Source organism: Anolis sagrei, chromosome X, assembly GCF_037176765.1.
Source record: "Anolis sagrei isolate rAnoSag1 chromosome X, rAnoSag1.mat, whole genome shotgun sequence".
Lineage (NCBI taxonomy): Eukaryota > Metazoa > Chordata > Lepidosauria > Squamata > Dactyloidae > Anolis > Anolis sagrei.
This window is the reverse complement of record NC_090034.1, coordinates 80,668,284-80,729,832: the sequence shown is the minus strand read 5'-3', so window position 1 is coordinate 80,729,832 and position 61,549 is coordinate 80,668,284. Positions and strand designations below refer to the sequence as shown.

At 44.1% G+C, this 61,549-nt stretch overlaps 2 protein-coding genes across 2 annotated transcripts; one reads left to right on the top strand and one right to left on the bottom strand.

The window, feature by feature from the left end:
- Positions 1–2,074: 2,074 nt before the first annotated feature.
- PSMB2 (proteasome 20S subunit beta 2) lies at positions 2,075–37,331 on the bottom strand. Its single transcript, XM_060784187.2, has 6 exons — positions 37,133–37,331; positions 28,697–28,819; positions 27,978–28,048; positions 7,854–8,016; positions 4,845–4,894; positions 2,075–2,293 (listed from the first exon to the last, which is right to left on the bottom strand). Exons 1-6 carry the CDS (start codon positions 37,221–37,223, stop codon positions 2,186–2,188), a joined length of 606 nt encoding a protein of 201 aa, XP_060640170.1. The 5' UTR covers positions 37,224–37,331; the 3' UTR covers positions 2,075–2,185.
- On the top strand, positions 20,149–20,606 carry LOC132780061 (small ribosomal subunit protein eS17-like). The gene has a single exon (XM_060783591.2). It carries the CDS (start codon positions 20,160–20,162, stop codon positions 20,559–20,561), a length of 402 nt encoding a protein of 133 aa, XP_060639574.2. The 5' UTR covers positions 20,149–20,159; the 3' UTR covers positions 20,562–20,606.
- Positions 37,332–61,549: the final 24,218 nt, after the last annotated feature.

The following is a 61,549-nucleotide window of genomic DNA, read 5'->3' as shown; positions in this document are numbered from 1 at the left end:
GGTGCTGAGTCAGAATCTGACTCAGCACATAGAAGATGGTTTTGAAAGGCAGCAGATTACAGGAGCTATCTTCATAGACTTGTCAGCAACTTATGACACTGTAAATCATCGCCTTCTTCTGAGAAAAACTTATATCACAAAGGACTATCACCTTACCCTCTTCATAGGAAATCTTCTACAAAACAGGAGCTTTTTTGTTGAATTCTAGGGCCGGAGAAGCAGATGTCGAAAACAGAAAAACAGCCTGCTTCGGGGGAGCGTGCTCACTCCACCAATGTTGAACATTTACACAAATGGCCAACCACTGCCAGAAGGGACAGAGAGTTTCATCTATGCTGATGATCATGCCATCACCACCCAAGCAGGGAGCTTTGAAATGGTTGAACAGAAGCTCTCCAAAGCTTTAGGAGCTTTTACTGCCTATTAAGGGGAAAACCAGCTGATTCCTAGTCTGTTTAAAACACAGACATGTGCTTTTCACCTTAAGAACAGACAAGCATCTTGAGATCTGAAGATTACCTGGAGCATTGCAGAACACCTAAATACCTGGGAGTAACCCTGGACAGTGCTCTGACCTACAAGAAGCACTGCCTGTCGGGGGTGATTTGATGGTACTTTCTTGCTTGGCAGAAGGAGGTTGGACTATATGACTCATGCAGTTTCTTCCAACTCTAGGATTTTAATACGAGGGGTATTTTTAAGTAAGGTCCGTTTTGTTGTAGACACTAGTCGTTCGCGCACATACCGCAACGAATGTGCGCGTCGTGTACCGGCATGCCTCGGGAACAACTGTGCTCAGTTTCCGCTCTGTAGCTAACCTGTACGGTTCTGTTCTGTGCTTTAAAAACGTTTAAGACAGGCACCCTCAAACTGCGGCCCTCCAACTGTTTGGGCCTTCAACTCCCAGAATTCCTGACAATTGAACAAGCTTATTAGGGCTTCTGGGAGTTGGAGTCCCAAACAGCTGGAGGGCCACAGTTTGAGGATGCCTGGTTTAAGACTATCAACTCACCCGCCGCATGTGAGGTTCGCTCAGTGATACATTTTTTGTCAGCAAGGAACCTGCCTGCTGCAGAAATTCATCGACAGATTTGTGAAGTGTACGGTGATATTGTTATGAGTGAAAGCAAAGTGCGTAAGTGGGTACGACAATTCAAAGATGGCCGTGACAACTGTGCTCAGTTTCCGCTCTGTAGCTAACCTGTACGGTTCTGTTCTGTGCTTTAAAAACGTTTAAGACAGGCACCCTCAAACTGCGGCCCTCCAACTGTTTGGGCCTTCAACTCCCAGAATTCCTGACAATTGAACAAGCTTATTAGGGCTTCTGGGAGTTGGAGTCCCAAACAGCTGGAGGGCCACAGTTTGAGGATGCCTGGTTTAAGACTATCAACTCACCCGCCGCATGTGAGGTTCGCTCAGTGATACATTTTTTGTCAGCAAGGAACCTGCCTGCTGCAGAAATTCATCGACAGATTTGTGAAGTGTACGGTGATATTGTTATGAGTGAAAGCAAAGTGCGTAAGTGGGTACGACAATTCAAAGATGGCCGTGACAACGTCCATGATGAGGACCTCTCTGGTCGCCCTTCTTTGATTACAGACGATTTGGTGGCTTCAGTTGAAGCGAGGATTTATGAAGAGGGTATTTTAAAATTGGTTCAGAGGTATGATAAGTGTTTGAACAAACTTGGCAACTATGTCGAAAAATAGAGTGATGTATGTACTTTCTGAAAATAAATTTACTTTTTTGAAATAAACCTTCGTTGTGTACTTATGTTCCAACGGACCTTACTTAAAAAATACCCCTCGTATTATATTTAAGCACTTTATCTTAACTCTAAAGGGCTGGTGAAAGGCTTCTTACGGGAGCCTTAGGGTAACTTGAAAGAAGTATCTCTCTCCAAGCTTTGCAAAATAAATGACAACGTCTTGGTATGAAACTGATTTTCTGTTGGATAAATACATAACGCAATCATTTGACCACAAAGGCTGACCAAATATGTGAAGGGAATTACTGGATTCATTCAGGGGCTTTCTTGTATCACAACTAGGCAATCTGGAATAAAAACAAAGAGTACTGTAAGAGTCAACTTTTATTTGTATTTGCAGAGCGCAATACACTGAGCTCTGAATTTCCAACAAGTACAAAAAGCCAAAAAGAAAGTGGGAAGAGGGAAATGCTGCTTTCAGGCCTCTGCTTTGAGGAGGGGGATGTTGGTCACATCGTGGATGCCGTCTTTGTCGATGAACCGGGCATTGAAGGAAGGCAAGTTCAGGATGAAGCGCTTCTGGAGCTATTGAGAGAGAGAGTTACTCTTTTTAATCTCACTGCTTGTTTACTGTTTTTATCTCATTGTTTTAAATGTTAACAGTGGTTGGATTTTTTTTAAATGTGGCTCTTTTTCACATGCTGTATTTTAGTTTATAGAATGCTGTAACTTCCAATTAGGGGAGAGATGTTGGTTGTAAATGAAGTCAGAAAAACCAAGGTAAACTGGAGTTGTCTAAGGATATTAGAATGATACATAACAATAAGCATTTTAATTAACGTATTACAGGTTGATTACCCCAAAAATCCAAAATGCTTCAAAATCCAAAGTTGTTCACATGGATGGTGGAGACAGTGAAACTATTGTATCAAATTATCTTTAGGCTACATATATAAGGTGTATAAGGTAAAGATTTCCCCTTGATATTAAGTCTAGTTGTGTCCGACTCTGGGAGTTGGTGCTCATCTCCATTTCTTTCTTTTTTTAAAGGATTTTTTATTATATTTTCCATAGTACAACGAAAGAGTGAGAACAATAAAAGTGAGAGAAAAGAATAAAAGAAAAAAGAGAGTAGAAGTATATATATAGAAAAAAAGTGCCCAAAAAAGTGTGTGTGGGGGGGGGGGGAAGTGCCCAAAAAGTGGGGGAAAATTGATTTCCATTCCATCTTGTTGGAAATAATCTTTCTTTCATAAAAAGGTTTTTTACTTCTCAAAGAGAAATATTGTCTCTCGTGTTTATTTTCATTTTTACAAGTTTTCCAGATAGTTATCGAGAGGGTCCCAATTTGTCCTCTTTAAAATGTTACCTGTATTTTTCTTCAACAAAAAAGCCAATTTGTCCATATCTTTAATTGTGGAAACTTCCTGACTGTGAGAGCTGTTCAGCAGTGGAACTCTCTGCCCCGGAGTGTGGTGGAGGCTCCTTCTTTGGAAGCTTTTAAACAGAGGCTGGATGGCCATCTGTCAGGGGTGATTTGAATGCAATATTCCTGCTTCTTGGCAGAATGGGGTTGGACTGGATGGCCCACGAGGTCTCTTCCAACTCTTTGATTCTATGATTCTATGATTTACTGTTCTAATGTAGCACAAATCCTATGTAAAATCATACTATGTATTTTTGACATTAATATTGAAATCTGAAATATATACAGAAAGTCTTTACACAAACTGCTAGTTAAGAAGGTTACAACTTCAAACTATTTATTTATTTAAAACATTTTTTTTTGGTTGTGTATGGAGCGACTTGAGAAACTGCAAGTCGCTTCTGTTATGAGAGAATTGGCCGTCTACAAGGATGTTGCCCAGGGGACGCCTGGATGAATTGATGTTTTTACCATCCTTGTGTGAGGCTTCTCTCATGTCCCCGCATGAGGAGCTGGAGCTGATTGAGAGAGCTCATCCGCCTCTCCCTGGATTCGAACCTGCGACCTGTCGGTCTTCAGTCCTGCTGGCACAGGGGTTTAACCCACTGTGCCACCGGGGGCTCCTTATTTAAAACACTTATATTCCGCCCTTCTCATCCCGAAGGGGATTCAGGGCGGAGCACAGCATACATTCAATGCCGGGACACAAATTCACATACACATACATAAACATTAAAAAACATTTATCAAAATATTAAAATACACCATTTAAAACCATCCTAGTCATCCACGTCAAATCTAATTGGCCTGATCATCTTTCCTATTTCTGCTTTATTGCCTTGTCCCGAAAGCTTAGTCCCATAGCCAAGTTTTTACCATCCTTCTAAAGGACAGGAGGGAGGGGGCCGAACTGATCTCACCAGGAAGAGAGTTCCATAGCTGGGAGCCATCACCGAGAAGGCCCTGTCTCTTGTCCCCACCAATAGCGCCTGTGATAATGGCGGATGGAAAGCAGGGCCTCGCCGGAGGATCTCAATCTTCCTGATGGTTCATAGGGGGAGATGCATTCGGACAGGTTATTTGTCCCGGGGCCATTTAGGGCTTTATAGGCCAAAACCAGCACCTTGAATTGTTCCCGGTAGCAAACTGGTAGCCAGTGGAGCTGGCGTAACATGGGAGTTGTATGCTCCCTGTATGCCGCCCCAGTTATTAACCTGGTTGCCTCTCGTTGGACTATTTGAAGCTTCCGAGCAGTCTATGGGCACAAATATTTCGGAATAAATCATTCAGGCCTCCCCGGCTTTCGTGAATAGTCAAGTGCAAAGTACCAAAGTCCTATGTATCCACAGAAAAGCACTCTGAACTCAAATTGGAAACATATAGGCCTCACGTGTTGGATACCTTCCCTCATCTAAGTATTAAACAGATGGGCCAGTCAGAAAACAAGGCAGAAGAACAGGTTCTAAGTATTAAATATGGAAGAACCTGCTTTTTGTTTTTTAAACAGGAGGAGGGCGGAATCGCAATGTCACAGTCTGGAAAACATGAAGGCAACCAAATGGGGTGGGACAGGAAGGCTTATTCCCCAGTAGCATATTTCACATCTGGTTGCTCTGTGTTTATTTCCTCTTCCTGGCAAAACAGGGCAGAAGACGAAGCCAAGGTCCAAGATGCCAGCCCAGACAAAGGAACCAAACATGGGTCACTCACCTCCTCCAGACATTTCTTGAGAACCTCTATGGCTTCCTCGCGCGTGATACCTGGGAGATGGAGAGAGAGACAGACAGCTTTGATTAGCAGCTCCACGTCTCCAAAAAAAAGCCCTCAATGATGTCTGGAGAGTTTTTCAGCCCAGCACTAAGGAACGAGAGCCCCCTTTCCCAGCTCTGAGGAAACTGGTTCCACATGTCAGCGGATCACCTGTGCCCTGGCTCGCTTGCCCAACGAGGCATCCCAAATTGATTCGTTCCAGCGCAAGGGGAAACCTTCAGGATCCTGCCTCCCACGGCTCGGGAAGGGCCCGGACATGGTCGCCTTCTTGAGCTGATTAGGGTCCTAAATCAGCTCCATCTGTCCCAGGTCGGTTGCAAAGCACTCAGAGGGGTGCGTATGTGCACGCGGGGAATTGGCCTAAGCTTTCAGAGCTACATTCCCTCTTGGGTGTTCACTTTTCACAATGGAAATGACAGATGTGTCCCAGCTATACTCAAGTATCTGAGGAAGGACCATGTTGGGGCCTACAAACTGGGCTGAAGCATTAGGAGTTGGAGGAAGTCCTCAATAAGAATAACTTGGAAGCTGGGAGAGAGTGCTGCAGGAAAGAGAAGACAGGCAATGGTATGTTCCTTAGGCCATTTTAACCTCTAGGGAGGACTTTTCATAAAAAGGAAGCATACCAAAGTGATTCCAGGTCACTTCCTTTTTAGGAATGTTCTAAGGCAGTGTTTCTCAATGTACCCAATGCCAAAACCCCTTAATACAGTTCCTCATGTTGTGGTGACCCCAACAATAAAATTATTTTCATTGCTCCTTCATAATTGTAATTTTGCTACTGTTATGAATTGTAACTTAAATATCTGATATGCAGGATGTATTTTTTATTCACTGGACCAAATTTGGCACAAATACCCAATACACTCAAATTTGAAAACTAGTGGGATCTTTTTTTTGGGGGGGGGGGGGGGGGAGGGGATTGATTTTGTCATTTGGGAGTTGTAATTGCTGGATTTATAGTTAAACTACAATCAAAGAGCATTCTGAACTCCACCAATGAAGGAATTGAACCAAACTTTATTTATGCCCTGCCACCATCTCCCCAGAGGGGACTCGGGGCAGCTAACATGAGGCCAGGCCCAAAATCATACAACATAATAAACACACAATAACCAAATACATCAAACAATATATGAAATAACAAATAAAATCAACAACATAAAATAACATAATAAAATCAGACACAGAGGGCGGGCTAAATGTATGAGGTAAAATGTCTTAAAAAAAATTAAAACCCTGGACGAGATAGAGATAAAAGTGTGTTTGTAGGAGAGGAGCCCGACAGGGAGGAGCAGTGGGATAGACCTCCAGCTCGAGGTGTGTCTGAGCAACTTTGCCTGCAAAATGGTGCGCGAAATCGCTGCACCGAGTTGCCGAGTCATCAGGGATTCCCTGCACCTCGGGTGGGTGGAGGAGCTCCCCAACAACCCGGAACAACTCTGATGGCCTATTAGCTGCAAGTGTGTGACCCGCCTGGTGCGTGGGAACAGATATTACTTGGCTCACAGAATTTCCATGACCAACAGAAAATACTGGAAGGGTTTGGTAGGCATTGACCTTGAGTTCTGGAGATGTGGTTCCCATACAATGATGAACTCAAACAAGGATGGATCTGGATCAAACTTGGCATGAATACTCAATATGGGAAAATTTGGGGAAAATAGACCTTGACATTTGGGAGTTGTTTTTGCTGGGATTTATAGTTTGCCTACAATTAAAGAGCATTCTGAACCACACCAATGATAGAATTTGGCCAAACTTCCCACACAGAACCCCCCATGCCTTGAAGGGACTCGCTGGTGCGAATCTCCCTTCACCCTTGCATGGCATATGCGCACCACACTGCCATGCACTAAGCATGCCTGCTCTCCCTTCCCCACTTGGAGTTTCAGAAACAGTCCTCCCCTCGGCTGAGAGGCTGGCCAATCACAGTGGAGGAGGGCTTTTGGTGGGAGGCTTTGCCACCTGTTTTCAAAAAAGAAGAGAAGGACAGGTAGAGAGAGCTTCAGCTTTCTCTGCCTAAGGGGTTCCTAAGACCATCAGAAATATGTTTTCTGATGGTCTTTGGTGACCCCTCTGACACCCTGTCATGACCCCCCCACCAGGGGTCCTGACCCACAGGATGAGAAACATTGTTTTAAAGGGACAAGGTGACCACCTAACAGAAACTGATGTAAAGAGGATATTTGCTTCTTTGTGTGTTTGGTTACAGGAATATAGCTGGACACCTCCTGGACAGCTTCATTCTCACTTGGTAAACTAGAATCTTGGGCAGCACAGATCAATGGCATGCACAGGGAATAATTCTGAATAAGAAGTTCTGGTTATATCTTGCTATGTCACCAACAGGATGCCAACACAACGTAGTCATACTTATCCTGATGGGAGAGCCAAGTCTGAATAACACAGGCTGGATTAAATAAAGTCTTTGATGACCAAACAGCTCAGACACAGGGAAACTGCAGCCACAAAGCTTTTGTTGTGAGTAACTTCCTCCTGAACTCTGCCCTCTGAAGAAGTTCACTCTTGGAGGCCTTTGGGAGCAGCTGGTGATTGAAAACAATCCCCCAGCCCTGCGTCCCCCAAAAAAGCACAGCGAAAAAGTCAAAACCAAAGGGCTGGAACCAGGATGAGTTCTGGTTTTGATTTCCAGAACTGAGGTCCACGGAGCGGTGCATGTAATTGATCCCTGATGTGGTTGTGTGCCCCTTGTTTGTGGAATTTGTTAGAAATTGTACAAAATGGAGAGTCAAAGAGGCATTTAGATCCCAAAACATTGCCTCCAGACACCCATAAAACAGATCTTACTGTCCTGCCCAGATTTTCAGAATTTGGGTACTACTACTTCCACATCATTACACTTGCCTTTTACCACTTTAAGGAGCCGGGCTCCAAAGCTAAGGGGCAATTAAGCAAGGCCCCTTGAGGCAAAGGGGTCCCACCTACCTGGTTTGTAGTAGCGGTCAAGGATGCTGAGGGTGAGGAACGCTCCATAACCATGGGCTGCGAAGGGGGCCTTTGCTAAGGAGGCAAGGTAGTCCATGTAGTAAAGGGTGGGCCCATCATGCTCATCATAACCCGCCAAGAGGAGATTGACGTGATACGGAGTCTGCAGCGAGGAGGAAAAGAAGAAGTCACAACCTTCAGATATCTTAGGCAACAATATTTTGTCTTCACAGAGTTTGGCTTAAAACAGAGCTGGGGAGGAGGGGTTGTGGCAAATCCTACTGTATTCTACCACCATCTTCTGCATCATATCCATTGATGGGGATGACTTACACTACAGCGTTATGATTCAACTGCCAAAGCTACATCCCATGGGATCTTGAGATGGTGGTTGGTTGAACAATCTAAATGTCTTGCTTTGAAAATCAGATGGGACTTAGTGCCTCTATCACAGGTATGGGCAAATCAAGGCCAGGAAGCCGGATACAGCTCCTTGGGCTCCTTTCTCATGCCCGCCTCTCTCTCACCATCCTTCCTTCCTTCTCTCTTTCCTTCCTCCTTCCCTTCCTCACCTCCCTCTTTCTCCCTCGCTCCCTCCTTCCTTTTCACCCTTCCTTCCTTTCCTCTTTCCTCCCTCCTTCCCCCTCTCTCTTTCTCCTTCCTTCCTTCCCTTTTGTCTTTCCTTCCTTCTTCCCTCCCTCTCTCCTTTTCCCTCCTTCCATTCTCTTCCACCCTTCCTTCCTTCCTTCTCTCCCTCCATTCCTTCCATTTTTCCTTCCTCCTTGTTAATGTTTAGCTGGAAGAAGAGAAGGTAGAGAGGGAACATGGGAACCATGTTTCAAGATTTAAAAGGGTGTCCCATTGAGGAGGAGGAGGAAGGGAGAAAACTGACTTTCTGCTGCTCTAGAGAACAGGGCGCAAGAAAGCAATGGTTTCAAATGACTGAAAAGATTAGGAAGAACTTCCTGGAGTGTGGCATAGATTGCCTGGGAGTGTGATGGAGTCACCTTCTCGGGAGACTTTTCTGCAGAGGTTGTATATCAGGAGTGTTTCTTGCATGGCAGGGGGTTGGATTGGATGGCCCTTGGGGGTCTCTTCCAGTGCTAGGATTCTATACCACGAGTAGGTAATACGAGGTCTAATGGATACACTTTTTTTCTCGCCCATCCACCATTTCATCCTAACCAAGGCTAACCCTTTTGGGATCAAAACATTTACCGTCTTTCCTTCACTTTCTGCCTCCGAAAGAGAAAAGGGAGGAAAGGGCAAGGAGGGGACTTGGGGAGAACCCCCTCCCTCCCTGTCCGCCCACCTTGCTCTGGCCCGCCATGCAGTTTCCAAGTTAGAAAGTTTGTCCAGGCCTGCTCTATTAGCTTGCAATGTCTTTTTGCTCCGCTCTTCCTCATTTCCACTCTCTCAAACGTTCGCCTCTTTTCCAATGACTCAGGTTGTGGCATGATGTGTCCTAAGACTCATGGTGGGCTCAGGAAACACAAAGTGAGCAAACCCTTCTGCCAACCCTAAGCCCCAACTCATTGGAATTCCCAAAAGACCAGAGACAATGTCCCAAAATGCCATCCCACTTTTTCTTTTTTTTAAAATTTATTTTACAAAGGTAAGCATGAACGAAGCAGGTATTTTTCAATCTTGCAAGATTTCTTTCTATTATTGCAAACCACAGCTTGGGCTGTGTTTCATTCCTGTTGCCCCGTAACCCACAATAATAAGATGCTTTAAAATTAAAATTAAGCAGTAAACCACAGCAAGAAAAGATCTGCTTTTGAAGAACATGGAGGAACGTCAGGGGTGGGGGGAGCTACTCCCGCCTGACTGATTTAATGAGACTGTATTAACACCCCCTGATTTATGCCTAAGCATTTTGCACATCCAGGAGCTGGCAAACCAGAGCGGTGGCAGTACAGTAATTGGAGAGTCAGGTTGTGGGCCACAAACATGGCTTTGAAACACCCAAGTTTTCACCTGAGTCAGTGCCAGCTGTCAAAGTATACATATATACATGATGGGTAAACTCATTAGAGGCAGGCAACTGTGTGACAACTTGATCAGAAATAATGTTTGATGCAGGCAACTATAGGAGATGGTGCAATCCACTCCAAAATCTCATACCCCCTATTCCCTGTTGTTTGGGGGGCAGCAAGTGCATCCAAAGGGAGCCGACCCTTGCATTATTAGAGAAGTCTTCTAGGAATCCAGCAATGGAGCAAACCCTATAAGGAACGGCTTAAAGAGCTGGGCATAAATATTCAAGATCCCTAAAGGTAAACAAAAACTGGTATAAAATGTTTTTCAGATGGCACTTAACCTCAGAAAAATTAGCGAGATTTTATAAAAATCAAAATAACAAATGCTGGAAATGTGGAGAAGACACAGGATCCATGCCTGGTGGTCCTGTAAGGAAATTCAAAAATTTTGGAAAAAAATAGACGGCCATTTCAAAAAAAATTTAAACATTAAATTCAACCTTAAACCGGAATATTACTTATTGAATCCAACAAAAAAACAAAAACAAAAAACGAGTTTGTTAAAAATAACGATAAAATATACTTTTATTTAACGACCACAGCAAGATCTCTCCTAGCTCAGAAGTGGCGTTTAAAGGAAATCCCATCAATTGAAAACTGGTTTAGCAAATTAAGAGACTACATGGATCTGGATTATCTAACATTTCTACTCCAAGATCAGTCGGAGAGACATAAAACGGATTGGTCATTCCTAAGAGAATACTTGAAGGAGCAGAAATGTAATTAGTATGAGCTAAATAAAACAGGCCAAAGAGAAAAAGAATTTGGATTAGATATAAGATGCGAGAGCACAAAAGAGAAGACGATGAAGAAGATGAAGAGAAGACGATGAAGAAGATGAAGAGTACAAAAATATCACTATTAGAGACTATTCCCCATGGGCTCTCTCCCAACAAAACAAATCCCTCCCACCCTTCACCCTTCTCCCCTCCCCCCTGCTTTTCTTTTCTTTCTTACCTTTTCTCACCATTTCCCACTTTCTTATACACTCGATTGTTCCCCCTCTTTTATTGTATGTTGAAAAAAACCCCAATAAAAAAGAGCTGGGCATGTTTAGTCTAAAAAAGAGATGGCTGAGAGAAGACATGATGAGGGCCATGGATCAAGATGTGAGGGGAAGTCATAGGAATGAGGGAGCAAGCTTGTCTTCTGCTGCCCTGGAGACTAGAACGCAATGGAACAATGGATTCAAACGACAGGAAAGGAGATTCCACCTGAATATTAGGAAGAACTTCCTAACTGTGAGAGCTGTTCAGAAGTGGAATTCTCTGCCCCAGAGTGTGGTGGGGGCTCCGTCTTTGAAGGCTTTTAAACAGAGGGTGGTTGGCCATCTGTCAGGGATGCTTTGACTGCAATTTTCCTGCTTCTTGGTGGGGGTTGGACTGGGTGGCCCATGAGGTCTCTTCCAACTCTATGATTCTATGTTTCTATGATTCAATGTCATGTTCTCCTTCTAAAGAAATGAGACTGAGCTCTGCCAGTGTCCTACTTACCTATGCTGCTCTGCATGAGCATTCATTATGCAAAGATACCATTCAGCATAAGGCTTGCAAAGCATAACCAACGACAGAGATTTGTGCTGTATGATCTCAGCCTAGTCTTGCATCCTTCCCATAAAGTTTGGCTGGTTGAGATGGATGCGATTCTTATCCTGGAGAGGATTTGGTCACTGAATGCACACCAACAACCTTGTGACGGAGGTTCAAAAGGGCAGTTACTCCACCAAATGTCACAGATGAATGAGATCCGAACTCCAAAATTCCCTGTATAGTTTTGTAACATTATTACTATATTTATTGATATCCTGCTTTCCTCTCTTAAAGTGGTCAAACCAACCTGAGGGTTTACTAAGGAATTTAGACGCATGCAATTAAAGCTAAACATTACGACTGTTGATTTTTCAAACAAGTAGGGTTTCATGGGTTGTTGTAGGTTTTTCCGGGCTATATGGCCATGTTCTGGAGGCAATTTTTCTCCTGACGTTTCGCCTGCATCTATGGCAAGCATCCTCAGAGGTAATGAGGTTACCTCTGAGGATGCTTGCCATAGATGCAGGCGAAACGTCAGGAGAAAAATTGCCTCCAGAACATGGCCATATAGCCCGGAAAAACCTACAACAACTCTTGGATTCCGGCCATGAAAGCCTTCGACAATACAAGTAGGGTTTCACTTAAAGTACACCTGGATGAAGAAGGATAGTTAAACAAATTGATGTTAAAACAATGTCACCACAATGCTGCTCTTAGCAAGAAAATAATAATAATAATAATAATAATAATAATAATAATAATAATAGATTGTTGTGAGTTTTCTGGGTTGTCTTGGTCATGTTCCAGAAGCATTCTCTACTGACATTTTACCTGCATCTATGACAGGAATCCCCAGAGGTTGTGAGGTCTGTTGAAAACTAGGAAAATTGGGTTTTATATATCTGTGGAATGTCCAGGGTGGGAGAAAGAACTCTTGTCTGAGGCGGGTGTGAATGTAGCAATTGGCCACCCTGATTAGAATTTAATGGCCTAGCAGATGTTTCCAATAGACCTCACAACCTCTGAGGATGCCTGCCATAGATGCAGGTGAAACGTCAGGAGAGAATGCTACTGGAACATGGCCATACAGCCCGGAAAACTCACAACAACCCAGTCATTCCAGTCATGAAAGCCTTTGACAATATACAATAATAATAATAAAAATATCCTACCCCCCTCTCCTGAAGGGGACTCAATATTATGTGTAGAAAAAGGTAGGTGGGTGGGCGTCTATTGTCTTTCTGCTTTTTGATTTAAAATAACGGCTGTGATAAGATAAGGAAGGAGCGTGAAATTCTTCTAGCTTTACAGCCGGAGGGAACGGTGTGTGACAACTCTACACACAACCCGATCAGCAACGGGGAGGCTTGAGCAGTGGTGTGACATCTGGCGGAAGCCATGTCACAGAAGAGGGGAGACACAGCGACAAAGAGGAAGGCATCCCACTGAGCGTGGACAACAACGAAAGAAGAACTGACAACCCCCGCTCCCCATTTGGACCTAGGCCAGGGCTGTGCCACCTATAATTAAATGTACTGTTGTCAGGAGTCGTATGTTGGTAGGGAAGTGTTAATGTGGGTGAGTCCAGGGGAAGAGATACTGCAAGGCTGTGCATAAAACACACACACATATTTACATTCCTGGTTGTTGTTGTTGTTGGGATGGGTGTATTGAGACAATCCAGAACAGGCCTGCACAACCTGGCAATAATAAAAAACTGAAATTAAATAGGCTAAACCTCTTGGGGTCGCATCTCACTTTCCAAGTAAAGCTATAATTAAAGATTATTTAGGATTTCTGTTGTTGTAGTTGTTGTGTGCATTCAAATTGTTTCCAACTTAGGATTGTTTTAAGGTTGTCCTATCCTGGACTCCAGATCTAGGTTCTGACTTCTCTTTCTCTCTCTCTTTCTCTCTGTGGTAGAATCCAGTGTCCAGGTCCTCCAGCTGGCTTTCCTCTCTTTCTGGAGTCATAGTGGCAAGGGACAGGAGATGGGAGGAAGACGCCCTGTGTGCCAAGAGCAATGGGCGGCTGCTGTCACCTCTTGCTCCTGGCAAACACAGCTTCCTCCCATCTCCCCATCTTTTCTCTCTCCAGATAGAGTGAGAGACAAACTAGATATGGATCCTTGGGCCACATATTGTGCAGGCCTGATCTAGAAGCTGCGATGACTACTGTGCAAGATCTAAGCACCTCCGCCCACCTACGGCTAGCTGAAGTCTTGGAAATGGCTTTTTGTAGAATTATATAGCCTTAAGAGTTAGAAGGGATCCTAAGGAATAATCTACTCAAACCCTCCCAGAGAGATGGCCACCTCAAACCCTAAGCGTAACCCAAAAACCTCCAAGGTTGGACAGTCCACCACCACCTATAGCCATCCATTCTGCTGCCAAACAGAATGAAGCAGAGAGGGATACCAAGATGCTTGTTTATAAAGCTATTGTCCTTTCAACCCTGCTATATGCCTGCGAAATGTGGACTATCAACAGACATCGCATGCAACTCCTGGAATGATTCCATTAGCGTTGCCTCCAAAAAATCCTGCAAATCTCTTGAGAAGACAGGCGGACAAATGTCAGAGTGCTGGAAGAAGCAAAGACCACCAGCACTGAAGCGATGGTCCTCTGCCATCAACTCCGCTGGACCGGCCACGCTGTCTGAATGCCTGATCACCGTCTCCCAAAGCAGTTACTCTATTCCAAACTCAAGAATGGAAAGCGGAATCTTGGCGGGCAGGAAAATAAATTTAAAGATGGGCTCAAAGCCAACCTTAAAAACTGTGGCATAGACACCAAGAACTGGGAAGCCCTGGCCCTTGAGCGCTCTAGCTGGAGGTCAGCTGTGACCAGCAGTGCTGTAGAATTTGAAGAAGCACGGAGGGCGAAAGAGAGAAACGTGCCAAGAGAAAGGTGCATCATGCCAACCCCAAGCGGGACCACCTTCCACCTGGAAACTGATGCCCTCACTGCGGGAGAAGATGCAGGTCAAGAATAGGGCTCCACAGTCACCTACATACCCACTGCCAGGACACCACACTTGGAGGACAATCTTACTTGGACCACGAGGGATTGCCTAAGGATACCTAATGTTTAGGTAGAACCACTTCTCTTGCAATATGAATCTGTTGGTTCTTGTCCAAGTCTCTGGAGGACTAATCCGTGCCCTGCCTACTGTGGTAAGCAAAAGGATTTCTAGTTAAAATGGACTTTTGGAATCAGGCTGGTTACTGAGAACGGACTGGTTGCTAAGCCTTTCTTTTACTGATATATGTCTTCTGCTGCTTTTAATTCTACAGTATTTCATTTTATATCTGTGTTTCAATGTTATAATGGTTTTTATTCTCTTTTTAATATCTGCATCTGCTTCTGTTTTTGTTGTGTTGCTGAATAAACTTTTAAACACAGAACACGAGTCTTTTGCAATCTGGTGCCTTTCAGCTGTTCTGGGTGGCAACTCACATGGGATGGTGAGAGCTATAGCTGTAGTCCAACATAACTGGAGGGCACCACATTGAGAAAGTGATCGAGTTCATTTAAAGAGGGAGGGAAAAATCCAGAATCACAAACTGCTGAATATCACATTTGACTGTGAACGATGTACTTGCACAGTACTATCGCAAATATACCCCCAAAACTGGAATCACAAGGAAAGCAGAGAATGAGGAAAGCAAGTCATATCTGGTCTCTAGTACAATGTTTCTCAACCTGGGGGTTGGGACCCCTGGGGAAGGTCGCGAGGGGGTGTCTCAGGGGTCACCAAAGACAATCAGAAAACACAGTATTTTCTGTTGGTCATGGGGGTTCTGTGTGGGAAGTTTGGCCCAATTCTATCATTGTTAGGGTTCAGAATGCTCTTTGATTGTAAGTGAATCCCAGCAACTACAACTCCCAAATATCAAGGTCTATTGCCCCCAAACTCCACCAGTGTTCACATTTGGGCATATTGAGTATTCGTGCCAAGTTTGGTCCAGATCCTGATGGATTTGTTTGAGTCCACAGTGCTATCTGGATGTAGGTGAACTACAACTCCAAAACCTAAGGTCAATGCCCACCAAACCCTTACAGTATTTTCTGTTGGTCATCTAGGTTCTGTGTGCCAAGTTTGGTTTAATTCCATCACTGGTGGAGTTCAGAATGCTCTTTGATTATAGGCAAACTATAAATCTCAGCAACTACAACTCCCAAATGACAAAATCAATCCCAACCCCATCAGTATCGAAATGTGGGCATATTGGGTATTTGCACCCAATTTGGTCCAGTGAATGAAAATACATCTTGTATATCAGAGATTTACATTATAATTAATAAAAGTATCAAAATTACAGTTATGGAGTAGCAACGAAAATAATGTTATGGTTGAGGGTCACCATATCATGAGGAACTGTATTAAGGGGTCACAGTATTAGGAAGGTTGAGAACCATTGCTCTAGAAGGTTCAAAAGGCTTCTGAATTTTTTTTCTGGTGTAGGACATTACCCCAATTGTTTCCATGTTGTTTCTGGCTCTGGTTGCATTTTTTCCTGGTAAATAAGGGATGTCCCTGAACACGTCGACTTCATTAACTGACACAGATCTGCAATCTACAAAACCAAATCTGTGAAAAGCTGCAGCCAAGACTGTGCCCAAACTAGAACCGCCACTGTTCAAGCATGGTTAATATCAAGAAGATTCCATTCCCATGAGTGAAATTTCAATGCTACAGCCCCTTTCCAAACTCTCCACACATCGCCTCTAGCTGAATAAAACATCAAAAGTCAAGGAAGGGGGAAAAAATCATGCTGGAAATTTCCCTCTTAATTTCACTCTCAGGGAAAATGTGCAGCTTTCCACACTTCACATCTTTAAAAAAAGCAAGGGGATCTCTCACCAAGAACAGAAAGCCTACAGGCCAGATTCTCCCCACTTTGAAAAAGAAAACAGTTCCTATATTTCCTCACCACCTTCAGATGTTAATGGAACACTAATGAACAAATTCTCACTATTTAACCCCAAGTAAGAAGACTTTCCTCCTCTTAAAACATCATACTTTCATGACACTGTTTTGCTTAGTTTTTTAAAAACGAAAATGGGATCTACAGCATCTTCACATCCCCCTAAAATGGGTTTAGGATACTGAGAGGGAGAAATTGTGGAGCGGGGAGTAGAGGAGAGGTGGTATAAATATCCACCCTGGCATTCCATGCTGTGTCATGTATGGTAAAAGGTAAAGGTTTTCCGCTGACATTAAGTCTAGTTGTGTCCGACTCTGGGAGTTGGTGATAATCTCAATTTCTAAGCCAAAGAGCCGGCGTTGTCTACGTAGACACCTCTATGGTCATGTGGCTGGCATGATTGCATGGAGCGCTGTTACCTTCCCGCTGGAGCAGTACCTATTGATCTACTCACATCTGCATGTTTTCTAACTGCGAGGCTGGCATAAGTTGGGTCTAACAGTGGGAGCTCACCCCGGATTCAAATCGGCGACCTTCCGGTCAGCAAGTTCTGCAGTTCAGCAATTTAACCCACTGCGCTACCAGGGGCTCCCTACCAGCTGATAACTTTATTTAGACTCTGCATTTTTTTTCCAAGACTGAGAAAGGATGCAGGACTCTTCTCCAAAATGGAGAATGTATTGCTATTTCTTGTCGTGCAGATGTATAGTAATATCAGCTGCAACTCTAAGCTTTCTGGGGCATTATAGGAATTCCAGCCCAACACCGTTGGAGGGCACTAGGTATGTGTACGAGAGATAAAGAGGGTATTTTCCTTTTTTAAAAAAACATTCTCATACACTGCAATCATATATTACTCCAGGAATTTAAGGCACTCCAACTGCTGGATGATGTAAACAACACCATCTTTTTATTAGTGCTTATTAGTTTTCAAACTGACACAAGTTCAATCACATGGGGTTCATTAAAGGTAAAGGTTTCCCCTGACATAAATCTAGTTGTGTCTGACTCTGGGGGGTGGTGCTCATCTCCATTTCTAAGCCAAAGAGCTGGCGTTGTCCATAGTCACCTCCAAGATCATGAGGCTGGCATGACTGCATGGAGAGCTGTTACCTTCCCGCAGGAGTGGTACTTATTGATCTACTCACATTTGTATGTTTTTAAACTGCTAAGTTGGCAGAAGCTGGGCCTAACAGCGGGAGCTCACTCCGCTCCCTGTATTTGAACCACCAACTTTCAACAAGTTCAGCAGCTCAGCGGTTTAACCCACTGCACCACCAGGTGTTCATTATTACGTGGAATAATATTCCTGAGAGATCACTGTTCCATGAGAGCCCAAACCAACCCAATGCTTGAGTCAGAGAGCCTTCTAGGACCTTGTGCTTTCCCCCCCGCTTCTATTTCTGGAGATAATTTGAGTTTAAAGCATAACATCTGTATCAAAACCTCCATTAGGGATACTTGGCATTAAATTACTTGGCATTAAATTACTCCTCAAAGTAGAACTGAAAGCAAATTTGCAGGCTGACTTGGCTCTTGCTATGGTCCAAGCTTCTAAGACCACAAGGGTATTCGATGTTGGCTTTAAGGCGTGCAAAAAAGAAAAAAGGGAAGACTGTCCCTGGAACAACCCAGAGAAATCAATGTACACACTTTGAGCGATTCAGAGTGCTTGGTACTGTAGAAAGGGAACAATTAACAATGCATATTTTCACCTTGCAGGGGAGTGCAGCCAAAAACAGCTGCCACGTTTCTCAACAGACTTGACTGACTGAGGCACAAACTAAGGGGACAAAAGTGATTTTAAAAGCCCCACACAACTACGCATGTTGGCCGGCTCAAGAAAGCCACCAAAACTGATCCAACCTATAAAGCTCCATACAGTTCAGTCCTAGGCTATTGGATGGATCATGTCATTCTGAGTTTGAAGCTCCATAAGGGAGACACTTTATCTCATTACCTTCACAGGCAAAGTTGGAGGAAACTCTCTCCCTCTCTAGTGATGAAAACATGGTTGTGATTTCCTTTCAGTGGCAGATTAAGACATTTCTTTCCCAGCAAGCCCTTTGAAACTTTGCTCTTTTTAATCTGTTTAAATGTAAGGTTTTCTAAAAGAAGAATTAATGGGGTCGTCATAAGCCAACTGACAATTTGAAGGCATAGGCCCATTTTGAAACTATCATATTTGGCTTTAGCCAAAAATTCACAAAGCATGACATAACTATAGTACCTAGTTGTCTCATGGAGAGAATTGCAACTGAGTCATCATGGTGCAAGGCTCTGTCATGTCTTTTTCACCATTTCTACTCTCCTGTTCCAAAATCTCAGGAGCCTCTCAAGTTCCTCACGTCCTGGATCGAGGAGCATCTCAACCCCGCAGGGCCAAAACAGGGTCCCAAGATCCCAAGAACAAGAGCAGCTCTGTACTGATGCTTTGAAAGTATTTTTAACATGTTAATATCTAAGCTGTCAACTCTGTCCACCCGACTTTCAAAAGAAGTTATGGGTCACATGCCTCGCCTAACACGTGCCTCTCCCGAGAGGCCAACTCTGCCGGAGATTCATAGTCCACTTCATCATCAACCCTTGGATGATGCGCCACTTTCATGTGTACAAAGGCAGACAGCATGACTCTGCCATCCTGAGCCCTGAGGGATATAAGCCCCGTTTTAAGACGTCTTGTGATTCCAATCACGTGGCTGGAGGGGGCCTGGTGGGGGCACCCACTCTCTACGGCAATTACCACCAAGGCACTACCAATGCACCCCCCCCCCCCACAATGCAAGGAACAATAGGAGCTGCAATTCAACAGATTGAAAGCTTCATTCTGCTCACTGCCGCCATAGTTGACATCTAGGTAATTAGTATTTATCGTGTCATCAGCAACTAGACCACTGTATTACATTTCTAACAGACCAAAACAAACAAGCAGATTGAAAAAACCACAAATTTTGCAAACTTGGTAGTTGATTAAATGTCCTTTGACCAGTAGCTGGCCACTTGGAGTGCCTCTGGTGTTGCCGCAAGGAGGTCCTCCATTGTGCATGTAGCAGGGCTTAGGTTGCATTGCAGCAGGTGGTCTGTGGTTTGCTCTTCTCCGCACTCGCATGTTGTGGATTCAACTTTGTAGCCCCATTTCTTAAGATTGGCTCTGCATCTCATGGTGCCAGAGCGCAGTCTGTTCAGCGCCTTCCAAGTCGCCCAGTCTTTTGTGTGCCCAGGAGGGAGTCTCTCATCTGGTATCACCCACGGATTGAGGTGCTGGGTTTGAGCCTGCCACTTTTGGACTCTCGCTTGCTGAGGTGTTCCAGCGAGTGTCTCTGTAGATCTAAGAAAACTATTTCTTGATTTAAGTCGTTGACGTGCTGGCTGATACCCAAACAAGGGATGAGCTGGGGATGTCACTGCCTTGGTCCTTTCACTATTGGCTGCTACTTCCCGGCGGATGTCAGGTGGTGCAATACCGCCTAAGCAGTGTAATTTCTCCAGTGGTGTAGGGCGCAGACACCCTGTGATAATGCGGCATGTCTCATTAAGAGCCACATCCACTGTTTTAGTGTGGTGAGATGTGTTCCACACTGAGCATGCATCTAGATAATGATTCTGACTCTTCTAGCCAATGATTCCAACTCTTCAGATATTTCTGCGCAATTGTGATTTTGTATCATTGCTTTGGTGGCCTTGTTTCGCAGAAGCAGTGTTTGATTCATTGGATGCCACCCTCAAGTAGTCAGAGACATAGAAGAAGCGATTCCTTTTTTTAAAAAAAACAATCTGCTCTTTTCCACCGGCTGCCTTCGCCACCATGGGACATGTGCGCACAAAAACAGTGAAAAAGGCTGCCCGGGTAATAATTGAAAAATATTATACTTGCCTTGGGAATGACTTCCACACAAACAAGCGAGTATGTGAGGAGATTGCCATTATCCCTAGCAAAAAACTGTGCAACAAGATTGCAGGGTATGTTACCCATCTAATGAAACGTATTCAACTAGAGCCGGTCATCTCCATCAAACTGCAGGAAGAGGAAAGAGAAAGAAGGGACAACTATGTCCCTGAGGTCTCTGCCTTAGATCAGGAGATCGTTGAAGTGGACCCTGATACGAAGGAGATGTTGAAGCTGCTGGATTTTGGCAGCTTGTCCAACCTGCAGGTTACACAGCCCACTGTAGGGATGAACTTCAAAACCCCAAGAGGAGCCATCTGAAGCCATTTCTGTACTGGCACTTTTCCAATAAATGTAGAAAAATAGGGGGGAAAACCAAGCTGTATTTTTACTTTTTTTCCAATTGCATTATACTATGTAACAACATTTTTAAAGAATTCTGTTCCTGGTTTGTAAGTGTTATTTCCTGTTTATTATGCGGCACTCAATTTGAAAGTAGTTGTTATAGTCCGGAAACTTTGTTTTTGTTGCTGCCACAAACTATGTTGGATTGATTGAGACTCAATTAAAAACTAGAGCAAAATGTGTTGCAGTTTAATAAACCTTCCCCATGTTTTTCTGATAGAACCAATTTGGAAAAGCCAGGAACAAAAATTATGTCATGTAGTGTTATCATTTTTCCTTAAACTTCTTTCTTTATTTTTGTGTGTGTGATGTCATCCCACCATTATAGGTTAACCATGCAAGATAATTTTACAGTGCTTCAAAGGAAGTCTTAAGTCAGAAAACCATATTTAAAGAGTGCCTTTGCAATCATCCTATTAAAGAATGTAGCAACAAGAACAACCATTTAGAAAAAAGAACCCCACTCTTCAAACCAACCACAGCCAGGGTGGTAAGAGATTTCCTCTGATATTAGATGTTCCAAAGCAAAAGGGTTTCTGCTATTTCATGCCAATATGGGGCAAAGAAAAACATTTGAAGAGAAGATGGAAATTGCTTCTGCTCCCCCATCAAGTGGCACAAATCATGGTGTCAAAGTGCACCATTTGCCGGAGGGGCCCTGCCATCTGTAAGAGCACAAGGTCTCACCTCCGGTAAAGACACACATCTGCTTCTGCCAGTGTTCTCCCTGCTGGGCGGCCCATCTGGAGCAGGTGAGCTAGAAGGTAAAGCCCAGCAAGGAGGGGAAGGAAGAGGGAATGGCAGGCAGGACCAGGCCTCTAGGGACCTGGCACAAGGAGGAAGGAGGAGGCATGCATCCCGCCAAGTCGCATCCTGGAAGCCGCCTCCACTTGCAAAGCGAGAGCCACATTAAAAGTGTCCTCATTAGTGAGGAAGCCCCATGCCAGCATCACCTGGGCCATCTGCTCCAAAGGTCATGTCACTTTGTGGTGAGGGAGGTGACACTTCACCCCATCAGGGGCTGAGAAAAGAAGGTTCAGCAACTGCATGGCGGGGAGGGGGGGGGGCACACATCAAATCTCACAGCCTGTTATGGAGAAAATGAAAATCTTCCACATCACAAACAACCAACAGACTGCTCTCCACAGGCTTTGTCCTCTTTCACTTCCTTATGCGTAAGATTCCAATTTACTGTTTTGTAAAAGTATTTTTCTATACATTTGGGAAGAACATTACAGTAGGACCATACAAATCAGGCTTAATTTTCTCACTTAAAGGGGGGGGGGGGAGAAGGAGAGATTGATTGATTCATCTGTGGCCATTTAACCAAGCATCCCTCCAAATAAAAAGATCATAGGCATAAGCTATTTATTGAGACCTAAAAAGAATGACAGTTAATAACCAACTCCCTAATCAAAATGGCATTTGCAACCAGAGTCTCTGAATCCATGTAAACTTGGAAAGACAAAACCAAATGTGTTTCACTTGATTCAATGGGTCCACTCTAGGTAGCAATAACGAAGAGAAAGGCCAGAAACTGTAACTGTAACAAAACAATAACATGAAATTCAACATCATAATCCAAATGCTGAGTGAACAGCAGTCATATTCAAGGAGCTAAGTACCCTTTAAGGCTTTTGTTAGGAATCTGGTGATGGGTCAAATTATTAGAGGTCCTATTTTAACATAAATAGTGAAGAAAAACATTCACATTGTGTGCACAAAAACCACGGAGAGATAGAGAGAATTCAAAAGACTGAATGCACTGAGAAGGCGCTATGCACTATGAGCCTGTGATGGTTCTGCGGCCGATAGAAAACCTTCCCTTTTACAATCCTGGAAGATTTATATACCATACATACTTGAGCATATAAGTTTTTCAGCCCTTTTTTAAAGTTGAAAAAGCCCTCCTCAGCTTATACTCAAGTCAAAGTTTTTTATTATTTTACTGGGTTATTATTATCATCACATTTATTATTTTTCTCTATTTGTTATTATTATTTTACTGACACAAAAACACAGTATGTCACAGCGAATGAGATCTATATGCTGGATTTCGTATCACAAAATCACAAGTCGAACACTTCCCAAGCATCTAGGACTATGTGATGCATTTTCGAATGATGTATGCAGATCCAAGTAAGGTGGCCTTTTGCAGTTGACAGATTGTGATTTTGTCAATGTTTACTGTTTCCAAATGCCGGCTGAGATCTTTTGGCACGGCACCCAGTGTGCCGATGACCACTGGGACCACCTGTAGTGGTTTATGCCAGAGCCTTTGCAGTTTGATTTTGAGGTCCTGATAACGGCTGAGTTTTTCCTATTGTTTTTCCTCAATGCGACTGTCACCTGGTATGGTGACATCAATAATGCAAACTTTTTTCTTTTCATTTCCACAATTGTGATGTCTGGTGTATTATGTTCCAAAACTTTGTCAGTCTGGATTTGAAAGTCCTGCAGTAATAATGTTGTTGTTGTTGTTATTTTCTTAAGTTTTTATAATTTTCTATTTTTAATTATTATATTTATTTTTCTCTATTATTGTTATTACATTTATTATTTTACTCTATTTCTTATTATTATAAGGATATGTAAGCACATTTACATTGCAGCTTAGAATGATTTAATCAGAGTTGGACAGTCTTATCTTAAATTACAGCTTTATGTAAATACTAGCCGCCCCCTGCCATGTGTTGCTGTGGCCCAGTCTGTATATATGTTGTTTTGTGTGTGTATATGTGTGTATATGTGTGTTTGCGTATATATGTGTGGTTTTACATGCGTTGTAATGTATTTTTAGGTTTTTTTTTGCTTTTTAAGTCTCTTCTGCTGTTTTTCAGTGTTTTTATGAGTAATGGTCACTCATTGGCCTGATAAGTGCATTGTGTCCAAATTTAGTGTCAATTCGTTCAGTGGTTTTTGAGTTACGTTAATCCCACAAACGAACATTACATTTTTATTTATATAAATTCAAAAACATTTAACCTGATGATCCCTCAATTAATGTAATTTTATTGGTATCTATTTTTATTTTGAAATTTACTAGTAGCTGCTGCATTTCCCACCCTTGGCTTATACTCAAGTCAATACATTTTCCCAGTGTTTTGGGGGAAAATTAGGTGTCTCAGCTTATATTTGGGTCACCTTATACTGGAGTATATATGGTTAGTAGAGAATCCTGCTATAGAAACAAAGGCAATATCCAGCAAGTACAAAAGAAGAAAGAAGTGCCTAGAAAGTGCTCATGGAAAGCTAGGAAAGCCAGAGAAGGATGAGGTGGTCTTGAGGGTTAATTGCAAAAGGGCCAGGAAAAACCAGTTGCCGTTTGATGCTTTGTGTCTATGCATGTAGACAGATGCATCCCCACCCCAAGCTCAGCTTCATATGATACTGACGCAATGCTTCATGTTGACAAAAGGAGCTTGTTTGGCTCCGCACATCAAACAACTTGACTTAACTAAATTGTTCGTGGAAAGAGATTAAACGGAATCTGCACATTTGCATGAGAACTGAAGGCCTTATCTCAGTTTCTTTTAAATGGGCTTAATTCCTTCCTCTCTCCCGGCTATAGCTGGGGGGGGGGGGGGGAGAGGAATCCTTCACTCTGCAAGTAACAGTACTACAGATGGGGAAACCTGCCTTGCATGTTCACCAACCCATCAAATCAAAATGCAACAAGTCGCTTTACTGCAAGAACTGGGTTAGTACATGAAAACTGTTAGGGATTTGGCAAAAAATTATTCATTATTGCAGGTCACTTTTGGCACCCTGGATTTCATGTCACATGAACCTGACTGATCATCTGGTCCAGCAATGGGCGAAGCGTGGCCTGCAGGAAATGTGTGCCTCACCAAAAATGCCCCCCCCCCCTATCATTTCAGCTCAGGAGAGGTTCTTTTAAAAAACAGGTGAACCAGAAATGACTTTCCTTTCAGTTGGACCTAAGATTTTATTGGGCCTAAAATGACATAAGGACATGTGAAGGCACACATTTTGATTTTCTGCAGGGGAGAGTATGACAGAGATGTAGCCCTCCAAAACCCTGTGACCTGTGGTGTCTTTTTCACAAAAGGGATATGAAAAGTCAGGCCTTTTAAATGCACTGCAATTTTCATCAGTGTCAACCCAGATTCCTATTTGATGTTGAACTCTAAAGCATCAAATTGGTTACAGGTACATGTAGGAGTGAATCTATCATATCTATGCTAAAATCACTCCACTGGTTGCCAACTAGTTTCCTGGTAAAGTGCAAAGTGTTGGTTATTACCTTTAAAGTACTACATAATTTGGGTCCAGATTATCTATAGCAGTGGTTCTCTACTTGGGGTCCCCAGATGTTTTTGGCCTACAGCTCCCAGAAATCCCAGTCAGTTTACCAGCTGTTAGGATTTCTGGGAGTTGAAGGCCAAAAAGATCTGGGAACCCCAAGTAGAGAACACTGATCTACAGGATCACAGTCTCCCATATAACCTGCCCTATACCACTTAGATCATCTGATGGATGTGTTGTCGGAGCCTTTTATGGCTGGTATCACTGGGTTGCTGTGAGTTTTCTGGGCTGTATGGCCATGTTCCAGGAGCATTCTCTCCTGACATTTCACCCACATCGATGGCAGGCACCCTCAGAGGTTGTGAGGTCTGTTGGAAACTAAGCAAGTGAGGTATCTATATCTGTGGAATGTCCAGGGTGGGAGAAAGAACTCGTCTGCTTGAGGCAAGTGTGAATGTTGCACTTTGGCCACCTTAATTAGCATTTAATGGCCTAGCAGCTTCAAAGTCTGGCTGATTGCTGTCTGGAGGAATCCTGTTTGGAGGTGTTAGCTGGTCCTGGTGGATTTTTGTTTGGAATTCTCCTGTTTGTTTTTTTAGTGTTGCTCTTTATTTACTGTCCTGAGTACCAGTTTTTTAAATACTGGTAGCCAGATTGTGTTCATTTTCATGGTTTTTTCCTTTCTGTTGAAATTATCCACATGCTTGTAGATTTCAATAGGTCCTCTGTGTAGTGTGACATGGCAGTTGTTAGAGTGGTCCAACATTTCTGTGTTCTCAAATAATATGCCGTATCCAGGTTGGTTCATCAATTGCTCTGCTATGGCTGACTTCTTAGGGTTGAATTAGTTTACAGTGCCTTTCATGTTCCTTGATTCGTGTTTGGGCACTGCATGTGCACAAGTCTACATAGGGACCACCAAACGCAGAGTGCTTCTGGAACATGGGCATATACCCCGGAAAACTCAAAGCAACCCATCTGAGGGATGTTTAATTCAACCAACCAAAACCTGACGGGCAATGGTAAGCCGGAAGACCTTTTCGACAGCCATCTCTAGGCTATGGAATGAGCTGCTTCATGAGATTCGACAGCTAAATTTATAACAGAATTAAAGATCTATGTCGCCTGGCAGACCTAGACAGTCAAGTTTAACACATACACCTTAAACTGACATTTTAATTGGTATGCATGATTTTAATGTATCTTAATCTTTGGTCAATGTCTTTTAATACATGTATTTTAATGGTCTTATGTTTTATCTGTGCATTTTAAGTTTGTTGTTCCCTGCCCCAAGCTGTGAAAAGAGGTGGGTAACCTCAAGTCAACATGGAAGTGTTGGAGATTAGACCTTCTGGTGTGAACCATGGACTTCACTACTAAGCCAGGCCCTATTGCAAAACATCTTGGCACTGAGATAGCAGAGTCTCCCAAAATAGGAGGCAAATAGGGGTGGTCACATGCCGTTTCCACTTTTACTGGGTGTTTTCTGCCCTGCAGCACTGAGTCATGAGGGGGCACATGTCTGTATGCATTTTATTTTTTCTAAAGGAAAAATTAGATCAAGAATTGCATCAAAAAGAGCTGGGTGAAACTGACGAAGTAAAGAAGTACAAGAGAGGGAAGGGCAAGAGCTCAGATGAATCCGATGTGTTTCTTCAGTAACCCAACAGCCATAATGCTGTCTAGCTCAGAGCAGGTGTATTGTAGTAGCCAAATGTTTGAAATAAAATTGGGGTGTGCTAGGATGAATAGTGTCTCAGTCACATTCTCACAATGTGAACTTAAGAAAATAGCTGCCTGTCTCCAGCTCACACCTGAAATACACACTTTTGTTCTACTCCATAGACCCATTTAAAGCTACATTTCAGCTTGGAACACACACACAAACACACACACACACATTTCCTGTATTCAAAGAACATGTTGCTGTGATAGCCAAATGTGACCAAAATAAGTGCCTGGAACACTGAAAAAAACATTAAGAGCAGCATTGAAAAAGACTATCCTTTTAGCTACAGAATCCAACTTCTGAATAAAGCCAGCTTCTCTCAGTGTTGAAAAAAAAGCATATTTCAAGGTGAAATTGAAGGCAGAGGTTTGACTGAGTTAGAATGTCAACAATAATAATAATAATAATAATAATTATAATAATAATCTTTATTTGTACCCTGCTACCATCTCCCCAAGGGACTCGGTGCGGCTTACATGAGGCCAAGCCCAAAATACACCAATAAACAAAGATCAATAAACAAAACATCAATAAAACACTCAATAAAATACAAATCATATAAATCACATGAACAAAAAAATAAGCAATAAACTATCAAAAGTGACATATAAACATTTAAAACCAATGGCCGGGCCAAATGTAATAGGTTAAAATTAAAAAAATAATGCTGACATGAACAAGGTAGAATATAACTGGGATAGGATTTTCAGAAATGAGGGAACGCAGTCAATCCTAAATCTGTGGTAAAGTGCATTATGAGGGCATATTGCTGAGAGTTTTCCTTATTCTGGGAAGGCACACTGGAACAACCACGTTTTCAGGCTCCTCCTAAAGACTGGCAGCATTGGGGCATGTCTGATGTCCCTGGGAAGTGAATTCCAGAGTCAGGGGGCCACCACCAAGAAGGCTCTCTCCCTCGTCCCCACCAATCGCACCTGCGAAGGAGGTGGGAGCGTGAGCAGAGCCTCTCCAGATGATCGAAGAGATCGTGTGGGTTTGTACACAGAAATGCGGTCACGCAGGTAGGCAGGTCCCAAACCGTTCAGGGCTTTGTAGGCAAGAACCTGCACCTTGAATTGGGACCGGAATTTAACACTAATGTCAAGTTAGTGTTAAATACATAAAACACTTTGGTTCTGTTTTAATTAAAAGCCATTCATGCCTTGACTCTTGCCAATAAATGCATAGCAACCCATTAAGTTCAAATCTACAGAACCACAAAAAATACAACCACCTGGATTATAAGGGTGATTTCCAGAGAATTAAGCAGAAGTGGGAAGTCCAAACATGTGCAGTTGATGAAAAATGTGAGAAATGAAAGAAAGGAAACTTACCCTACTCCGCAGATAGTCAGCTAGATTCCGCCGTGTGAAATTGGCAGCCGCAGTTGGAGACAGCTCATATCCTGGCATTGAGAAAAGGACATTACTGTTAATAGTCTATGGCAAATCAAAACTTGTTCCAGAAAATCTCAAATTGTATGGCAATTTCTGCTCCTTCTGTTGAGAGCACAGAACAAGATTCCTCTCATTTCTTGAATAAGTCTTGTAATCGTGGCTGGGATGCATTACCACAACAGGCACGGAAGGGAAAAACAAGCCCCTGCAGCTCTGCCTGCGGACATCAAATATTTTGCGGTATGCTTTTACCATCTGGGAACAGGGAAAACATTTAAATGATGTGCTTTTCCAGGGCTATGGTGACAAAAGGAAAAACAATGGCAAGGGGGCACCTAAGCATTCACAGATACAATCATGATAACAGGGAACTTCATTTTTATTGCCCCAGATTCTTTTTTGCTAAAAGGATTTTTAGAAACAGAAGTAACTTTGGAACAAAATGTTTCTCCACGAGGTAAAAAAAAAAAAGCACCTTTTATAGAAATCTCTGCAGAGTGGGATTCCCACATACCCCCCAGCCATTGGGGTCCCCAACACTTGAAATATGTCCAACCGAATAAACAGATTTAGTAAGAAAGCAAAGAAAACCCAGACTTCTAGAAGTGATCCTACCCACACAGTCAACATCCTCACAGTCAGCATGACCAACTCACCATTCCTCATCTTGTAGAGTTGGACATTTTTCTGGATGTATTCTGCAAACTGGACAGTGTCACCAGCCTCACCGACACAGAGGAGCAAGATCTTCTCACTCATCTTGAACATCTTGTCATGATCTAAATCAGATGAGAAAAACACCCCACTATCAATATTAAGTTCAGGCAGAGCAAAAGAGAAAGGAACCATTCTTCCAGCTGAGATCATAGACATCACATTGTGATAAGTTAGTATTTCATGGAAATATAAGTGTAAAGAGATTTGGATGTGTGAGGACTAATTACAAAATAGGACATGTTATTGTACTAGTTCAAACTCATATTCTCAGGCCTACATATCCTGATGGCGCAATGAGTTAAACCAGGAGTCCTCAAACTTATTAAACAGAGGGCCAGAACACGGTCCCTCAAACTGTTGGGAGGACCAGATTATAATTTGGAAAAAAACATGAATGAATTTCTATGTGCATTGCACATATATTATTTGTAGTTAAAAAAACACTGTAAAACAATGCAATAATTAAAATGAAAAACAATTTAAACAAATTTAAACTTATTAGTATTTCAATGGGAAATGTGGACCCGCTTTTGCCTGATGTGATAGGGTTGTTGTTGTGTGCTTTCAAGTCGTTTCAGACTTAGGTTGACCCTGAGCAAGGGCCAGGTAAACCCTGGGTTAAACCCTTGTGCCGGCTGAACTGCTGACCGAAAGGTCAGTGGTTCAATTCTGGGGAGCAGGGTGAGCTGCCGCCTGTCAGCTCTAGCTTCCCATGCAGGGAAGCCTTCCACAGGATGGTAAAACATCAAACATCCGGGAATCCCCTGGGCAACGTTCTTGCAGACGGTAAATTCTCTCACGCCAGAAGCGACTTGCAGTTTCTCAAGTCGCTTCTCTCTCACACACACACAAATCTATGTTTGGTAGTGCAGTGGGTCTGCCATCTCTGAAAAGTTTCAGTTTGGGAACTTGTAGTGGATACAAAAAAAAATACAGGTGATAATGCTTCATATTAGTAAATGGCAGAGCTGTGAACTCATATGTGTCAGCATGACAAAGCTCACTTCACTGCCATTTACTAATATGGACTGTGATGATCCATGGTTGCTGGAAATCATAGTTCTGGAGGATCCACTACACAGAATACTATTAAATCTACTAATTTAGTAAAAATGGCAGATCAATTGACAATACTAATAAAATCAATCTGAACTAAAATTTGAAAAAACTAAGTATTCCCTGAAAAAGGATGAAAAATAGAAAATCATTAAAGTACACTGCTTTATAGGATTGTTTTTAATTTCCTTTTTAAAAAATTAAGGTAAGCCCTTTCTACCTTGACAAACAATCCGAAGAAATCCACTTTACTGGGGTCACCGATGATCACCCCAATCTTATTTTATCCCCAGCCTGCATTAACTAGATAATAGCTAAATGTAGGTATGTATTATCCAGGAGCAACTTGTTCTGGTAAAACAGCTCTCTCTTGCTCTGTATTTCAAAATCTCCATATCAGTATCTCACTTTCATTTTCTGTTTAGAAAATGTGATTGAATAATCTTCCCTGGAGGATATGTTGAAAAGCTTCTGATATGTCATAATCCTTTAACAGGATTAGCAGCCTATTTTGCAGCTGTTAAAAGTACTTCCAAAAAAACCCAACTTCTGCACTGGGGAGTTTAGGACTACTAAGTATAGAGTTTCTCTTTACAACAGGAACAATGTGAGAGTTTACATTGTAACTTCTCCCTATGTATAAATCAAGTCTGTTCTTAAAACACTGGCAAGCAATAGAAGGTATTATGCTGACAGGGATCCAACAAGCAAAGTGCTGCTCAATCCACAACCAAAGGAGGAATATAATACAACATAGTGGCCTGGTTTGTTCATCAAGATTCTGTATGTTAGTCTGTTGTTCCCTGCCTCAATCCATAGGGAGTGGCAGGTAAGAAATAAATATCATTGTTACTACTATACTTTGCCCACTATTTTACTATCAGTTTTGGTGTTTTGGGGTTTTTTTTTTAGAAAGAGAGAGATAAAGTTCAGGTGATTAAACTTCCCACCCCATTAACTAAACAAGGAATTTATAAATATCTGAAAAGCTTTCGTACTTTCTTTCAACACCATTGTTTCTCACCTTTTGGTGCCATCTAATTGTCTCCTCTTTAACCAAAGTTTATTTATTTATTTGCTTTATTTCTATACCGCATTTTTCAGCCCAAACAAGTTTCTCAGTTCTCTTCCTATCATCACTATGCTCTTAGAAAGCTCCCTCGCTTTGTTATTGCTAGTAACTGTCATCAAATCAGCTTTGATTTGTGGTAATCCCACAAAAGAGAGACCTCAAAGTCATTACCTGTCTGAACGTATCTCTCTTTATGAACCATCTAGGACAGGGGTCCCCAAACTACGGCCTGCGGGCCGTATGCGGCCCGCCGTGGGCATTTCTCCGGGCCGCGCGGCCTGGCCTGGCCACGCCCACCCGGCGCCGCTCCGCCAATTGCGGACACTCTCTGCTCCGGCCGCTCTCCCTGTGTGGAAGGGAGAAGCCTCCCAAGCTGCAGAGGACCCAGCTGGGAGGCTTCTCCCTTCCACACAGGGAGAGCGGCCGGAGCAGAGGGTGTCCCAAAGTGACGGAGCAGCGCTGGGTGGGCGTGGCCAGGGAACGCCGGCGTGGTGAAGGCAGGTGAACTACAACTCCAAAACTCAAGGTCAATGCCCACTAAACCCAGTCTTTTCTGTTGTTCATGGGAGTTCTGTGTACCAAGACTGGTTCAATTCCATCATTGGTGGAGTTCAGAATGCTCTTTGATTGAACTATAAATCCCAGCTAATACAACTCCCAAACGCCACCAGTGTTCACATTTGGACATATTGAGTATCAGTGCCAAGTTTGGTCCAGATCTATCATTGAGTCCACAGTGATTTATGGAGGCAGGTGAACTACAACTCCAAAACCAAAGGACACTGCCCACCAAACCCTTCCAGTATTTTCTGTTGGTCATGGGAGAACTGTGTGCCAAGTTTGGTTCAATTCCACCGTTGATGGGGTTCAGAATGCTCTTTGATTGTAGGTGAACTATAAATCCCAGCAAATACAACTCCCAAATGTCAAGATTCTATTTTCCCCAAACTCCACCAGAGTTCAAATTTGGGTATATTGAGTATTTGTGCCAGGTTTGATCCCGATTCATCATTGTTTGAGTCCACAATGATCTCTGAATGTAGGTGAACTATAACTCCAAAACGAAAGGACACTGCCCACCAAACCCTTCCAGTATTTTCAGTTGGTCATGGGAGAAATGTGTGCTAAGTTTGGTTCAATTCCATCGTTGGTGGGGTTCAAAATGCTCTGTATTGTAGTTGAACTATAAATCCCAGCAACTACAACTTCCAAATGACGAAATCAATGTTTTGTGTGAAGGACATACATTGGGTTGTTAGGTGTTTTGTGTCCAAAATTGGTGTCAATTCGTCCAGTGGTTTTTGAGTTCTGATAATCCCACAAACGAACATTACATTTTTATTTATATAGAAGTGTGGGTTTTTGTTTTTTTGTTTTTTTTGGGGGGGGGGGTTGCACTGCAAATAATATATGTGCAGAGTGCATAGGAATTCATTCATTTTTTTTCAAATTATAATCCAGCCCTCCAACAGTTTGCGGGACTGTAACCCAGCCCTCTGTTCAAAATGTTTTGGGACCCCTGATCTAGGAGCTTAAGATCATCTGGGGAGGCCCTGCTCTCGATCCTGCCTACATTGCAAGCGCGATTGGCAGGGATGAGGGACGGGGCCTTCTCAGTAGTGGCCCCCCAGCTATGGAACTCCCTCCCCAGGGATATTCGATTGTCCCCTTCCCTCCTGACTTTCCGAAAAAAGGTAAAAACTTGGCTCTTTGAACAAGCTTTTGAAAATGCAGCAGAATAGATAACATGAAACTATGAATGATGAGCATAGAATGGCCAGACAATGTTATTGGGAAACGATTTTAACAAGACGACATTGGTGACTACATGTTTTAATGGTGTGTGTGTGTGTGTGTATATATGTGTGTGTGTGTGTGTGTGTATATATATATTGTTTGTTATGTTGACTGTTTGTAATCGCACTTTTATGAATGGATGGCATCGAATCATGCCAATCTGTAACCCGCCTTGAGTCACCGTATGGTTGAGAAAGGCAGGCTATGAATGTCGTAAATAAAAAAAAATTGTACCCTCACCAGCACTGCTCAGATCTTGCAGACTCAGAGCATATGTAGCTTTCAAGATTGAGTCTGTCTGTAATGCAGTGTTCTTCTTTTCCTACTGCCTTATACTTTACCAAGCATTACAATTTTGTCTAACCACACTTCTCATGATAAGGCCAAAGTATGACAGCCTTGGTTTAGTCATACTGGCCTCTAGGGAAAGTTAAGGCTTGATGTTCTTCAGGACTCATATATTTGTCTTTTTCAATTGTCTACTAGTATATACACATATCGTTGTCTGGGTATGCATTTTCTTTGTGGTTCTTTCTTTCCTTCATACTGTTCTCTCGTACACCTTCTCCCTCTCTTCTGTGTCTTTCCTCTTCTCCTGCTTTTGCTCATACACCTTTCCCCTCTTCTTTTTTTCCATTCACTTCCTTCCTTGCTCTTCAATTATTATTTTTCTTTCTTCCCTCCCTTTCTTCACTCGTTCTTCCCCTTTCTTTCCTCCCCTCACCTCATACTTTCCCCTTTTCTTTCTCTGCCTTCCTTCTTTTCTTTCTCTGCCTTCCTCCCTCTCCTCTTTTCTCCTTCCTCCACAAGGAACATCCTGAAAACACCAAGACAGTGGATGTTGCTGTTGGGCTGTGCTGCATGTCTATCTCCCATAGCAGTAAACACTAAAGGACATTCACCAGACATCCTTCCCATCATGGATCCTTTTAGCTGTAGATGAAATGTGGGCCTCATGAATTATGATTTCATTTCTTCATGAAATCCAAAGGCCAAACAGGGCATAGGGTTACAGCCTGTGCTGGATGGGGTTACACTCCCCCTGAATGCGCAGGTTCGTAACTTGGGAGTGATCCTGGACTCATCACTGAGCCTGGAACATCAGGTTTCGGCGGTAGACAGGGGAGCTTTTACACTATTAAAATTTGTGAGCCAGCTGCACCTGTACCTTGGAAAGTCTGTACCTTGGGAAGCCAGCTGCACCTGTACCTTGGGAAGTGGTCCACACCCTGGGTACATCCCGTATAGATTACTGCAACAGGTTCTACGTGGGGTTGCTTTTGAAGACTGTTTGGAAGCTCCAACTGATCCAGTGAGAAGCAGCCAGGTTGCTCACCGGAGCGGTGCTCAGGGAGCATACAACCCCCATGTTGCGTCAGCTCCACTAGCCGCCAGTCTGCTACCAAGCACAATTCAAAGTGCTGGATTTAACCTATAAAGCCCTAAATGGTTCTGGCCCATGCTACCTGTCCGAACGTATCTTCGCCTACAAACCGGCTCGGAGACTAAGATCATCTGGGGAGGCCCTGCTCTTGGTCCCGCCTGCCTCACAAGTATGGCAGATGGGAAAAAGAGACAGGGCCTTCTCAATGGTGGCCCCTCGGTTGTAGAACTCCCTCACTAGTGAAATCAGATTAGCCCCTTCCTTACTAGCCTTCAGGAAGAGAGTCAAACCCTGGCTTTAGGAGCAGGGTCTTGAAAATTAGGGCAATGCAGTATGCCGAATATAGGATGTGCAATTTGACTTGGAATGGCTTTAGTCTTTGAACTCTGGATGGCGTGCTTTTAACTTTCAATGTATTTTAACCATTTTAAAGATGTTGTAATTTTAAACTATTTCAAGGTGAATTTGTCGTTTTGAGGCACTATGTATGTGCCATTGTTAGCTGCCTTGAGTACTTCTGCTGGGGTAGAGAAAGGCAGGGTATAAATATGGAAAATAAATATGTGATGCCCTTTTTGAACAGACTCCCCATAACAAATATAGTCACATTCAAGGTGAGTCTACACCAGGCATGGGACAACTTGGGCCCTCCAGGTGTTTTGGACTTCAACTCCCACAGTTCCTAACAGCTTCAGGCTCCTTCTTTTTCCCCCTCTGCCACTTAAGCAAATAGCGGTCAACCCTCCTGTTGAAGGAGCTCCACTGGTTGCCGTTTATCTTCTGGTCCCAATTCAAGGTTCAGGTCATCACCTATAAAGCCCTTAATGGTTTGGGACCCGCCTACCTTCATGACCGTATCTCCTTCCATGAACTGGCTTGATCTCTTCGATCCCTCGGGGGAGGCTCTCCTTTCGCCCCTGCCACTTTCACTGGCTCGTCTTGTGGGAACAAGGGAGAGAGCCTTCTCCGCTGTGGCCCCCCAGCTTTGGAACTCATTGCCAGGTGAAATTAGGCAAGCCCCCTCCTTAGATACCTTTAAGAAGGACCTCAAAACCTGGCTCTTCCGCTATGCATTCGGAGAGTAAACGCACAACTAGACATTGCTGCTACTCCTCAACATTTATTTCTACAGTACACTTTCCCACGCTTGTATGAAAGCCTGTTTCTATGCCCCCGTTTTTATGTGCTCTCCCTTACAAATAATCTGCTCCTTTCCTATCTCACCCTGAGTTTTTTTTAGTTTTTAGTATTTTATTCTGTACATGTGGCCTGCTTATTGTCACTGGGATTGTGACTGTCTTTCACTGTATTGTATATTGTTTACTGTATTCTCATGTTTTATGTATTTTATTGTATTGTTGTTTTATGCCTTGGTTTTATTTTATTTTGTTGTAATGTGTTGTCAGGCTTGGCCCCATGTGAGCCGCCCTGGGTCCCTGTTGGGGAGATGGTGGTGGGGTATAAATAAAGATTGTTATTATTATTATATTATGCATGAGGCCTGAGGCTGTTAGGAACTGTGCTCATTCAGAATCCCTTGTGTGCATTCAGAAGACCTACAAGCCACTCTAAACACCTTCGCAGAAGCACATGAGAAGCTCGGCCTGTTACTGAACATCGAGAAAACCAAAGTGCTCTTCCAGCAGTCACCAGCCAATTCCTCTCCAATGCCAGAAATACAGCTTAATGGTGTAACATTAGAAAATGTTGACCATTTCCATTACCTTGACAGCCACCTCTCCACCAAAGTCAACATTGACACCAAAATACAACACCGCCTGAGCTCTGCTAGTGCAGCTTTTTTCCAAAAGAAGCAGAGTGTTTGAGGACCGGGACATCCGTAGGGATACCAAGGTGCTTGTTTATAAAGCTATTGTCCTCCCAAACCTGCTATATGCCTGCAAAACGTGGACTATCAACAGACGTCACATGCAACTCCTGGAATGATTCCATTAGCGTTGCCTCCGAAAAATCCTGCAAATCTCTTGAGAAGACAGGCGGACAAATGTCAGCGTGCTGGAAGAATCAAAGACCACCAGCACTGAAGTGATGGTCCTCTGCCATCAACTCCGCTGGACCGGCCACATTGTCCGGATGCCCGATCACCGTCTCCCAAAGAAGTTACTCTATTCCAAACTCAAGAATGGAAAATGGAATGTTGGGAGACAGGAAAAGAGATTTAATGATGGGCTCAAAGCCAACCTTTCAAACTCTGGCATAGACACTGAGAACTGGGAAGCCCTGGCCCTTGAGCGCTCCAGCTGGAGGTCAGCTGTGACCAGCAGTGCTGCAGAATTTGAAGAAGCAAGAATGGAGGGTGAAAGGGAGAAAGGTGGGTAGGCGCGTCAAGCCAACCCCGACCGGGACCACCTTCCACTTGGAAACTGATGGGAGAGCATGTAGGTCAAGAATAGGGCTCCACAGTCACCTACGGACCCACCGCCAGTATACTGATCCTGGAAGACTATCCTACTCGGCAGGCCCGTAGCCAGGATTTCGTTTCGGAGGGGGGGGGGGGGGCTAAAAAAATTTCAGGGGGGTTTTGGGGGGGTGAGTTTCGGGGGGAGGGCTGAGTCTGAGTGAAAGAGGGTCTACCCTAGCAAACCTTTTGTATCGTTACCCCAATACCCCCATGCATATGGGATATATTGAGCCTGGTGATCAGATCATGGTATGAATAAACATAACAGTTTAAATAATGCAACAGTAAGGCCTTTTCGCGAACCACCATGAGAATTTCGGGGGGGGGCTGAAGCCCCTCAAGCCCCCCCCCCCCCCCCCCTCTGGCTACATGCCTGCTACTAGCACATCGAGGGATCGCCTAAGTAAGTAAGTAAGTAAAGTTAGGAACTGAGAGAGTTGAAGTCCAAAACACCTGGAGGGCCCAAGTTGCCCCATGCTTGGTCTAAATGCGGTTTGACCCCCCCTTGACGTGCCCCGGCTCAAAGCCATGGGGGATGGGTAGCGTATGCTTGCTGAGGCCCTCGCTGCCAGAGACGGAGCAATGGCAACCAACACGTTGCCAAACCGCGCTAACTCTCCGGGAAAAATGTTAGGCCCACTGACCGCGCTTCATGTGAACGATACTGGAGGCGGCCACGGTGTCTGCGGCGACCAGCACGAAGTCCGGCCCCTGGATGCCAAGAAGGTACTCCATTACGACGAGAAGGAACAGGAGGAAGCGCGGCGAGGATGACACAGCGACAAGGCGAAGGAAGCCGGTCTTCGCGGCGCGGCTTAGTGACGTCACCCAACGCGGTGCGACCTCTCGCGAGAGGATGCCCGCATTCGCCTGCTTTGCTTTCTTCGCGCCGAAAGAGAAGTTCCGCCCTTTGACGCTATTCCCGCGAGATCTAAGTAACTCTCGCGAGATTTCCCTACCTCTGGTCGTTATTGACATCCTTGGCAGGTTTTCCAGCTGTGTGGTTTTGAAAGTTGTGGTGATCTCTTCTCTTGAGAGAAAAGCGAGGTAGCAATCTATCTATCTATCTATCTATCTATCTATCTATCTATCTATCTATCTATCTATCTATCTAAATGCTCTGTGCATAATGAGTTCCTTAAAAACAAAAGAACCAATGAACAAAATCACACCAAATTTGGCAACAAAACATCTCACAACACAAGGAGTGACCATCACTCAAAAAATTGTGATTTTGTCATTTGGGAGTTGTAGTTGCTGGGATTTATAGTTCACCTACAACCAAAGAGCATTCTGAACTCCACCAACGATGCAATTGAACCAAACTTGGCACACAGAACTCCCATGACCAACAGAAAATACTAGCAGCGTTTGGTGGACATTGACCTTGAGTTTGGGAGTTGTAGTTCACCTACATCCAGAGAGCACTGTAGATTCAAACAATGGATCTGGACCAAACTTGGAACAAATACTCAGTATGCCCAAATGTGAAAACTGGTGGAGTTTGGGGAAAATAACTTTGACACTTGGGAGTTGTAGTTGCTGGGAGTTATAGTTCACCTACAATCAAAGAGCATTCTGAACTCCAGCAACGATGGAATTGAACCAGTCTTGGCACACAGAACTCCCATGACCAACAGAAAATACTGGAAGGCTTTGGTGGGCAGTGTACTTTGGTTTTAGAGTTGTAGTTCACCTACATCCATAGATCACTGTGGACTCAAACAATGATGGATCTGGACCAAATTCTACATGAATACTCAATATGCCCAAATGTGAACACTGGTGGGGTTTGAGGAAAATAGAATCTTGACATTCGGGAGTTGTAGTTGCTGCGATTTATAGTTCACCTACAATCACAGCATTCTGAATCCCACCAATGATAGAATTGGGCCAAACCTCCCACACAGAACCCCCATGTGGGCCACAGCAACGCGTGCAGGGGATGGCTAGTTATTACTATTGTAGCAGTTACTACTATTTACTGGGTTGTTGTAGGTTTTTTTGGGTTATATGGCCATGTTCTAGAGGCATTCTCTCCTGACGTTTCGCCTGCATCTATGACAAGCATCCTCAAAGGTAGTGAGGTCTGTTGGAACTAAGAAAAAGGGTTTATATATCTGTGGAATGACCAGGGTGGGGCAAAGAACTCTTGTCTGCTGGAACTAGGTGTGAATGTTTCAACTGACCACCTTGATTAGCATTTGATGGCCTGGCAGTGTCTAGGGCAATCATAGAATCAAAGAGTTGGAAGAGTCCTCATGGGCCATCCAGTCCAACCCCCTGTCAAGAAGCAGGAATATTGCATTCAAATCACCCCTGACAGATGGCCATCCAGCCTCTGTTTAAAAGTTTCCAAAGAAGGAACCTCCACCACACTCCGGGGCAGAGAGTTCCACTGCTGAACGGCTCTCACGGTCAGAAAGTTCTTCCTCATGTTCAGATGGAATCTCCTTTCTTGTAGTTTGAAGCCATTGTTCTGCGTCCTAGTCTCCAAGGAAGCAGAAAACAAGCTTGCTCCCTCCTCCCTGTGGCTTCCTCTCACATATTTATACATGGCAATCTTTTGTTGAGAGGTGATTAGATGTCCCAGATTGTTTCCTCTCTGTTGTTTTGCTGTTGTAATTTTAGAATTTTTTATTACTGGTAGCCAGATTTTGTTCATTTTCATGGTTTCCTCCTTTCTGTTGAAATTGTCCACATACTTATGGATTTCAATGGCTTCTCTGTGTAGTCTGACAGACCTCACTACCTCTGAGGATGCTTGCCATAGATGCAGGCGAAACATCAGGAGAGAATGCCTCTAGAACATGGCCATATAGCCCGAAAAAACCTACAGCCCAGTGATTCCGGCCGTGAAAGCCTTTGACAATACATTATTACTATTTATGTCCGTGCGGGGACATGAGAGAATCCTTCCACAAGGATGTGAGAAACATCCAAACAAAGTTGGCGGTTCGAATTTGGGGTGTGGGGTGAGCTCCCTCTGTCAGCTCTAGCTTCCCATTAGGGGACATGAGAGAAGGCTCCCACAGGATGGTAAAACATCAAAACATCCGGGCATATTTATTTATTTAACACATTTATATTTTGCCCCTCTCAGCCCAGAGGCGACTTGGAGGGGTTCACAATTGGCAACAATTTGATGCCTCAACAATTTTAACAAGTAAAACAATCATAAAGTACTGTTAAAACATCAGCATATCATATAAGAATACAAAAAACCATACAAAGCCTTAAAAACATTATTCTGAGCGTCTCCATGTCAAGTCATTATTCAATTGCGTCATCAAGTGGTTCCATGATTTCGTATAACTATGCCGTATGGCGTTCCACAGTCAAGGAGCTACCACTGACAAGGCCCTGTCTCTCGTCCCCGCCAAACGCATCTGCGAGGATGCGTTTTTGAACTGCTAGGTTGGCTGGTGCTGGACCTAACAACGGGAGCTCACCCTGCTCCCAGACTCGAACTACTGACTTTTCAGTCAGCAAGTTCAACAGCTCAGCAGTTTAACCCACTGGACCACTGCTCCTATTCCACCAACATAGTACTGTAGCAGACCTTTTTGCCCAAATAGGGCCCCTCTGCCAAAGCTTATCTTGTAACCTTCAAAGCGAGCGCAGGCAGGAGTCAAAGGGACAGACAACTTGATTCATCCAAGGGAAAAGCAGTTTATTAAGTTTCAAAAGCAGCTGCCTGGCCACCTCCCACGCAACGAGGCGTTTCTGTAGAGGCGACCCCTTTCTGGTGGGCTGAACTCTATATATACCTTTTGCAAAACGAAAGTTTCCCATTTCCCTTAAATCAGGTGATTTCCGGGAAATCAGGTGATGGTCTGCACCCCGCACTCAAACTTTTGCACAGAGCCCCACACTCAGCTTTTGCACACGGGACACCCCCCCTTCACCTTCCTTATTTGGCAGTACACCCCCCTTATTCCCATTTCCACAATAACAAGGCTGCCTCATTTCTCCATTTCTTTTTTTTGCTAAGCGTTTTACAAAAGCGAAAGCAAATCAGCAAAGGTTATTATGGGTCTCTCCAACTTTTCTTCTGGATGAGGCCTATCTTTTTCATTGGCGTTACTGGCAGTATATATTTTTGGCAGGCTTGAAGCATAATTGGAAAACAACATATTAACAATAAAAAAGTAAAACTGCATAATATGATTATAAGCATCAACTCTTTGAGCCATGATATTGAAGGAAACCAGGAAGTCAACCACGAGAAAGGTTTCCACCCATCTTCTTTTACATTATGATTTACCAATTCTTGTAATTTTTCTAAATCATCTTCAATCGTTTGGTTGAGATTATGAAATTGAACAATACAATGGCCCTTTATTATGGAACAAAATCCTCCTTTTGCTGCCAGCAGATAATCCAGGGCCAACTTGTGCTGTAATAACATCTGACTCAGCTCTTCAATTTCGGATTGTAATTGTTTAACTATCTTCCCAGTGGCATTTATGCTTTTTTCTAACCTACACGTGAGCCCTAGAATACTTTTTCTATTCTCTTGGGCAATTATACCTGGGTAGGATCCGAGAGTCAGGACTCCTGTTATCAATCCTCCCCCCACCCGTGAGCCCTCAGTGTCAGACAAGGCAGAGTTTATAATCACTTCGTCTGAACACTCGGGTCCTAAAGGCACCACGGGTTGTAGGGACCTCCGAAGCCTTGTGAGGGTTTTGGGGTGTCTGAGAACTCTCACAGGGAATGTTAAATATCCTACCCCAACACACTGGTATCTTCCCGGATGGTAATTGGTGGCCCATTTGTCAAAGAAAAACCACATATTAGGATCTCTAATTTGCCATCCTGAACAAATACTACCACCACTGGTCAAGGTAGTGTAATTTGAATCAAACATTGGATATTCGGGGTACAATTCTTTCCAATCTGTGTCTGCCAAATTTTGTCTATTAGTATAGGTGGAGTTATGGGTACCATGTAAATAAAACCTATCTGTGCAGTAAGTATAATTTTTTAACCCTATTAGGAAGGCTTTTCTGCGTTCCCAATCCCTCCACCTTTGATTCCATGTACCCTTATTTCCACAACAAAAACACATTCCTCGCGTAGTGGCAGTGTATCTTATTCGTCTAAACCTAGCTTGATTTAGTCCATCAGGAACCTGGGAAAACATAGTGGGATTTTGAATACTTCCTTGTAATCCCCCAAGTACCACCTGAGGGTCTTCTATTAGTGCTGGGAGGAAAGATAAGTCACCTATTTTTTCTGAATGTTCATATATAAGAGACACATCTTTACCATGTTGGGCAAACATAAGTCTTGCATGTTCTTTTAACCAATTTCCCTGTATTACAGTGATCATATTTATGAGCATTAGGAACCCAAATATAGTCCGAACTCCTGTTGGTTTTCTGGTGTCTCCTCCTCCCCTTCCCATCATAATGTCTTTCCACCACTTCCAGGACAGTGCTTTTGTTGGGCCACACTGCGACATACTTGACCTTCGACGTTCTATTGTGCCCGATGGGGTCAGCTTCATGGCCTTGTTGACCCCGTAGGGGGTTGCCGGACGATCCTGAGTCTCAGGTCACTCTGATCCGCTCTTTCCACTTTCCACACGGAGGGCGCCAACTTGGCACGGGTGTAATGTATCCAAGGCTTGACTTCCTTCACTTTGATGGCGGTAGGGGTTGATAACAGCACAGTATAGGGTCCTCTCCACTTTGGTCCAAGCGGGTCAATCTTCCACTCCTTGATGAGCACCTCGTCACCTGGCGAAAAACAATGCAAAGGTGTGGTAGGATAAGGTGGATTCAGCTCTGAAGTATATTGAGCAATTTGCTCTATCTGTCCAGCCAGAGCTTGCACTTGTTGAATTGTCTGTTTATCTCCAATCACATGCTGGTCTCCCCCTTTGTTTATTATTGATCTCAAATTTAGTGGTGGCCTTCCATACAGTCTCTCATAGGGGGTCAAACCTGTTCTTTTGTGGGGGGTACATCTTATTCTCAATAGCACCATGGGTAGCACTACAGTCCATCCCAGCCCTGTCTCTTGGCAGGTTTTTGATATAGCATTTTTCATAGTCCGATTCATTCTTTCAACTTTTGCCGATGACTGGGGTCTATAGGCACAATGCAACTTCCACTTGGTGCCCAATATTTGGCACAATCCCTGAACTATCTTGTGTACATAAGCTGGACCGTTATCAGATCCTATTTCCAATGGTATTCCAAACCTTGGGATTATGTCTCTCAACAGTGCCCTAGAAACTTCTACCGCCTTTTCAGTACGGGTTGGGTATGCTTCTACCCACCCAGTATAAGTGTCCACAAAAACAAGCAAATATTTGTAGCCCTTTTGCGAAGGCAGTTCAGTGAAATCAGTCAAAATTGCCTCGAACGGGGTGTTGCCTATATGTTGAACTCCTGGGGGCTTTAAGGGTCCTTCTCGAGGGTTATTCTTGGCGCAGGTCCAGCACCTGCGTGCAGCCGCTGCTGTTAAGCTATGGAGCCCATCGATGTACATCTGTCGTCCCAACAATGTTGCCAGGGCCGTCTTACCCAGGTGTGTAGTGTAGTGCATGTGTCGGACTATGTGCCACGCCATGTCCTTAGGGACGTAGACGCGGTTATCTGGCATCACAATGACCTCTCCCTTCCATTTTCCTTTTTCCCCCAAGGCCCAATTCTCCTCCTCCTGTGTATATGCAAACTTTTCTAATGGGGGGTCCTCTAATGCAGTTGCAGTGAGCAGGCACTGCTTATTGTGGGGGTGTTTGGCTGCCTCCCTCGCGGTCAAATCAGCTAACCTATTTCCTTGCGTAACTGGATCTTCTCCCCTCTGGTGTCCCTTACAATGCATTACAGCAACCCGATCCGGTTCCCAAACCGCCTCCAGAAGGGCCACAATCTCAGCTGCATTCTTAACGCCCTTTCCAGCCGACGTAAGGAGTCCCCGCTCCTTGTACAAAGCTCCATGGGCATGAAGCGTAGTAAAAGCGTACTTTGAATCCGTGTAGACATTGACCCGCTTTCCTTTTGCCAACTGCAGTGCCCTGGTGAGGGCTATCAACTTGGCCCGCTGAGCGGAGGTTCCCGGGGGGAGCGACTCTGCTTCCAAAATCTCTCCCCCCCCCTGCACCACCGCATATCCTGCATGCCTCTCACCATTCTCCACGAAGCTACTGCCATCAGTGAATAGGGTCATGTCTATGTTGGATATTGGTACGTCTTTTAAATCGGGTCGGCTGGAGTATACCTGTTCCATCACCTGAATGCACTGGTGGACCATTTCCTCCCCCGGGGCAGGCAACAAGGTAGCCGGATTCAGGGTGGCGCAAGTTTCTAGGGTTACCATCGGGTTGTCACATAACACCCCCTCATATTTTGTCAGTCTCTCGTTTGTGAGCCAGCGTGGTCCCTTGGTATCTAACAGCGCCTTCACATGGTGTGGTACCTTTACGACCAGTGGCTGCCCTAAAGTCAATTTGCTTGCTTCTTTTATTAAATCTACTGCTGCTGCCACAACCCGCAGGCATGGTGGCATTCCCTGGGCTACTGTGTCTAGTTGTCTTGACAAGTATGCCACTGGTCTTTGCCATGACCCTAAAGCCTGGGTAAGTACGCCCACTGCTACTCCTTCTCGCTCCGATACGAACAGAGTGAAGGGTTTTTCCATATCAGGTAGGCCTAGGGCTGGTGATGACATCAGGGCCTCTTTTAAAGCCTCAAAGGCTTGTTGGCTTTTTTCTGTCCACTGGAATGGATCTTCCCTATTCCCTCGGGTGGCCTGGTATAAAGGCTTGGCCAATATAGCATAACCTGGGATCCACTGCCGACAATACCCTGTTGAACCTAAAAATTCCCTAACCTGCCTCCTGCTGGACGGGGTTGGTATTGCACAAATAACTTTTTTTCTTTCAACTCCCAGTGACCGATGTCCCTCAGTTATTTCAAATCCCAGATATTTTACGCTTCTTTGACACAATTGAGCCTTCTTTTTGGACACTTTGTATCCTTTTTCCTCCAATGTTTCTAACATTTTCAGGGTGTAGTGCCTACACCCAACCTCTGACCTACAGGCTATTAATAAATCATCCACGTATTGAAGCCACACCCCTTCACTCTCCGGAATTTCAAATTCTTCCATGTCTTTTGCCAGTGCCTGTCCGAATATCGTGGGGCTACTGTGATAGCCCATAGGGATACGGGTCCACATAAATTGGGTCCTTTGGCCGGCTTGCTGGGTGTCCCACTGGAACGCAAAAATCGGCTGGGACACCGGAGCCAACCGGATACAAAAGAACGCATCTTTAATATCCAATACCGTAAACCACGCCGTCCATGCGGGTATTAAACTCATCATGATATGTGGATTTGGCACTACCGGGGTCAAAGGAACAGTGACTTGATTTACTGCTCTTAAGTCTTGAACAGGGCGAAATTCGCCTCCTGGCTTTTTGACTGGCAACAGGGGAGAGTTCCAGGGTGAGCTGCAAGGTATAATTAATCCATGTTCCAGTAGCCTGTCAATATGTTTTTGTATTCCTATTGATGCTTCCCGACTGACAGGGTATTGGGGCCTCTTTACCGGCCCCATTCCTTTCTTTATTTCCACCACTACTGGGGGCACATATTTAGCCAGGCCGGGTGGGTTATCTTCTGCCCATACCAAAGGCGTCTTTTCCCATGGCCACTGGGCTTTGGGTGGTTCTGATGTTTCCTGCCTTATGAGAAACAACCTCCATTCCTCTTCCATTGGAATAGTCAATTCCATCTGGCCAGTGTTAATGAATTGAATCTGTGCCCTTAATTTAGAGAGAATGTCTCGCCCCAAGAGGGGAACAGGACAATCTGGGAGATATAATAATTTGTGACTCACATTATGTCCAGCCAAATTACAAGTCCTTTCCTGGAGCAAGGGGCATTTCTGGACTTTTCCTGAAACCCCTATAACTCGAGTGGTTTCAGCACTTGGTGGGCTCGTTAGCTTGTTTATTACTGATCTTTCAGCCCCTGTATCCACCAAAAAGTCAATTTGTTGGTCCCCGATTTCCATAGTGACCATAGGCTCCCCGGGGTCCAACAAAACAAGAGCCTGGCTCCTTCATTCACCATCTTCTATGTCCTCCCATCCTTCTTCCTCCACCACTGCAGCCACTATTGCCTCCTTTTCCTGGTACGGTGTATAACTTCCTCGTCCTCTGCCACGTCCCCGGCCTCTTCCTCTACCATTTTCTTGACCTCCTCGATCACTAGTTACTTGCTCTGTACATTGGCCCTGCCAGTGCCCAAATTTCCTGCATTTCGCACATTGATTCCACTCTAATCTTCCAGTTCCTCCTCTTCCTCTACCATTTCCTCTTCCACGTCCTCTGCCCCTCTTTTCTCCTGTTCTACCATCCATCATGGATAGGAGAGTCTTGTATCCTTCCTTTCTATCCCTCTTCTTCTTTTCTTCTTCTACCTGGTTCCTAGCCATATAGACCTGGTCAGCTATGGCTAATAACTCATTCATGGTTTTTCCTAAAAACCCAGGTTGTTTTTGGATCTTCCTTCTTATGTCATCTGCTGCCTGCGTAATGAAAGATTGTGCCAGTGCCCTCTTTCCATTGTCATCTTCCAAGTTGTAGGGGCTATATTTTCTATAGGCATCCTCTAATCTTTCCAAGAATGCTGTAGGGGATTCTGTCTTTTCTTGTTTAACACTCTGTATTTTGAGTATGTTTGCAGGGCGTGGTGGACCGTGTCTTATAGCGTCCACCAAAAGGCCCTGAAATACTTTCAAGTCCACCCTATGTTGTGGATTGTTGGGGTCCCATTGGGGATCCACCTCCATCGGGAGACGTTGGGGCCCCCAAACCACTGCATCTGTCCCCGCCGGGGGCTGTGCCTGAGCCAGTAGTATCGCCTGATTGATCACCTGTCTCCTTTCCTCAGTAGTAAACAAAACCTGGAGCAATTGTTTGCAATCCTGCCAGGTGGGATTATGGGTTGCCATAATACTTTCCAATAAGTTAGCCATTGCTTGGGGCTGTTCCGAGTATGGAGGGGTGGAATTTTTCCAGTTCAACAGATCACTACTGGTAAATGGGACCACTTGGTATGTTCTCACTATCTGATCCTGGCTATTGAGGATTGGAACTTCCCGGATGGGCATCTCAACCAGTGGGGCATTTATAGGTGACCCAAACAAAGGGGCCAAATTGCCCCGGCTCCTGGTTTGGGCCGGGCTTGCATCACTCGGCATTCTGCTGGACTTTTTCTCAATCTGTCCTCCTTCTCCAACTTGAAGGGCCGACAAGTCTGGGTATCTCAAAGATGAATTTTTATTTCCCCCCTGTGCCTGATAAGGTGGGGGTGATGGTGGTGGTAATGGAGGAGCGACTGGCAGTGAAGGGGCATTAGGCACTGCAGGGGCCGCTGGTCTTCTAACAATTCTCCCTGCTGCCTCGGGTTGGTCCTCCTCTTGTGACCAAACCTTCCCTTTTTCCTTGCCTCCTCTCTTCTTGACTGCCATACACTGTCCTTGTTTACATTTTCTTATCCAGTCTGGATTTTCTGAGACCACAATGTCCCAAGTTGCAATATATATGTGTTGATCTGGATGTTTATTTGCACAATATTCCTCTACCTGTCTAATCTTCTTCAGGTCCCAAGTTCCCTCTTCGGGCCAATCAAAAGGAAAAGTGGGCCACTCGCCTGTACACAAATTTCTTAACCTGTAATCCTTAAAATCTCCTGGATCTGCTTGACCAGATGCTGCCACAAATTTGTCAAAATGTTGTAACATGCACTGCAATGGGGAAATTGGCTTTGAACTCCCCCCTCCCATGGCTTCTAGGTGGGATTTGGCTCTGGCCTGGACGTCTGGACACTCGACAGTACGCGTCAGAAAACGCAGAGCCTCCTCCTTTTCCTCCCACCAACCCAATGGGAGACTTAGTGGTTCCCTTCCCCCGGCGCCGGTATGTGTGTGTTCCCTTAGTGTCTTTTCTCAACCACTAATACTTGCCAGATTATCGTAGACGTCGGAACAACCTTCGCCTTCTGGACTTCTTCCTCCTCCTGTGTATCCCTCCTGGCCTTCCCGTCTGCTTTTCTCTGGTGATTTATGTAGTTGCGATTACCTTGATCCAGCGACGTGGACAGAAGAGAGAAGTACCGCAACCGGATCAGCTGGGGGCCCCCTTCTCGGCTCACGGTGGTTATCTCCAGTCCTCGCCGCTGACCAGGAATCGTCCTGGCAACAGGATCTGCCCCCTTGATCCTTGGCTCGTCTGGATCCGAGTCACGGCACCAGAAATGTAGCAGACCTTTTTGCCCAAATAGGGCCCCTCTGCCAAAGCTTATCTTGTAACCTTCAAAGCGAGCGCAGGCAGGAGTCAAAGGGACAGACAACTTGATTCATCCAAGGGAAAAGCAGTTTATTAAGTTTCAAAAGCAGCTGCCTGGCCACCTCCCACGCAACGAGGCGTTTCTGTAGAGGCGACCCCTTTCTGGTGGGCTGAACTCTATATATACCTTTTGCAAAACGAAAGTTTCCCATTTCCCTTAAATCAGGTGATTTCCGGGAAATCAGGTGATGGTCTGCACCCCGCACTCAAACTTTTGCACAGAGCCCCACACTCAGCTTTTGCACACGGGACACCCCCCCTTCACCTTCCTTATTTGGCAGTACACCCCCCTTATTCCCATTTCCACAATAACAAGGCTGCCTCAGTACAATGTAGTAATATATAATATTTTTTATATATAGCCCCAGGTCTTGGCAGTGGCCAGGGGAGCATTTGCACAATTAAAGCTACGCCCGTACCTTAGGAAGTCTGACTTGGCCACGGTAGTCCACGCACTGGTTACATCCCGTATAGACTACTGCAATGTGCTCTCCCTTTCATAGAATCAAAGAGTTGGAAGAGACCTCATGGGCCATCCAGTCCAACCCCCTGCCAAGAAGCAGGAATATTGCATTCAAATCACCCCTGACAGATGGCCATCCAGTCTCTGTTTAAAAGCTTCCAAAGAAGGAGCCTCCACCACACTCTGGGGCAGAGAGTTCCACCGCTGAACAGCTCTCACAGTCAGGAAGTTCTTCCTCATGTTCAGATGGAATCTCCTTTCTTGTAGTTTGAAGCCACTGTTTCTTGTCCTAATCTCCATGGATTTCTTTTAAACCCCTCTTACCAGATACATCCTACCTCTGTACATGCCTAGCGTTTATTTTTTAAATTTTAAACTATTACATTTGGCCTGGTCATAGGTTTTTAAATCCTTGCGGGTGATTTGTGATTTATTTGTGGTAAGAGGGGTTTAAAAGAAATCCATGGAGATAAGGCAAGAAACAATGGCTTCAAACTACAAGAAAGGAGATTCTATCTGAACATGAGGAAGAACTTCCTGACTGTGAGAGTCGTTCAGCAGTGGAACTCTCTGCCCCGGAGTGTGATGGAGGCTCCTTCTTTGGAAGCTTTTTAACAGAGGCTGGATGGCCATCTGTCAGGGGTGATTTGAATGCAATATTCCTGCTTCTTGGCAGGGGGTTGGACTGGATGGCCCATGAGGTCTCTTCCAACTCTTTGATTCTATGATTCAAAGATGAACTGAACCATCTAAACTGGGCTTTACAGGCCAATGGATACTCCACCACAGACATCAGAAGAGCTGCAAGACCGAGAACAAGCCACGAGAATAAAGACAAAGATCCACCCAGAGGAAAAGTGTTTTTGCCATACATCAAGGGAACCACTGACCGCATAGGGAAGCTGATGAGGAAACACAACATACAAACTATCTACAGACCCACTAACAATGCTGCGTTCAGAAAAGGACAAGATGGATCCTTTCACTTCTACAGGAGTCTACCATATACCATGCAGCTGTGGACAAGTCTACATAGGGACCACCAAATGCAGCATTGCCCAAACATGAATCAAGGAACATGAAAGGCACTGCAGACTACTTCAAGCACAGAAGTCAGCCATAGCAGAGCATCTGATGAACCAACCCTGGACACAGCATATTATTTGAGAACACAGAAATGCTGGACTAGTTTAACAGCCACCATGTTAGGCTACACAGAGAAGCCCCTGAAGTCAGAGGTCCGCAGTCTGGGTGTCCTCCTGGATTCATCACTTACGTTTGAAGCTCAGGCGTCGGCGGTGGCCGGGAGGGCTTTCGCACAATTAAGACTCATGCACCAGCTGCGACCGTACTTCGTGAAGTCAGATCTGGCCAGGGTGGTCCATGCCTTAGTCACCTCCAGATTGAATTACTGTAATGCACTCTACGTGGGGCTGCCCCTGAAAACGGCCTGGAAATTTCAATTGGTACAATGGGTGGCAGCCAGGTTACTAACTGGTGCTTCTTACAGAGAGTGGTCAACCCTCCTGTTTAAGGAGCTCCACTGGCTGCCGTTCATTTTCCAGTCCAAATTCAAGGTGCAGGTTCTTACCAACAAAGCCTTGAACGGTTTAGGACCTGCCTATCTGCGTGACCGCATTTCTGTGTATGAACCTACACGATCTCTTCGATCATCTGGAGAGGCCCTGCTCACGCTCCCACCTCCTTTGCAGGCGCGATTGATGGGGATGAGGGATAGGGCCTTCTCGGTGGTGGTCCCCCGTCTCTGGAACTCACTTCCCAGGGACATCAGACATGCCCCAACTCTGGCAGTCTTTAGGAGGAGCCTAAAAACGTGGCTGTTCCAGTGTGCCTTCCCAGAATAAGGAAAACTCTCAGCAATATGCCCTCAAAATGCACTTTACCACAGATTTAGGACTGACTGAGTTTCCTCATTTCTCTCTCAAAATCCTATCCCAGTTATATCCTACCTTGTTCACGTCAGCATTATTTTTTAATTTTAATCTATTACATTTGGCTCGGCCATTGGTTTAAAATGCTTGTATGTCACTGTCGATTGTTTATTGCCTATTGTTTTGTTTATGTGATTTATATGAATTGTATTGTATTGATTGTTTTATTGATGTTTTGTTTATTGATGTATTGTGGGCTTGGCCTCATGTAAGCTGCACCAAGTCCCTTGGGGAGATGGTAGCGGGGTACAAATAAAGTTTTATTATTTTATTATTATTATTGAAATCCATAAGTATGTAGACAATTTCAACAGAAAGGAGGAAAGCATGAAAATGAACAAAATCTGGCTACCAGTATTATTTATTTACTTTATTTCTATACCGCTTTTCTCAGCCCTTAGGCAACTCAAAGCAAAATATCACAAAACAGTATAATGCAATTAAAACAGATTATAACATCAAAAATTAACAACTGTATAACAATCATAACGCCTTAACAATAAAATCAGAATCCACTCTCATTATCCATTGTCCATATTTAAAAAAACTCTAAAATTATAACAGCAAAACAACATCCAAACACAGAGGAAACAATCAGGGACAGCTAATCGCCTCTCAACAAAAGATTCCCCCAGGCACTAACAAGCCACACCAAAAAGCTGCCAGGCCATCATATGCTAATCAAGGTGGTCAGTTGAAACATTCACACCTAGCTCCAACAGACAAGAGTTCTTTGTCCCATCTTGGACATTCCACAGATATATAAACCAAATTTTCCTAGTCCCAACAGACCTCACAACCTCTGAGGATGCTTGCCATTGATGCAGGCGAAATGTCAGGAGAGAATGCCTCTAGAACATGGCCATATAGCCCAAAAAAACCTACAACAACCCAGTGATTCAAGTCATGAAAGCCTTCGACAATATATTATTATTATCTCGACTTCTATCCTGCCTTTCTCCCCATAAGGACTCGAGGCAACTAACATTCGTATAACACAATCTAATACAATTTTAAAACAATTTTTTTTAAAAAAAACTCAAATATTTGTGAATGGAGATTGTTAAACTGCAATAACTACAATTAAAATTAGATGTAAATATTACAATCCTCCCAAAAAACCCATCTCCCATCAACAAATTGTCTTTAAAAAAAGGGGATAAATTGGAAGAATATTCGCCATTTGGACTGTTCTCCAATTTTCCCCAGCAACACTTGTTAAATCAAAGCAGGACTCCTAACAAACTGGTGATTTTAAAAGTATATGGGTTTAATTTGGAGGTCTTCAAATATAGGTTTTCCCAGTAGATTGTGACAATCAGCACAGATACACACAAAACCTCCTAACTTGAGAGGTTTGTTTTATTTTCAGAGGAACTTTAAGCAAAAGTGTGTGTGGCTATCATCTTTTCTGATTTATATTGAATTGTCTGACATATTGAAGAGCCTGAAAGAAGGAATGGAAAACAGGACCATCTTGATTAAACCTCTGCCATCCCATGTCTTCAGCTGCCTTTGAAAATGTACATGGAATGGGGCAATGAACTGTTCTGCTTCTGCCTTGCACTGTATTTACTCTGCTCAAGGGACCCTTTGCTCTCCAAAGTCAAGCCAAAGCAATAGTCCAAAAGTTTAAGACAACACTTGCACAACCAACTATATTTTTAAAAAATCAAAACTTTAAATAGTTCTGCATAGCAACCATTGTAGAAACGTCTTGAGATTGTTCAGCCGCAAGCAGATAAAAGCCATATGAAAAGGTCTTTGCCTGCAGGTGAAAAGAGAACAGAGATGTTGCCAGGAGCCTTAAGGATGGATGATCTTTTGAGACAAACTATGCCCTCATTAGGCTAAAATGCAACCCTGGGGTTACTTATTGTGACTCTTTGGACTTTTCCAACTACCCTTTAAAAGGAGGTTGGATGACTCTCCTGGAAGGCTGCCCTGTAGTGTTTCATATTAAAAAGGCCACTTATTTAAAATAATAAGTTTGTTTCTGGGTTGTGGAGAGCATTTTGGTAGTCCACATGGCCCAGAAGATCTCAAGGTTGGGAGGCTGGTCCCAAGATCCACCAGAGTTGTCCATCCTTGAGCTAGAGTTTATCTTTGGAAGCCGGTGTCTGAATGTGACCTTCATTCCCATTAGATGTGGCAACCTTGGTATGCCTGGACTCAGTAGTGAGTCATTGGCCTCTCTAATTTGGATGTAGTATATCATAGAATCATAGAATTATAGAATCAAAGAGTTGGAAGAGATCTCATGGGCCATCTAGTCCAACCCCCTGCCAAGAAGCAGGAATATTGCATTCAAATCACCCCTGACAGATGGCCATCCAGCCTCTGTTTAAGAGCTTCCAAAGAAGGAGCCTCCACCAAACTCTGGGGCAGAGAGTTCCACTGATGAACGGCTCTCACAGTCAGGAAGTTCTTCCTCATGTTCAGATGGAATCTTCTCTCTTGTAGTTTGAAGCCATTGTTTCGCGTCCTAGTCTCCAGGGAAGCAGAAAACAAGCTTGCTCCCTCCTCCCTGTGGTTTCCTCTCACATATTTATACATGGCTATCATATCCCCTCTCAGTCTTCTCTTTTTCAGGCTAAACATGCCCAACTCCTTAAGCCGCTCCTCATAGGGCTTGTTCTCCAGACCCTTGATCATTTTAGTCGCTCTCCTCTGGACACATTCCAGCTTGTCAATATCTCTCTTGAATTGTGGTGCCCAGAATTGGACACAATATTCCAGGTGTGGTCTAACCAAAGCAGAATAGAGGGTTAGCATTACTTCCCTGGACCTAGACACTATGCTCCTATTCATGCAGGCCAAAATCCCATTGGCTTTTTTTGCCGCCATATCATTTTCTCTTTGCTGAACTTAGCCACACTAAAGTTTGGCCCAAGTTTTTTGTGTGATATTCTCTTTCCCTTCTTCATGTTGCAGAACCTCTCACCATGATATATATATATTTATTTATTTACTGTATTTGTATACCGCCTTTTTCAGACTGTAGGTGACTCAAGGCGGTTAACAGGGTAAAATTCAATGCTTACAATATGACAAATACATTTTAAAACATAACATATAATACAAATTAAACATATCAATAAAATATAAATTCATAGTGTCGCCTTGTTAAAAACGTTGTCCGGTCTCATTGTCATCGTTCCATTTTCCTATGTCAGTTACTCTGCATTTGGAAACGTTTGTTCAAAAAGCCACGTCTTGACTTTTTCCCGGATGTTAAAAGGGAGGTGGCTGATCTAATATCTATAGGGAGGGTGTTCCATAGCCGAGGGGCCACCGCCGAGAAGGCTCTTTCTCTTGTCTCCGCCAAACGTACTTGTGACGAAGGCGGTAACGAGAGCAGGGCCTCTCCAGATGATCTTAAGGTCCTAAGTGGTTCATAAGATATGTGATGAGATGCTAGTATTTGAAAGAAAGCCATAGATTTTCAATGAAGAATTGTAGAATCCTGAAATTGGAAGAGGCCCCCAAGGGCTATCTAATCCAATTCCATTCTGCCAGGAAGGAAAAGCACTGGCAGATGGCCATCCAGCCTCTGCTTGAAAGCCTCCAAAGAAGGAGCCTCCACCAGATTCCAAAGCAGCAAGTTTGTCAAATATGAGAATAATCAAATCTGCAGAAGTCAAACCTTCAAATGCAAAGAATCAACTATATGAATATCATTGTTGTCATTGCCAACTGTATTGATATCCCATTTCCCCCAATGCTAGGACTCAAGGCAGCTTGCATGTTAAAAAGATCACAATGAAGAACATACAAACAATTGTTTCACTTTTATTGATTATCCTGTTGGTACACTACTACCTCCATTATTTTCCTCATCACAGGTATCCTGTTGATTGATCTTGACTAAAGTACATACATTCAACCCATTGTTGAATGCAGAGCCAACCTACAAGTAAATCCAGTTGATTCTATGGTTCTAATTTGGAGTAATTGGAGGATCTAGACCAGGGGACCCCAAATGAAGGCCCATGGGCCGGATGCAACTCCCCAATGTCATTTACTCCATCCTCTTCCTAAACTTTAGACTTATGGTCACTCTGAGTCTGAAATGACTTGAAGGCACAAAACAACAACAACAATCCTAATTAACTTGACTCTTCCATCAGTGAAAAGTAGATGGCGGAAACAGAAGAATGGCCTGCCTCAGTGGAGCGTGCTTGCTCCATCCATATTCAACATCTACACAAATGACCAGCCACTGCCAGAAGGGACAGAGAGTTTCATCTATGCTGATGATCGTGCCATTACTGCTCAAGCAGGGAGCTTTGAGATGGTAGAACAGAAGCTCTCCGAAGCTCTAGGTGCTCTTACTGCCTATTACAGGGAAAACCAGCTGATCCCCAACCCATCTAAAACACATACATGTGCTTTTCATCTCAAGAACAGACAAGCATCCCGAGCTCTGAAGATCACCTGGGAAGGAATCCCACTGGAGCATTGCAGCGCACCCAAATACCTGGGAGTCACTCTGGACCGTGCTCTGACCTACAAGAAGCACTGTCTGAACATCAAGCAAAAAGTGGGTGCTAGAAACAATATCATACGAAAGCTGACTGGCACAACCTGGGGATCACAACCAGACACAGTGAAGACATCTGCCCTTGCGCTATGCTACTCTGCTGCTGAGTACGCATGCCCAGTGTGGAACACATCTTACCACACTAAAACAGTAGATGTGGCTCTTAATGAAACATGCCGCATTATCATGGGGTGTCTGCGCCCTACACCACTGGAGAAATTACACTGCTTAGCTGGTATTGCACCACCTGACATCCGCCGGGAAGTAGCAGCCAATAGTGAAAGGACCAAGGCAGAGACATCTCCAGCTCATCCCCTGTTTGGGTATCAGCCAGCACGTCAATGACTTAAATCAAGACATAGTTTTCTAAGATCTACAGAGGCACTCGCTGGAACACCTCAGCAAGCGAGAGTCCAAAAGTGGCAGGCTCAAACCCAGAACCTCAACCAATGGCTGATACCAAATGAGAGACTCCCTCCTGGGCACACAGAAGACTGGACGACTTGGAAGGCACTGAACAGACTGCGCTCTGGCACCACGAGATGCAGAGCCAACCTTCAGAAATGGGGCCACAAAGTGGAATCCACAACATGCAAGTGTGGAGAAGAGCAAACCACTGACCACCTGCTGCAATGCACCCTGAGCCCTGCCACATGCACAATGGAGGACCTTCTTGCAGCAACACCAGAGGCACTCCAAGTGGCCAGATACTGGTCAAAGGACATTTAATCAATTACCAAACTTGCAAATTTGCCTTTGAAGACGGCTCGGAGCTCCAGCTAGTCCAACGCTCGGCAGCCATGATACTAACAGGAGCGGAGCGCAGGGAGCATACAACTCCTCTGCTGCACCAGCTCCACTGGCTGCCGATTTGCTACCGGGCTCAATTCAAAGTGCTGGCGTTGGCCTATAAAGCCCTAAGCGGTTCTGGCCCAAGTTACCTATCCGTACGTATCTCTGCCTATCAGCCCGCCAGGACCCTAAGATCTTCTGGGGAGGCCCTGCTCTCTATCCCGCCTGCTTCACAGGTGCGGCTGGCGGGGACGAGAGACAGGACCTTTTCTGTGGTGGCCCCCCGGCTGTGGAACGCCCTTCCTATGGAGGTAAGATCAGGTGTTCCGAAGAAGATTAAAAACTTGGATGTTTGAACGGGCATTCGGTTAAACAGTGCAATGAATGAGATGATTACAGGAATGGAAATTTGGACGACGGATTGGATCACGACTCTAGTTATGAGATGCATTGTGTTGTCTATTGTTGTGTCAGTATTGTATATTATGCTTTTATGGTTTTAACTTGTATATCGTTGATTGATTCTTATCCTTGTTGTAAACCGCATTGAGTCACCTGTTGGGCTGAGAAACTGCGGTATACAAGTAAAGTAAAGTAAATAAATAAATAAATTTTGTGTTTTGTCTGTCTGTTTGCTTGTTTTGTTCTGTTAGAAATGTAATACAATTGTCTGGTTGCCCTGATACGACAAATAAAATAAATAAATCAGTCAAAAGCAGGCCCATGCTTCCCATTGAAATTCTGGTAAGTTTATGTTGGTTCACATTGCTCTTCATTTTAAATACTGTATTGTTTTTTCAATGTTTTTTTTTTTTTTTGCACTACAAATAAGATACATTCTTATTCAGTGTGCTTAAGAATTCATGTTTTGTTCAGACTATAGTCCGGACCCCAACAGTCTCTGTGACCATGAACCAGCCCTTGGCTTAAAAGGTTTGAGGACCCTGATCTCAACCAAGGAGTCACTCTACCTTGGCACCCAGTGGGTTAAATGTGACTATTTCTGTCCTAGGAATCGGTCACTTTACACCTCTCACCAATCATCGGAGGTGGTGTTTACTCTCCACCTGAGATGAGGAAATCAATTGACATGTGGGCAGGTGAAAATGGGTTCCTGCCCACCTGGCCACTAGTGTCAATGGAGGTGATTAGCACCTGTGTCCATTTCCAGTTGATGGGTAGCAAAGATGAGAATCGACACAAGGACAGGGACCCGGAGTCTAACCTCTTGCTTCACAGAAAACTCCTCTCCACTGTCAATATGGACAAAAGCATGACAAAACTTTGCACTGTCCAAACTTAGAGATGCTCAAGAGGACCTTGGAACTTCTGTTTCTATGCGAAACTGGTATTCCCCCACCCCCGCTATAGCTGAGATCCTACATCATCATCATAATAATCATCCATCATCATCATCATCTTCATCATCTTATTTCTTACTTGCTTCTCTTTGTGGCTTGAAACAGGTTACAACATAACTGAACACACATAATCATAAACATTGTATAAAATACTAGCCGTCCCCTGCCACGCGTTGCTGTGGCCCACATGGGGGTTCTGTGGCCCAATTTTATCGTTGGTGGGGTTCAGAATGCTCTGTGATTGTAGGTGAACTATAAATCCCAGCAACTACAACTCCCAAATGTCAAGATTCTATTTTCCCCAAACTCCACCAGTGTTGACATTTGGGCATATTGAGTATTCGTGTAGAGTTTGGTCCCGATCCATCATTGTTTGAGTCCACAGTGATCTCTGGATGTAGGTGAACTACAACTCCAAAACCAAAGGACACTGCCCACCAAACCCTTCCAGTATGTTCCGTTGGTCATGGGAGAACTGTGTGCCAGGTTTGGTTCAATTCCGTCGTTGGTGGATGAAATATAAATCCCAGCAACTACAACTCCCAAATGACAAAATCATTAATTTTTTTTTTAGTGAAGGACATACATTGGCCTGAGACGTGTATCATGTCCAAATTTGGTGTCAATTCCTCCAGCGGTTTTTGAGTTCTGTGAATACCACAAACGAACATTACATTTTTATTTATATAGATACATATTAAAACTTATTTCTACAAAATACAATGAAGCCCTCCTGACAGATGGCCATCCAGCCTCTGCTTAGAAACCTCCAAAGAAGGAGATGCATTTTCCACTGCCTAACAACTCTTACCACCAGACAGTTCTTCCTAATGTTTAGAAAATGGAATATCTTTTCATGCAATTTGAATCCATTTCTTCATTGCATCTTGGTCACTAGATTCGTTTGCCCCTCCCTCCTCAATGGGACATCCTTCCAGATATTTGAATATGATTCTCCTATCCCCTCTCAGCCTTCTTTTCCCCAAGGTAAACAGATAAGAATGGTCCTTTTCTGCATTCCCCCTTGATGAAGTGGGATATTGAAAGCACTACCTAAGAGGCAATGTGTCATCTGAGAATATATAGCTGTAATTCCATTGAATAGTCCCAACTGGGGTAAACCTATTAAATCAATCTCTTAAATAGTGACGGATAAATCCGGCTGACTTTGTAGCACTACTTTAGTTAGAAGTAAGGGTGCATCTACACTGTAGAATGAATTAAGTTTGACACCAGGGTAGCTGATATGATTCAATGCAATGGAATCAAGGGAGCTCTAGTTTTCCAGGGTCTATAGCCTTTTTGGCAGAGTGCTGGTGCCTCACCAAACCACAACTCCTAAGTTTCTATAGCATTGAACCGTGGCGGTTAAAGTGGTACCAAACTGCATTAATTCTACAATGTAGATAAGACAGAGGTACTCCTGGTCAGTCGCAAGGCCGAACAGGGTATAGGGTTACAGCCTGTGCTGGATGGGGTCGTACTCCCCTTGAAGGCGCAGGTTTGCAGCTTGGGGGTGATCCTGGACTCATCGCTGAACCTGGAGCCCCAGGTCTCGGCGGTGACCAGGGGAGCATTTGCACAGCTTAGGCTCGTGCGCCACCTGCGCCCGTACCTCGGGAAGTCTGACTTGGCCACGGTAGTCCACGCTCTGGTTACATCCCGTTTAGACTACTGCAATGCTCTCTACGTGGGGTTGCCTTTGAAGACGGCCCGGAAGCTCCAACTGGTCCAACGGGCGGCAGCCATGATACTAACGGGAGCGGGACGCAGGGAGCGTACAACCCCCCTGCTGTACCAGCTCCACTGGCTGCCGATCTGCTACCGGGCTCAATTCAAGGTGCTGGCACTGGCCTATAAAGCCCTAAACGGTTCCAGCCCAAGATACCTAACTGACCGCCTCTCGGCCTATGAGCCCACGACGACTTTGAGATCTTCCGGGGAGGCCCTGCTCTCGATTCCGCCTACGTCACAGGCACAGCTGGCAGGGACGAGAGATAGGGCCTTCTCGGTGGTGGCGCCTCGGCTGTGGAACACCCTTCCTGTGGACATCAGGCTAGCTCCCTCCCTGTTGATATTCCGCAGGAAATTAAAGACCTGGCTCTTTAAGAAGGCATTTGAACAAGAAGTGCAATGATTGATAATTTGACCATAGGAATGGAACAACGGAAATGATATCGGATTGTGGGTTTGACGATGAGACGACACGGAATGGCTTTTCTAGTAATGTTTGATGTTTTTGATTAGGATGTTTTTGATAATGATAATGTTTTTGATAATGATGAATTATTTTTACACTATGTCTTGTATTTTGCACCTGTTTTTCTATATTGTACACCGCAATGAGTTGCCCCTGGGCTGAAAATTGTGGTATATATGCGCAATAAATAAAATAAAATAAATAAATAAATAGATGGCCCATTCCACCAATTGACAGGAACTCTCTGTGGTACAGAACCTGGAGGTTATTCAGAACGGTGTCTCTCTTGGACCTAATATGACTCAATGTGGTATAAGGAACATTTTCACCATGTTTCATGGCTTACTTGGTCCTATTCGTTGTCCATATTGGGCCAGAAGGCGATTGGGGTCATGATTCGGAGAAGTTGGGTGCAGTGGGCTTTGTGACCATTTGTGATTTATGAAGAGGTCTAATGATACTTGTTTTATAGGGGCAAATTCTAGATTTGGGTGGAAGAAGACTTTTGATGATATTAAATAGTGAATCAACATGTAGGTAAATCCAGCTGCCTTTGTAGCACTACTTTTGTTGGAAGTAAGAGTGCATTTACTTTGTAGAATGAATGTAGTTTGACACCAGTTTACCCACCATGGCTCAATGCTATGGAATCAAAGGAGTTGTAGTTTTCCAAGGTCTTTATCTTTCTCAGGTGCCTTGCCAAAGTACTCATAGAATTCCTTAGCACTGAGCCATGGCTGTTCAAGTGGTGCCAAACTCCTTTCATTCCACAGTGTAGATGCACCTAAAAGTGCTTCTAGGCCAGTCCCCACTGTCTTACAGGAAGGAGCACTAGATTTGGGTGGGAAAGGATTTCAGGTGATGTTTTTGGAGGCAAATCAGCCTCCTTTTTTGGCAGAACGACGAAGCGCTTGGCTCCGCAGGTCACCCGGCTGCCTGCAATTCTGACCCCGGCTCCGTCTTGAGACAAATCCCATCTGACAGTTTTTACAGTACGTTCGTTCAAAGCAAAAATGCCCTGTCCCCTGTCACCCGGATTGAAATTATTAAGGAAGACAGACATTTCACTGACAACGCTCGCCCCCGGCCAGAGAATATTCCTGCTGCTCCTCTTTGAAGGTCAGGGCTCGCATCATGCAAAACACTTAAAAGCCACACACACACAAACCCATCCATGCGCTCATGCACACGGAGCAAGGTTTCCCTAGCTGAAGATGCATTTGAGCCTCCCATTCGCCTCCGGTTTAAAGAGATTTGTTCAATATTGAGTCTCCAAGTGGCTCACACTGATTTCCTTCTTGCCTGGTCTTAGACTCTCAAATATTGGAACTCTAGCAACCAGCAAACATTCAAAAATACTTTAAATATAAAAATAAAACCACAATGCTGTTTTTATAAGAAACGGGTGACATTAATACAGTAGATTCTCAGCCAGAACTCAAGCCATAGGAATTGGAATTTTTAAATAAAAATTAAAATAGAATCAATTCTGGCAGAAATGTTACAATAGGTTTGTCGTCAGTTGACTTCAATTGCTTCCAATGACTGTTTCAATATTAACATCAAGTCAAGACAGAGTTTATGGTATATTATGAGGTAGGCCTATTTTTAATAGTAACTCTCAAGCAAACAGAAACTACATTTAACAGGCTTCCATTACTCCCCATGAATGTTGGTTAACTGAAAGTTTACTATATTTTTGCAGTTGTTGTATCAATTTGCCTTTCCTCAAACTTGATAGAGACATAAAGATGCCATGTTAGGGGTGCATTGAATCCAAAGTTGCATCTACACTGTATGATTAATGCAGTTTGACACTTTAATTCCCATAGCACAGTGTCGCGAGGGGGTGTCAGAGGGGTCACTAAAGACCATCAGAAAATGCAGTATTTTCTGTATTGTCAAAGGCTTTCATGGCCGGAATCACTGGGTTGTTGTAGGTTTTCCGGGCTATATGGCCATGTTCTAGAGGCATTTTCTCCTGACGTTTCGCCTGCATCTATGGCAAGCTTCCTCAGAGGTAGTTAGGTCTGTTGGAAGTAGGAAAATGAGTAAATGGGTTTCCTACTTCCAACAGACCTCACTACCTCACTACCTCTGAGGTTGCTTGCCATAGATGCAGGTGAAACGTCAGGAGAAAATGCCTCTAGAATATGGCCATATAGCCCAGAAAACCTACAACAACACAGTATTTTCTGTTGGTCATGGTGATTCCATGTGGGAAGTTTGAGCCAATTCTAAAGCTGGTGGAGTTCAGAATGTTCTTTGATTGTAGTGAACTACAAATCTCAGCAACTACAACTCCCACATGTCAAGGTCTATTTTCCCCAGACTCCACCAGTGTTCACATTTGGGCATATTGAGTATTCGTGCCAA

Bases quoted from the DNA above. Each gene is read 5' to 3' on its own strand.
- PSMB2 (XM_060784187.2), bottom strand. From the start codon at position 37,223: ATGGAGTACCTTCTTGGCATCCAGGGGCCGGACTTCGTGCTGGTCGCC. The intron at 28,820-37,132 runs GTCAGTGGGCCT...CATCTGATTTAG, and splicing joins TATCGTTCACATGAAGCGCG to ATCATGACAAGATGTTCAAG. The intron at 8,017-27,977 runs GTAAGTTTCCTT...TCCTCGCTGCAG, and splicing joins CTGACTATCTGCGGAGTAGG to ACTCCGTATCACGTCAATCT.
- LOC132780061 (XM_060783591.2), top strand. From the start codon at position 20,160: ATGGGACATGTGCGCACAAAAACAGTGAAAAAGGCTGCCCGGGTAATA.